The sequence below is a fragment of the Apteryx mantelli genome, chromosome 11 (assembly GCF_036417845.1).
Source record: "Apteryx mantelli isolate bAptMan1 chromosome 11, bAptMan1.hap1, whole genome shotgun sequence".
NCBI lineage: Eukaryota > Metazoa > Chordata > Aves > Apterygiformes > Apterygidae > Apteryx > Apteryx mantelli.
Window position 1 is genome coordinate 8,927,246 of NC_089988.1, and position 70,269 is coordinate 8,997,514.

Sequence of the window (70,269 nt, forward strand, 5' to 3'; positions counted from 1 at the left end):
TGAGACAGCAGCTGTGGACTGGGGAGCTCTTCAGACGGGCGGAAGGTTGTCACCTCTTATAAAATGAACTTTGAAAATATGACTCATAACCAGGCTGCTTTGACAGTGCCTGCCCTCAGCTTTCCTGCCTGCGTGGTGCTGCTGGTGCTCCAGACTGACTTGGACACCAGCATCCGGGAAGCCCAAAGGACAGCACCAACTATCATTTATATTCCACATGTCCGTGTATGGTGGAAGAATATTGGAGTCTCATTGAAAGCTACATTTACTACACTATTACAGAACGGTCCAGCATGGGCACCAGTTTTGTTGCTTGCAACACCAGCTGGATGCCATGCAAACCTCCCCAAAGAGCTCTTCCTATCAGTAGTTCTCCTTTTTCAGTTTCCTATTCAGTTATGTATCCTTGAAGCACCTCAGTGCTGTGCTTTCCCAATCCAGTGGATACCGTCATCACAAGAGCACCCTACCTGAACCTTCTAGAATTTGCTGCGGCAGAAAACATCATGGAAAATGTTTGTCCAAAAGGTTTTCTGAGTCAAGAGATTCACTCAGACCCAGCCATCCCCACATTCCCACGCACAGGCTTTTCAGATAGATGAATAATTTTGCCTGAGAGAATAATTCTGGCAATTCTGAGATAGTTATTTGTATCCTGAGTCAAGTGTATGCAACGTTTGCCATGTACGAGGCAATCAAGATCTGTTTGCCACTAGCATCCCTTCTGACAGTCTGCCATTGCAAAAGATAGGGGTTACAGCATTCGTAATAGAAATGGATTTAGCATTTCAATGCCTTAACTACAATATCAGGTCTTTCTTCATAAGGGACAAATCTTGACAAACTAGGAGGCTAAATTCCATCATGCTTCAGCAACTTTGGCAAGACAACTACACCAATTTCCATCAGCAGACTTCAGTAGGAGTACGTCCTCCACTTTCTAGACTTTTTTGTTTTTTTGTTTGTTCCCCCCCCCTCTGGACTCCTGACTATAGGCACAATGGCCTGGGAGGTCTTGTTGGTGAAGATGAAAGCCGAGAAGGCCCTGAGCTCCTCCGACCTATCTGCATCTGCTGTTACTAGATTCCCTGCCCAATCTAGCAGTGAGACCACATTTTCCTTTTTGTTCTTTTACTGCAACTGAAGCAGTAGCAGCTCTTCTTCATGCTCTTGACATCCCCTGCAAGTGTCTACCCTTGGGCAGCTTTGGCTTCCCAAACATCATCCCTGCTTTGCTGGACAATGGTTCTGAAGTTCTCCATTGCAGCCTCTCCCTCCTCCTGCTTCCTCCATGCTACCTTATTGCTCAGTCTGCGCTCCCATGAAGCCAAGCCGATCTCCTGAGACATCTGCAAGTTTTACTGAGTATTGGGATGGACCATCCTTCTGCTTGGCAGGTGCTGTCCTTAAAGACTTGCTGGCTTTCTGGAGCTCCTGGGCCCTTCAGAGCTGCCTCCTATGGGATCCCCCAACAGTCCCCTCAACAGGCCCAAGTCTGCTCCTCTGAACTCCAGGGTCTGTGCTCCGCTACTATCCTTCCTCACTCCGCTCAGGATCTGGGACTCCACTTCTCATGATCACTATAGGAAAGTATGACACTGACTCTCCCACCACTGATCAGTTCCTCCTTGTTTGAAACTTCCAGATACAAGAAAGCATCATGAGTACTGGCCCATCAGGCAGCTGTGCTAAGAAGTTGTCCCTGATGCCCTCCAGAAGCCTCCTGGCCTGCTTGCACTCTGCTGTTTGACCTTCCAGTTCATGTCAGAGGGATTAAAGTCCCCCCAACAAGAACCAGGGCCTGTGATCCACAGACTTGTTCAGGTTGCTTAAAGGAGACTGCATCCACCTCCGTACCCTCGTTAGGTGGTCTGTAGCTCCCACCATGATGTCACCCCTACTGTGATGCTCACCCACAAGCACTCACCCAAACCCTTGCTTCTCCCATGGAAGAGCTCCACACATCCGAGGTGCCCCTTCACACAAAATACATCCTCCCTCCTCATCTTCTCTGACAGTCTCTCCTGAAGACATTGTACCCCACAAGCATTGCCCTCCAATCATGTGAGCGATCCCAACACATCTCAGTCATTCCAATGATGTTTCAGCCCTGTGAAAGCTTGTACATCTCCATCTGCTCCTGTCTCTACCCCAGGCTGCATGCATTTGCATATATTAGGGTTGCAGAGCATCAGCTGTGGCACAGAGAGCAGAATGCTCATGGTGAAACCTGTTACCAAGAGCCAAAGACACTGTGTGTGCAATGGCCCCATCTCAGAGCAGAGCCATGCTGGCCTAGATAGCAGGTGGCAATGTAATGGTGGAATGAGGTTCCCACTGAGAAGGCAAACCCTGCAGTACCCAAGGCCGGGGAGAAACAGAGCTGAGCTGTGCCAAAATGGCAGGAGAGGGCTGGCTGCCTGAGCTGACTCTGCAGCAGGTTTGTGCCCTGTGACAGAGGTGAAGCGATCTCCAGGCAGGACAAGGTGCCCCTGAAGAAGTCCCTGGGCCTGGACAGCCTGCAATTTAAGCCACCCTGAGGTCATCATTAGCCCATTCCCTGTTCATATCATCTGGGGTTGAGAAGAGTTTCTGGGGGAGGAGAGCAAGATGGGTTTTAGTGTGCAGAGACTAGAGCAGAGACCTTGGTGTGCTGTGTGGCCTGTTTATGAAGCACGATTCAATGCAGACAGTACAAACTTTGCCTGAAGGCAGTGGCGGGATCCACTTGTTTGGGCACAGGTGGGAAACCTGGGTTGCCCTGGGGCACTTGACCAGCACCCACTACAAAGGGGCATGGTTCTCCTAGAGGTCCCATGTTCTGTCTGCTAGAAACATGTGGATGTCCTGGACACACCAGGCATCTGACATGGCCCTGCAGGCCTATTTCTATGTCACTGAATCAAGTGCCAGCACTGAATGACATCAGCTGTTTGCAATGTTGAGATCTGCATGTGCCTCAGCTTCCTAGTGAGTGGAGCTCTGGTAGCAGTTGGCATCTAGTATCATTGCAGGTGGCCAAAGAAATTCCCCACCTGGCCCCCAACTCATGCTCTGGAAGGATGTGGGTCTCACAGTTGCTCCATCAGAGCAAGCAGACCCTGGCACATGCCTGGGACCACCTCTGTGTCTCGCAATGTCACCAGGTGTGTGAGCAACTGACTCCCACCCTCAATCTCCAGTGATTATACCGGGAGCATAGACCAAGATCTTGTATGCAGGCATCCCTGTTGTGCTCACTTCTGCCTGGGCAAGGGGTATGCCACCTCCTGTGTGTTTTTTGTGGAGCTCACGGGAAGGATCTGAATCCTATGTCAGCCCAGGGCTTTCTAAAGCACCCTTAGAAGCCCAGCTGACACATCCGAATCAACATGGGACAATGAGCTCTGTTCTTGTCCCCATCTAGGTGTCCTGCCCAGCTAAGAGATGGGAACAGGGGCTTCCTGAGTGGGACATTTCCACCTCTTGTAGATAACCATCCTCTGATGAGACAAATTGCAATGCTGGAATCAGTCTTCCTTCAGTGCTTAGAGAGGGACCATCAGTGATTATTTTAGTTTATTCCAGCAAATATTTCCCAGGAGGAGGGAGCACAAGGGACAGAGAAAGTAATGCCTTCAGCTACGCCTCTGCTCCTGAGTGGGGCCAGGCTCTTCGGACAGAGGGAACTCATGGCAAACTGGCAGCACTGCCCAGAGACTGCTGTGTGGAGGAGCAGCTCCCCTGCAAAGAGCAGCAGGGCTCCGGGCACTGCCTGCTGCTGCTGACATGAGAGGAGACAAGACAGTGAGAAGTGCAAGGCAGTGTGGAGTGGGAGGAGAGAGGAGAGCTCCTTGTGGGAGAAATCTTCATAGCCCCTGACACAGTAAGTCTCTGGATGTAGGGCAATGCTACTGAGGTTCCTGGAGGTGTCTTCTGAACCCATCCCATCCCATCACCAATAGGATTTTTAGCTTATCTCTCCTGGCTTCTCCAGTGCAGAGGAGGAGGAGGTGCTTCAGAGCAGGGATTATCTACCATAGTATATCAGGGAAAGGGCATCCTACTCTCTTCTCCCAAGGAAGCTGCAGGTGTGTGAAGCCGGGGTGTGCACACTGGTGAGCGCAGGGCTGTAACTCGGAGCAGTGTCCCTGTGCCCCAGGGTGCTGCTTTCCTAAATAAGTGACTCTGCTGCCTGTGAGGGTCAGCACTCAGCCTGCCCGGGGAGCTCCCCACGGCGCTGCCAGGAGAAGCTCTGGGTGGGAGGAGAGAGCCTGTCAGGGCAGGTTGAGTGTGCTGTGGAGAGGGTGGTGCGTGGGTCAGGGCTGCTCATAGCTCTAGCTCATGCACAGGACATTTCCGAGGGGACTTTTCAAAAGGAAAGTGAAGGCAGGGATTTCCTGAAAGAGAAGCCAAATTCCTGACATGGTGCTTTACACTTCCTACCACCTGGCAAGGGGAAAATGGAAATGGAGCTGTCAGGCTTGGACAACAGACCGAGACTCATGAACAGTTTCCAGGAGCAGACAACGTGTCTGCTAGGAACTTCTGAAAGTTCCTCCAGCCATCCCTTAGTCTATAGACAGCACCAGCTTCCCCGTTGCTGGCCTCCTCAGGGTTTGTCTGACCTGCTCCTTAGCACCTGCAAACACGGGGATGGCCCTGGGCAGTGCCCTGCTACTGGGAGGTTTCTGCAGGGGAGACCTGAGCTCCCTGAGGGAGGTGTCGGCACTGCAGGGCCTGACCATGACTTGCTCAACTCCATCCACCCATAATGTTTCTGTTTGCACTTCCCTCTCACTGCCTGCCCATCTCCACTGCCTGGAGCTGTCCCTGCTGGCAGCTCTTTCTGTCCCAGTGTCTTTTCCTGGTCAGTGCTCACAGACCCCCTCCCACCCTCTGTGTGCTCATTCCTGCCCTCCACAAACCTCCCACAGGCAGGGTCCTGTCCAGGGGCATCTCTGTGCTTGCAGGTTCTAAGGAGGAGGTCAGGCAAACCCTCACGAGGCCAAGAAGGTGATGGTGGTGCTGTCTGTAGGCTGAGGTGTGGATGAAGAGACTTGCTGAGGTTTCTCTCAGACCTTTTGGGGGTGTTCAGCTGCAGTTAAGACACCAGCCCTGTGTGTCCTGCATGGTGTTCCCTTCCTGGCAGTGAGAAGCCCCAATCCCCTTCCAACCTGTGAGGCTCCTGGCAATGCATGTCAACAGGTCGGGGAATGAGCTGACTCTCCTTTTGGGAGAGTCCATCTTTAGGACCCTGGACTGCTTCTTGGGGCTGTGCTGTCAAGCTGCAAGCTGCCCTCCAGAAAAGCACAGCTTCCCTGGAGCATTTCTGTAAGATCTGAGAGTCCTTGGTCTGGTCATGTGAGTCAGAAACCTTGTCACACTCTTCATCACTCTCTCCATCTCAGGGCTGACAGTGAAGAATATGGAAATCTTCACTGTGACACTGAACTCCTCCACTCCCAGCTCAGTCCAGTTTCTTTCTTAGAGGAACTTGTGCGTGTGGTTGTCCTTCCTCTGAGTGAGGTGCAAGTGCAGGGCAGTGAGGGGCAAGATTTATGGACAGACCAGGTCCTGTGACCCTGTTCAAAGTGAAAGAGAGTCCTTTTTTGCTCTTGGGATGCACAAGGGCTCATGCTGAGAGCAATTGAAATGCCAAAGATTTCTGCCCCCCCCAAAGAATGCTCCCCCGGTGAGAAGGAGGCATCTAAAATACAGATATATATGGGGGGGGGGTGTTAAACCATCATATATATATCCTCAGACTCCTCCACTGATCATTTTGCTGAGAAAAATGGGTTTCCAAATGTTGAACAGCCCTTCCACATACGCGGTGGACATAATCTGCTGCAGCATGTGTGCATCAGAGCTAGTCACTTCCCATTCTCTCTGCAGTGCCTGCAGGAAGGGCGCAGGTGGCAAACTGGCATGAGGATATTCATTGAGACAGAGACATCTAGAAAGGGTCAGGTCACCCCCTGCCTTCACTGAACTGCTTCTCTGCCTTGCTGGAGTGGGAGTTGGTGTGACTGATTTAGATACAGACACCTCTGTTCTGTGTAAACAGAGCTGCAGAAAGGGAGCTGAGCGAAGGTGAAGGGCAGAGGAAAGGTGGGGGTTTCTATGAGAACCAGAGTGGGTTTGGCTCACAGAAGCCTGCTCTAACTTGCCACTGTCTTTTCCTCCTTGGACAGTCCCCCATGCCCAGTGGGAGCCAATGTCCAACAGCAGCTCCCTCAACGAGTTCCTCCTCCTGGCATTTGCAGACACACGGGAGCTGCAGCTCTTGCACTTCTCGCTCTTCCTGGGCATCTACCTGGCTGCCCTCCTGGGCAACGGCCTCATCATCACAGCCATAGCCTGCGACCACCGCCTCCACACCCCCATGTACTTCTTCCTCCTCAACCTCTCTGTTCTGGACCTTGGCTCCATCTCCGTCACTGTCCCCAAATCCATGGCCAATTCCCTGTGGGACACCAAAGCCATTTCCTACTCAGGATGTGCTGTGCAGGTGTTTTTCTTCCTTTTTTTATTTGCAGCAGAGTTTTATCTCCTCACTGTCATGGCCTATGACCGCTACGTTGCCATCTGCAGACCCCTGCACTACGGGACCCTCATGGACAGCAGAGCTTGTGTCAAAATGGCAGCAGCTGCCTGGGCCAGTGGTTTTTTTAACGCTGTTGTGCACACTGCTGACACATTTTCAATACCACTCTGCCAAGGCAACAGAGTGGACCAGTTCTTCTGTGAAGTTCCCCCGCTCCTTAAGCTCTCCTGCTCAGACTCCTACCTCAGGGAAGTTGGGCTTATTGTGGTTAGTCTTTGTTTAATCTTTGGGTTTTTCATTTTCATTGTGCTGTCCTACGTGCAGATCTTCACTGCTGTGCTGAGGATCCCCTCTGAGCAGGGACGACACAAAGCCTTTTCCATGTGCCTCCCTCACCTGGCCGTGGTCTCCCTGTTCATCAGCACTGTCATCTTTGCCTACTTGAAGCCCCCCTCTATCTCCTCCCCAGCTCTGGATCTGGTGCTGTCTGTTCTGTATGCGGTGGTGCCTCCAACAATGAACCCTCTCATCTACAGCATGAGGAACAAGGAGCTCAAAGATGCCCTGAAGAAACTGGTTCAATTGGTGCTGTTTCAGCAGCAATAAGATGCCCATCTCTCCTCACAAGTGATTTCCAAGCCATTTCAGGCAACGTTTGTGGCTGGGGCATTCTGTCTGTGATAAGTGTGTTTGTACACAAATGTCTGAATTCATCTCTCTTCTTCAGAGGCACAAAGCCCTTCTGTTTCACCCAGAGGCTTTGTGTAAATCTGCTGACCACTGTGTCAGAGCTGGCCTCCCTTGCAGCACCTCTGTAATAAAAGGGGATCTCCTCAGCACAGTGCCTGAAGTTTGGGCTCTTCTTCCCAAGCTGGAGTCAAGAATGTGCTCAGGGGATTGCACTCGAAAAGGCCCCGTGGCCGTGCCTGGGTTTTCCATGGTGTAAGGAGGATGCGCTCATAGGGTGATGTGTTAGGGTGCCCAGTGGGTGTCCAGTGCCCTGGAGAGTGTGAGTGGTCAAGTGGTATCTGCCAGGGACTGTCCCACATATCACTAGGTTGCTCACAGATGCCCATCCTTCTGGAAGGGAGTATGGAGCCACACAGAGAGAAGAGGGGATCTCCAGGGCAGTGTGTGCCTGGCATGGGCAGTGAGTGGAGACTCCCAAAACCAAGTGGAGTCACCCAAAGGTAAAGGGCCAAACTGAGGAACGTACCAAATCTCAGGAGAGGGAGTGGGCTGGGTCTAATGACACCTCTGAACACATCATGAACAATGTGAAATGCCCTGCGATCGCTCCAGGCATCTTCCACATGCAGAGACCCTGGGGAGGGGGGTGTCAGGTGCAATGATGCTGTGCCAACTGGGCCTGCCCTGACCAGCAGGGCCATTGTGGAGTCACTCCGTGGCCCCACAGCCCACTTGCCCTGCAGAGCAGCACTGCCAGTCCGAATCCCTGCAGGGAGTACAGGGGAGGGCTGCAGGAATGGCCAGGCAGGCCAGCACGGACACACGGACCTGGGGAAAGGCTCTCTGGGGAGCAGGGACATCCCTTGAGAAAAAGCAAAGGCTCAATTGATTGCTTCTGTGGGGGGGAATAAATAAAACCTGTTTTTATGTGTGTCAGCTCAGGGCAGGCTGCTCTGTCACTGGAGCTGTCTGAGGAGCCCCAGGGCCAGGACTCTTGTGCTGTGCTGGGGAGAGGGGCTGCCCAGAGGGGCTGCAGGCAGCCAGGGTTAAGGATCTCCTGGTCATGAGAGCAGTGGAGACATGGAGTGAGTGGCCTCCCTTTCCTTGTGCCATTGCTGGCCCCCAGCCCGAGAGCTGATGGGGAGGCTGACACCCCTTTCTGCCCCCCAGGACATGCTGTGCCCTTCAGAGGGTCTGGGGCTGTGGGGTGAGTGCCCAGACCTCTGCAGCCCCCTGTAACAGGCACTGCTGGGGGCCACCGCCAGCCTGGGTTGCTCTGCTGGGTGGGCTGGGGAGAGGGCAGGGGAGGTGGGGAGAGCTGAGGAGGGTCTGGGGTGGTCTGGAAAGGGCCCGGGAAAGGAAAAATGCCAGCAGGCAGCTACTGTGTGTGAATGGCAGTGGGGGAGCACACAGCCATGTGCTTGCAGGGCAAATGCAGGTCTCCTGGGAAAGGCACCAGGACATGGCAGGTGCAGGAGAGAAGAGCCCAGGTGGTTCCCTGTGTTGCATGGACACACTGGGGAAGCTGCCCCAGGGCCATTGTCCCAGACCAGCCCCTCACATCACCCTTTTCCTGCGCTGGCTGCTCACCCCAGCTGTGGGGTTGTCCATGGCCAGCTCCATTCTCCTGCAGGTCTCTCTATCCTGAGGGAGGGGAAAAGGCCAGCCTTGCATGACCTCTCTTATCTACCAGAGCCTGGCAGATCCCGGAGCACGGCTGTTTGCTGACCCCTATGAAGGGCACAGCCCTGGCTGGGTAAGGATACTTTTGCATTTGCTAAAGTCCTTAGGCACATTAGAGTGCCATCACCCTCGAACCATTTTGTTTGTATCATGCTCATTTGGTATCATGTTGTATTGTACAGGAGTTGTAGGTTGTGAGCAGGGCCCATTCTGGACAAGCAGTCACTCATAATGAAACCTTGAACTGAAAACCTTTCAGGCCCCAGATGCAACCTCACACCACTAGGAGGGGCTGGCTCTGGGGAGGCCATGTTAGGTGCTAACCCATGTGCAGAAAAGGATTTTCTCCCTGCAAGAATTGCAGTGCCGATCACCAGAGATGACAAAATCACAGAACCATTCAGGCTGGAAGGGACGTTGGGAGGACTCTAGCCAAACTGCCTGCTCACATCAGGATCAACACTGAATTCACAGCAAGTTCCTCAGGGCTTTGTCCAGCTGCGTCCTGCAAGTCTCCAAGAACAGAGAGAGTCCATAACCCCTCTGGACCCCACTTCAAATGCTGCGGGATCCTCACTGATATTTCTTCCTCATATACAGTTTTGACTGCACTTGTTTCAGATTATAACCTTTGCCTCTCATTCTCCTGCCATGAATTCCTGTAAAAACCTGGTTCATTATCAGTGGCAACCTTGAGTTGGGAAGCTGCTATGAGTCCTCCCCAAAACCTTCCCTCTTCTGCACTGAAAAAGCCCTGTTCCCTCAGCCTGTCCTCACAGGGCAAGTGCTCCAGCCCCCAACCACCTTGGGGGCCTGCCACTGAGCTCACTCCAAGTGACAAACAGCGTTCTTCTACAGGGAGCCCCAAATGGATGCAGTATCTAGAGGGGTTCTAACAATGCTGAGTAGAGGGGGATAATCGCCTCCTTTGATTTACTGGCTATGCATCCCAGGACACTGCGGCCTCCTTTGCTGCCAGGGAATGCTGCTGGCTGATATTCAGGTCCCTGCCCACAAACACTCCCAAGTCCTTTTTCTGCAGAGTTGCTGCCAGCTGGGCACTCCCCAGCCCCTATTGCTGCAGGATGTTGCTCTATCCCAGGCGCAGGACCTGGCATTTGTCCTTGTTGACCTTCACAAAGTTCCTCACAGCCCATTCTTACTGCCTGCTGAGGTCCCTCTGAATGGCAGCCCTTGAGCTTATGACTGTTCCACCCAATCAGGTGTCATCTACAACCGTGAGGGGATTTCCATTCTGCAGGTCACCGATGAGCCTTTCAAACAAGACAGGATGTGGAGTATAGATCCCTGCATACCCCACCTTTACCTGGCTTCCCGGTAAAGCGTGACCCGTTCATGAAAACCCTCTGATCTCGATCATCCAAGCAGTTTTTTGCCCTTCTGGATGCCTCCTCAACATCCACTACTCTCCTCTCCTCCACCAGTACTGGTCTTTTATCACAGAAGGCAATCAATCGGGTTGGTCAGGAATGATTTGCCTTCAGTAACTCCATGCTGACTGTTCCCAGACACCTTCTTCTCCCTCATGTGCCCAGAACTGTGATCTGAGAGGATTGGCTCCATGACACACTCCTCACCAACGTGAGGCTGAATGGTCTGCAGCTCCCCAGGCTGTCCTTGTGGCCGTTTTTGAAGATGGACACAAAATATTCCTTCCGCTGTTCATTGGGACCTCCCCTGATCTCCACAACCTTTCAAAGATGACAGCAAGCAGCCCTACTGTCACAGCAGCCAGCTCTGATGCCAGCCATCCAATCCCATAGACTTGTAGGGGTTGAGTTCTAGAGACTTGGGCACTGCAGGTTGCTTTTCTCCTCAGCAGTCCTGACTCTAGGCACAACAGCTCAGGAGACCTTGTTGGTGAAGACTGAAGCCAGGGAGGACTTGACTTCCCCAGTCCTATCTATATCCGCTTTTGCAAGAATCCCTTCCCCACTCAGCAGTGCCGCCGCATTTCCTGTTGTATTCTGTTACTGTTACTGAAGCAGTAGCAGCTCTTCTTCCTGTCCTTCACATCCCCTGCAAGTGTCTCTATCCCAGGGGACCTATGGCTTCCTTAACACCATCCCTACTTTGCTAGACAATATTTCTAAATTCCTCCTTGCAGCCTCTGCCTTCTTTGCCTTTCTGTAGGCTGCCTTATTGCCCGGGACCTCACATGGGAGCTCCCTGTTTAGCCAAGCTGGGCTCCAGAGATGGCTACTAATTTTACAAACTGTATGTTATGGAGCATTCTTGTGCTTGAAAGGTGCTTAATGACCTGTTGGCTTTCCTGAGCTCCTCTGCCCTTCAGAGCTGCCTCCCTTTGTCCATCCCATGGAAGAGCTCCATACATCCAAGCTACACCTTCACACACAGGGCATCCCCCTCCTCATCTTCCCTGGTAGTCTCTCCTGAAGAACTTGCACCCTGCCTTTGAAGGACTCCAGTCATGCGAGTGATCCCACCACATCTCAGTTATTCCAACCATGTGGCAGTCCTCTCACAGCTTGTGCATCTCCATCTGCTCCTGGCTGCACCCCAGGCTGCATATGTTTGCATACATTTGGGCGGCAGAGCATCAGGTGTGGTGCTGACTGAAGATCTGTCACAGGGAAACATTTTAGCAGGGACCTCATGTATGCAAAGGCTTTGACTGCAAGTGGTGACATGCTGGCATAGATAGCAGGTGGCAATGTAATGGTGAAAGGAGGTTCCCACTAAGAGAGCAAAGCCTGCAGTGCCCAAAGCCGTGGAGAAACAGAGCTGGGCTGTGCAGGAATGGCAGGAGAGGGGGTTGCTGCCTGAGCTGACTTTGCAGCACCTTTGGGCCTGTGACAGACTTGAACCAATGTCCAGGAAGGACAAGGTGCCACTGAAAAAGACCCTGGTTCTGTGATCCAGCCACCTTGAGGACATCATTAGCTCCATCCCTGTTCATATCATCCTGGGGGGGTGAGAAGGGGTTCAGGAGGAAGAGAACTAGAAGGATTTGAAAGTGCGGAGACTAGAGTGGAGCCCTTGGTGTGATGTGCCTCCCATTTGTGCAGCATGCTTGGATGTAGACAGTGCAGACTGTGCCTAAAGGCAGTGGTGGGATTCATTCGTTTGGGCACAGGTAGGGAACCCAAGGTGCCATGGGGCACTTGCCCAGCAAGCACTCCAAAAAGTCATGGCTTCCTGTAGGTCCCATGTTGGAACTACTAGAGACATGTGGATGTGCTGGACACCACAGGTATCCGACATGGCCCTGCAGGCCTATTTCTATGTCATTAAATCAAGTGTCTGCACTGAATTGCATTAGCTGTTTGTAACATTGGGATCTTCCTATGTCTCAGCTTTATGGTGAGTGGAGCTCTAGTAGTAGGAGGCATCTAGTGTCATTTGAGATGGCCAAGGGAATTCTCCAGCTGGCCCCCAACTCATGCTCTAGAAGGACGGGGGCATCATAGCTGCTCCATCAGAGCAAGAAGACTCTGGCACATGCCTTGGTCCACCTCTGTCTCTTCCAATGTCACCAGGTGTTTGTGTGTTGAGCAAATGACTCCCACCCTCCATCTCCAGTGATTATAATGGGAACGTAGAGAAGGATCTCCCATGCAGACACCTCTGTTGTGCACACTTCATTTTTTTCCAAGGGGAATCCAAACTCCTGTGTGGTTTTTTGTGGAGTTCACAGGAGGGAATCTGAATTCTACTCCAGCCCAGGGGCTTCTAAACGGGCGTGTGATGCCCAGACTGACTCATCTGAGTCAGCACCTGAATCATGGGTGAATGACCTCCCTTCTTGTCCGCTTCTAGGTGTCCTGCCTAGTTAAGACATGGGAATATGCATTTCCAGGGTGCAATGTTTCCACCTCTCGTAGATAACCATCCTCCGATGCAACCATCCTCTGATGAAACAAGGGACACTGTTGTGACTGGTCTCTCTGTATTGTTTAGAGAGGGACCATCAGTGATTATTTTAGTTTGCTGCAGTGAACATTTCCCAGGAGGAGGGAGCACAAGGGACAGGGAAATTCATGATCTTAGCTGGGCCTCTGTACCTGAGTGAGGCCAGGCTCTGCGGATGGAGGAAGCTCATGGCAACTGGGCAGCACTGCCCAGAGACAGCTGTGTGCAGGAGCAGCTCCTCTGCAAAGAGCAGCAGGGCTGCGGGCACTGCCTGCTGCTGCTGACATGAGAGGAGAGAAGGCAGAGAGAAGTGCAAGGCAGTGTGGAGTGGGAGGCCAGAGGAGAGCTCCTTGTTGGAGAAATCTTCACAGCCCTTGACACAGTAAGTCTCTGGCTGCAGGGCAATGCTACTGAGTTTCCTGGAAGGATCTTCTAAACCCATACCATCCCATGACTGTTTTTTTTAAGGATTGCTCTCCTTTGCAGAGGAGGGGGAGATGCTTCAGAGCAGGCATTCCCCGCCACATCATCACAGGGACAGGGCGTGCTGCTACTTTCTCCCAAGGACGGCTGCAGGGCTGTGAAGCTGGGATATGCACACAGGTCTGCACAGGGCTGTGATTCAGAGCAGTGTCCCTGCACCACAGAGGAAGGTGCAAAAAAGGCTACTTGAAAGGGAAGGAGCTTTCCCTCCAGGGCTTTCAGTTTCCTAATGTTGGCAGGGAGAAAAAAGGAAAGAGTTTTGTGGTTTGGCAAGGAACTGGGACTCACTCACCTTCCCTCTCAGAGATCAGTAGGTCTGTGAGAAAGCTCAGCAAACCCTTCCAACCCCACCTAAAGCAGCACCAGCAGCACCTTTATGGACTTATCAGGGATAATGTGACCTGCTCCTTAGGACCTGTGAGAACAGAGATGCCCCTAGACAGTGCCCTGATCTGGGAGGTTTCTGTAGGGCAGAACTGTGCACACACAGGGTGGGACAGGGTCTGTGAGTACAGACAGGGAAAAGATGTTGGGAGAGAGAAAGCTCCAGGCAGCAAGGACAGCCCCAGGCAGCACAGATGGGCAGGGAGTGAGAGGGAAGTGCCAACAGAATCATCATGGGAGGATGGATTTGGGCAAGTCATGGTCAGTCCCTCTGATGCAGACACCTTCCTCTGAGCAAGCTCCCTGTGTCTCCTCTCCCACGCAGCAGAGCCTCTGCCCTGACAGCCATGGGGTCCAGGGCATGAGCTGCCTTCTCTGCAGCCAGCCCTCCGGCAGAGGAGAGGTGCCCGACAAAGGGACTGAGAGTGACTGCCCTGCGATGTCCCTGCCTGCGAGGCGGCATGCCTAGCTGGTAAGGTGAAGGCTTTCCTGAGTTCCTGTCTCTCTCTCTCTCCTTGCCTCCCCTGGCACCCGGATCATGGTGCTGCTCCTTGTTTCCCCTCCTGTCCATGCTGCTCCTGGTCTTGCTCTTGGGCTCTCTGGGGTGGGAAGTTTCAGCTGCAGTTCAGACATGGATGCTACAAGTTGTGCAGCAGAGGGGTCTGCATGGGAATGAGGTTGCCCCAGCCCCCTTCTGACTTGTGGACCTCCAGGAAATGCAGTCTGTGGGGCTGGGAAATGAGCTGACTCTGCCTTAGGGAAAGCCCATCTTCAGTCCTAAGAGTCCTTTGACCGTTTCCTTACAGTCTACTGGCAGCCTGTGTGCTGCCCTCCAGAAAGGCACTGCTGTCTCATAGCACCTCTGTGATATCTGAGAGACCCATGAGGAAGGTGCAGAGATGCTGAGAGTATGGAGCTGGTGGTGGGAGGTTGCATATGGGCATCTGAAAAGAGCTCTGTGTGTCCTTGGCTTGAAGGGGAGTGTGGAGAGCTCCCTCAGGTGCCTGGAGAAAGGGTGAGAAGTTTGGAGCTGTGCACTTTGAAACTGGACTCGTGTGCTCTCATTAGGGGCTGGTTTCTTTTTAGAGCAACATATGAGTGTGATCATCCTCCAGCTCCAAGAGGTTGCGAGCACAAGACAGGTGGGAATGAGACTAACAGACAGACTAGCTGTCCTCCCTCTGCAAGAAGGGACAGTGGGTGCTTTCCTCTCAGGACTCATAGTAGAAATCCCAAGGATTTCTACCTTTGAGGAACACTCCCCAGGGGTGACAACAACAACTAAATTAAAATAAAATTCCTATATAATCCCTGAAATTCTGTTCCTCAAACCTCATTCTTTAGAATTCAGAGGGAAGACACTGAAAAGCCCTTCTACATGATGAGTGGATTTCACCTGACAGAAATTGTGACTGTCAGAACTGGTCACCCCTGTTCCCCTGTGCCCACTGCTTGACAGCAGGAGTGACTCCTGTGGAGCCCATGGACAGACGTCCCTGCTCCTCACAGCACACTCAGGCAGGACAAAGGAGAGCTCCAGCACGGGAGCTGCACAAAGATCCTCTCATTAAAGAGAGAGGCAATGTGGGGGGTTGTATGAGACCTGCAACATCTGGGGATTTCTTGGCTTGAAAAGTCTCTCCTAATTTCTCAATGTCTTTTCTCCTTTGCACAGCCCACTAAGCCCTGAGGAAGCAAATGTCCAACATCAGCTCCCTCAACGAGTTCCTCCTCCTGGCATTTGCGGACACGCGGGAGCTGCAGCTCTTGCACTTCTCACTCTTCCTGGGCATCTACCTGGCTGCCCTCCTGGGCAACGGCCTCATCATCACAGCTGTAGCCTGCGACCACCGCCTCCACACCCCCATGTACTTCTTCCTCCTCAACCTCTCCCTCCTCGACCTTGGCACTGTCTCCATCACTGTCCCCAAATCCATGGCCAATTCCCTGTGGGACACCAGGGCCATTTCCTACTCAGGATGTGCTGCTCAAGTCTTTCTGGTTGCCCTCTTGTTAGGAGGAGAATATTGTCTTCTCACAGTCATGGCCTATGACCGCTATGTTGCCATCTGCAGACCCCTGCACTACGGGACCATCATGGGCAGCAGAGCTTGTGTCAAAATGGCAGCAGCTGTCTGGGCCAGTGGTTTTCTGTATTCTGTGCTTCACACTGCTAACACATTTTCCATACCACTCTGCCAAGGCAACACAGTGGACCAGTTCTTCTGTGAAATCCCCCAGATCCTCAGGCTCTCCTGCTCAGACTCCTACCTCGGGGAAGTTGGGCTTCTTGTGGTTAGTGCCTGTTTAGCTTTTGGGTGTTTCATTTTCATTGTGCTGTCCTACGTGCAGATCTTCACAGTTGTGCTGAGGATGCCCTCTGAGCAGGGACGACACAAAGCCTTTTCCACATGCCTCCCTCACCTGGCTGTGTTCTCCCTGTTTGTCAGCACTGACATGTTTGCCTACCTGAAGCCCCCCTCCCTCTCCTCCCCAGCTCTGGATCTGGTGGTAGCTGTTCTATATGCGGTGGTGCCTCCAACTCTGAACCCTCTCATCTACAGCATGAGGAACAAGGAGCTCAAAGATGCCCTGAGGAGAGTGATTTCATGGACAATTTTCAGCAGTAGTAACATTGCCATTGCTCTCCACAAATGACTCCCCCTGCGTCCCGTACCAGGACTGAGCTTTGTCTGTTCACTTTATTTTTATCATTACTATTATTACTGTTGTTATTATTATTTGTCACCATGTTGCTACAGAAATGCTTGGATTCATTCCACTTTCAGTGAGACTGCTCTGTCTCACCTGGTGCCCATATAAAGTTGTGTCCAACACTGGGTCAGGGCTGACTCCCTCACAGTATCTCTGTAATAAAGTAGGTTCTACCCAGTGCAGTCCTTGAAGGATGTCTCTTCCACCAAACCTGCTGTCCCTCGCACCCTGTCCCCAGCATGTTTCCTTCGGACAACCTCGCCCACCCTGCACACTGGTCCTTACCCCAGAAGTCCCCCCCAGACAAGGCTTCATGCCCAGCTGGAGGACTGGAAGTCCCACTGTGAGCCCTGGGAGGACAAGCCCTCTGCTTGGTCCTCTGCAGGGCTGGCAGGGAGCATGCAGAGGTCCTGGGGTCATCTACTGGGCCTGTAGATCCTCCTCCCCCATGGGGGCCCTCAAGCAGGGTGCCTCAGTGCAAAGATGCAGCCCAGCTTGTTGCTGCATGAACAGAAAGGAGAAACTGCCCCAGGAAACTCCTCGCACACCCAGCCTCTCACACCAGCTATTTCCAGCACTGCCCATTCCCCATGGTCCCAGTGAGGGGTGATCTCTTAATGTGACCAGCTCCATCTGCCTCCTGGGCTCAGCACGTGTGTGGAGGCAATGTCCAGCCCTGCCTGGCCTCTGCAAGCTCAGACCTCAGCAGACCCCAGAGCATGGACTTCTGCTACCCCAGGGGACAAGATCAGGGCTGGGCAGGGTCTGGGGACTGGTGAGAGGCTGCCAGGCAGGAGGGCTACGGGCAAAGTGGCAGCAAGGGCTATCATGGGGACCATGCTGGGGGTATGTTTCCCCACCCCAGAATGCACCCTGTCCTGTGCGATTCCTGCACAGTGGGGTTGTGGGGACACGTGCAGGACAGCGGGGCTGGACCAGTGGAGGCCTGAGTGCTGATGGGAGCCACGACACTCCAGAAGCTCCCGACAGTCATGGAGGGGACTCACTGCTGCTAGCAGGGTTGGGGGTTTCTCGAGGGCTACTACCACCAGCACCACCTGCCAGGACTCCCAGACCGAGCACAGATGGTTGGTGCTCAGCACTGCACTGTGCCCCCCGTCCTGTTTCACCGTCCTCTCTCAGGAGCACTGCTGGGTGCACCCACTGCCTGCCCAGGTGTGGGGAGGAGCTGCTGGAGGTCTGCTTTTCTCACGCCTACTGATCCCAGCTCTGCCCTGGTGGCGACCCACAGGTTCTGCCCTGGGTCATGTTATGTCTCCATATGTTCTCCTCTGAGACCATGTAGGGACCCACAGCATGTGGCTACGCTTAGAGCTGGCCACTTTGGCCTGCCTATGTGGTCCCAGGAGATCGCAGTAAGGCTGTGCTTGGAGATGAGGCTGTGATTGTCCTCAGTCAAAGTTGGTGGGATGGTCTGGGTGGGGGCCAAGGGGAGGAAAGGACAAGAGACAACAAGCAGAAGATGCAGTAAGGGAAATTTCAAATGAGTTGAAGGATAAATAAAGAAATAACCATGGTAGTTGAGTAGCACTGGGGCAGGGGACAGGAAATCTTTGAAAACTCTCCTGGAGAAAGCACCTACCAACCTGATCTAACTGTCAAGTTAGCCCAGCTCAGAGATCTTGGTCCTGGAGATCTCTAGTGGTCCTTCCCAACCCAAATCCTCTAGGAGGAAGGGGCTGGACAACCTTTTTCCCTTGGTAGACTGGAAAGGGAAGTCTGGAGAACTGGATTAGCCAAAGATGTCTGCACTGACGGGGAGTGGCCTGGGGTGAGATCAGACTCCTCCTTGTTGTCCCCCAAAATGAAGTCACTTCGTTGACCGTGGAGGGAATGAAAAGGATGTGTAGTGAGATGTTTTAGGGACTCCTTTAAAAGACCATGGTAACACAACTATGTTGAGATTTGTGCAAATTCGGCCATCCAAAAGTAGAGGCCTTGGTGGCAGATGCACCAGCCATAGGGAAAGGGAAAAAGACCTCCGTTCTTTTAGAGGCTTTCAGCCTGGCCAGTGCCCTCAGTCGTCTACAACACAGGCTGTCCTAAGCTGTCCCAAACCTGCACCTCTTTCCCTGCAGCGTGTACACACCCAAGCTGCTTCCGCACCTTGCTCTCACTGCACGATCTCCCCACCTTTACTGAAATCCTTCCGTCCTTGTTGGTGGCTCCTTGAAACACAAAGCCTGGGACTGATCAGAGTTCCTCTGGGTGTCCAGTTGCACCACAGCACTACCCTACAAGTGACGTTCCTTTTACCTGAAGTGCAGTCTGAACCTCTCAAGATGCAGTCTGTGGTTCTTTCCCCTTCTCATGCTTTTTCCCACTACCAAGAAAAGTTCCCTCATCTCTGAAACCACCCTGTCACAAGCAGTCACAGGTGACTATTGTATGGGCTTTAGCCTCCACTTCAGCAGGCTAAAGAAGCCCAGGTCCCTCAACCTCTCCATACTGGCCATGTGCTTCAGGCCCCCAAACCCATCTGGGCAGACCTCCTCTGCACCCTCTCCAGTTGTTCCCCATTCCTACAACACTGGGCGTACCACACTGGGACACACTATTGCAGACATTGCCACGCCAGCGCTGAGTCAAGGGGGATAAGAACTGCCCTGGCCTGGGTGGCCAGGCTCTTGTTAACGCAGCCCTGTATGCAGCTGGCCTCATTTGTGGTGAGCACGCACCATGCACTCATATGGCATTCCCGTGAGGTCCAGGGCCTTCTCCTTCTCCTTGGGGTCCCTCCTCTGCCTGTCAGGTTTCTGCCTGTCCTGATGCACAGGCTGTTCTGCCCCACTGATGAGCCTTTCAAACAGGACAGAATGTGGAGTATAGTCCCCTGCATACCCCACCTTTACCTGGCTTCCTGGTAAAACATGATCCATTCATGAAAACACTCTGAGCTCCATCATCCAACCAGCTTTTTGCCCACCTGGATGTCTACTGGACATCCACTACTCTCCTCTCCTCCACAAGTACAGCTCCATGACACACTCCTCATCAACGTGAGGCTGAATGACCTGCAGCTCCCCAGGTTGTCGTTGTGGCTGCTTTTGAAGATGAGCACAACATATTCCTTCTGCTGTTCGTTGGGACCTCCCCTGATCTCCACAACCTTTCAAAGATGATAGAGAGCAGCCTTGCTGTCACAGCAGCCAGCCCTCTCAATGTCCATGAATGCCAGCCATGCAATCCCATAGACTTGTAGGGGTTGAGTTCTTGCAAGTCATTCCTCAATTGAGACTTAGGCACTGCAGGTTGCTTTTCTCCTCAGCAGTCCTGACTCTAGGCACAACAGCTCAGGAGACCTTGCTGGTGAAGACTGAAGCCAGGAAGGACTTGAGTTCCCCAGACCCATCTACATCTGCTTTTACTAGACCCTCTGCCCCATTCAGCAGTGAGCCCACATTTCCTTGTTCATTCTTTTACTGTCACTGAAGCAGCAGCAGCTCTTCTTCCTGTCCTTCACATCCCCTGCAAGTGTCTCTGTCCCAGTGGATCTATCGCAGAGGAGCTTTGGCTTCCTTAACACCATCCCTACTTTGCTGGACAATATCTCTAAATTCCTCCTTTGCAGCCTTTCCCTTCTTCCCCTTTCCGTATGCTGCCTTATTGCCCTGGAGCTCACGTGGGAGCTCCCTGTTTAGCCAAGTTGCGATCCAGAGATGGCTACTAATTTTACAAACTGTACGTTACGGAGCATTCTTGTGCTTGAAAGGTGCTTAATGACCTGCTGGCTTTCCTGAGCTCCTCTGCCCTTCAGAGCTGCCTCCCTTTGTCCATCCCATGGAAGAGCTCTGTACATCCAAGCTACCCCTTCACACACAGGTTATTTCCCTCCTCATCTTCCCTGGTGGTCTCTCCTGAAGAACTTGCACCCTGCCTTTGAAGGACTCCAGTCATGCAAGTGATCCCACCACACCTCAGTTATTCCAACCATGTGGCAGTCCTCTCACAGCTTGTGCATCTCCATCTGCTCCCGGCTGTACCCCAGGCTGCTTATGTTTGTAACGAGGAAGGCTAAGGCCCGTTTGGAATTAAATCTGGCTAGAGATGTCAAGGACAGCAAGAAGGGCTTCTTCAAATACATCAGCAGTAAGAGGAAGACTAGGGAAAATGTTGGCCCTTTGCTGAATGGGGTGGGTGCCCTGGTGACGAAGGATGCAGAGAAGGCAGAGTTACTGAATGCCTTCTTTGCTTCAGTCTTTCCTGCTCAGGCCAGCCCTCAGGAACCCCAGATCCTGGAGGCAAGAGAGAAAGTCTGGAGGAAGGAAGACTTTCCCTTGGTGGAGGAGGAGTGGGTTAGAGATCATTTAAGCAAACTGGACACCCACAAATCCATGGGCCCTGATGGGATGCACCCACGAGTGCTGAGGGAGCTGGCGGATGTCATTGCTAAGCCACTCTCCATCATCTTTGAAAGGTTCTGGAGAAGAGGAGAGGTGCCCGAGGACTGGAAGAAAGCCAATGTCACCCCAGTCTTCAAAAAGGGCAAGAAGGAGGACCCAGGGAACTACAGGCCAGTCAGCCTCACCTCCATCCCTGGAAAGGTGATGGAGCAGCTCATCCTGGAAGCCATCTCCACGCATGTGGAGGAAAAGAAGGTGATCAGGAGTAGTCAGCATGGCTTCACCAAGGGGAAATCATGCCTAACCAATCTGATAGCCTTCTATACTGGGATGACTGGCTGGGTAGATGAGGGGAGAGCAGTGGATGTTGTCTACCTAGACTTCAGCAAGGCTTTTGACACTGTCTCCCATAGCATCCTCATAGGGAAGCTCAGGAAGTGTGGGTTAGATGAGTGGACAGTGAGGTGGATTGAGAACTGGCTGAATGGCAGAGCTCAGAGAGTTGTGATCAGCGGCACAGAGTCTAGTTGGAGGCCTGTAGCTAGCGGTGTCACCCAGGGGTCAGGACTGGGTCCAGTCTTGTTCAACTTCTTCATCAATGACCTGGATGAAGGCACAGAGTGCACCCTCAGCAAGTTTGCTGACGATACAAAACTGGGAGGAGTGGCTGATACACCAGAGGGCTGTGCTGCCATTCAAAGAGACTTGGACAGGCTGGAGAGGTGGGCAGAGAGGAACCTCATGAAATTCAACAAAGGGAAGTGCAGGGTCCTGCACCTGGGGAGGAATAACCCCATGCAGCAGTACAGGTTGGGGGTTGACCTGCTGGAAAGCAGCTCTGCTGAGAAGGACCTGGGAGTGCTGGTGGACACCAAGTTAAGCATGAGGCAGCAATGTGCCCTTGTGGCCAAGAAGGCCAATGGTATCCTGGGCTGCATCAGAAAGAGTGTTGCCAGCAGGTCGAGGGAAGTGATTCTCCCCCTCTACTCAGCCCTGGTGAGGCCACATCTAGAGTACTGCGTCCAGTTCTGGGCTCCCCAGTACAAGAGGGATGTGGCACTACTGGAGCAAGTCCAGCGAAGGGCCACAAAGATGATTAGGGGACTGGAGCATCTCTCTTATGAGGAAAGGCTGCGAGAGCTGGGCCTGTTTAGCCTGGAGAAGAGAAGGCTGAGAGGGGATCTTATCAATGTGTACAAGTATCTGAAGGGAGGGTGTCGAGAGGATGGGGCCAGACTCTTTTCAGTGGTGCTGAGCGACAGGACGCGAGGCAACGGGCACAAACTGAAACACAGACACTTCCATCTGAACATGAGGAAAAACTTTTTCACTGTGAGGGTGACAGAGCACTGGAACAGGTTGCCCCGAGAGGTGGTGGAGTCTCCTTCTCTGGAGATATTCAAAACACGCCTGGATGCAATCCTGTGCAATGTGCTCTAGGTGACCCTGCTTGAGCAGGGGGGTTGGACTAGATGATCTCCAGAGGTCCCTTCCAACCTCAGTGATTCTGTGATTCTGTGATTCTGTGATGGATTTGGGCAAGTCATGGTCAGTGGTCAGTCCCTCTGATGCAGACACCTTCCTCTGAGCAAGCTCCCTGTGTCTCCTCTCCCACGCAGCAGAGCCTCTGCCCTGACAGCCATGGGGTCCAGGGCATGAGCTGCCTTCTCTGCAGCCAGCCCTCGGGCAGAGGAGAGGTGCCTGACGAAGGGACTGAGAGTGACTGCCCTGCGATGCCACTGCCTGCGAGGCGGCATGCCTAGCTGGTAAGGTGAAGGCTTTCCTGAGTTCCCATCTGTCTCTATCTTCTTGCCTCCCTTGGCAGCAGGATCATGGTGTTGCTCCTTGTTTCCCCTCCTGTTCATGCTGCTCCTCTTCTTGTTCTCGTGCTCTCTGGTTTTGGTGGGAGGGGGGGCGGGAGGGGGCGTTCAGCTGCAGTTCAGACATTGATGCCACAAGTTGTACAGCAGAGGGGTCTGCATGGGAATGAGGTTGCCCCAGCTCCGTTCCGACTTTTGGAGCTCCAGGAAATGCAGTCCATGGGGCTGGGAAATGAGCTGACTCTCCCTTAAGGAGAGCCCATCTCCAGTCCTAATGGTCCTTTGACTGTTTCTTTATAGCATCCTGGCAGACTGTGTGATGCCCTCTAGAAAGGCACAGCTGTCTCATGGCATCACTGTAATATCAGAGAGACCCATGAGGAAGGTGCAGAGATGCTGAGAGTATGGAGATGGTGGTGGGAAGCTGTATGTGGGCATCTGAAAAGAGCCCTGTGTGTCCTTGGCTAGAAGGGTCATGTGGAGAGCTCCGTCAGGTGTCCGGAGAAAGGGTGAGAAATTTGGAGCTGTGCACTTTGAAACTGGACTCGTGTGCTCTCAGCAGGGGCTGGTTTCTTTCTAGGACAAAATATGAGTGTGATCATCCTCCAGCTCAAACAGAGAACTGCAACATCTGGGGGTTTCTTGGCTTGAAAAGTCTCTGCTAACTTCTCAATGTCTTTTCTCCTTTGCACAGTCCCCCATGCCCGGAGATAGCAAAATGTCCAACAGCAGCTCCCTGAACGAGTTCCTCCTCCTGGCATTTGCGGACACACGGGAGCTGCAGCTCTTGCACTTCTCACTCTTCCTGGGCATCTACCTGGCTGCCCTCCTGGGCAATGGCCTCCTCATCACAGCCGTAGCCTGTGACCACCGCCTCCACACCCCCATGTACTTCTTCCTCCTCAACCTCTCCCTCCTTGACCTTGGCATTGTCTCCACAACTGTCCCCAAATCCATGGCCAATTCCCTGTGGGACACCAGGGCCATTTCCTACTCAGGATGTGCTGCACAAGTATTTTTATTTGTCTTCTTGTTAGGAGGAGAATATTCTGTTCTCACAGTCATGGCCTATGATCGCTACGTTGCCATCTGCAGACCCCTGCACTATGGGACCATCATGGGCAGCACAGCTTGTGCCAAAATGGCAGCAGCTGCCTGGGCCAGTAGTTTTGTCAATGCTGTCCTGCACACTGCTAACACATTTTCAATACAGCTCTGCCAAGGCAACACAGTGGACCAGTTCTTCTGTGAAATCCCCCAGATCCTCAAGCTCTCCTGCTCAGACTCCTACCTCAGGGAAATTGGCCTCATTCTGTTTAGTCTTTGTTTAGTTTTTTTGTGCTTTCTTCTCATTGTGCTGTCCTATGTGCAGATCTTCACTGTTGTGCTGAGGATTCCCTCTGAGCAGGGCCGGCGCAAAGCCTTTTCCACGTGCATCCCACACCTGGCTGTGGTCTCCCTGTGTGTCAGCACTGTCATGTTTGCCTACCTGAAGCCCCCCTCCCTCTCCTCCCCAGCTCTGGATCTGGTGGTGACTGTTCTGTACTCAGTGGTGCCTCCAACAATGAACCCGCTCATCTACAGCATGCGGAACAAGGAGCTGAAAGATGCCCTGAGGAAAGTGATTTCATGGACATTTTTCAGCAGTGGTAACATTGCCATTGCTCTCCACAAATGACTCCCCCTGTGTCCCGTACCAGGACTGAGCTTTGTTTGTTCACTTAGTTTGTATCATTACTACTATTACTGTTGTTATTATTATTTATCACCATGTTGCTACACAAATGGTTGGATTCCTTCCACCTTCACTGAGACTGCGCTGTCTCACCTGGTGCCCATATAAAGTTGTGTCTAACACTGGGTCAGAGCTGACTCCTTCACAGTATCTTTGTAATGAAGTAGGTTCTTGCAGGTGCAGTGCCTGAAGGCTGTCCTCTTTCTCCAAAGCTGCTCTCCCTTTTGCCATGTCCTCAGCACATTTCCTTGAGACAATCTTGCCCAACCTGCATGCTGATCCTTACCCCAATAGTCATCCTGCCAGACAAGGCTCCCTCGCCAGCTGGAGGACTGGATGTCCAGCTGTGATCCCTGGGAGGATGAGCCCTCTGCTGGGTCCTCTGCAGGGCTGGCAGGGAGCATGCAGAAGTCCTGGGGCGATCTCCTGGGCCTGTAGACCATCCTCCTACCATGGCGGGACTCAAACAGGGTCTGTCAGAACAAAGATGCAGCCCAGCTTGTTGCTGCATGAACAGGGAGGAGAAACTGCCCCAGGAAATTCCTCATACACCCAGCATCTCGTACCAGCTATTTCCAGCACCGGCCATTCCCCATGGTCCTGGTGAGGTGTGATCTTTTAATGTGACCAGCTCCGTCTGCCTGTCCAGCCTCAGTATGTGTGTGGAGGCAATGTCCAGCCCTGCCTGGCCTCTCTGTGGGCTCAGACCTCATTAGACCATAGAGCACGGCATTCTGCTAACGCTGGGGCGAACAGGTACAGAGCTGGGCAGGGGTTGGGGACTGCTGGGAGGCTGCCAGGCAGGAGGGCCGAGGGGGACAGGGCTTCAAGGGCTGTCCTGGGGCCCATGCTGGGGGATATTTCCCCACCCCAGAACGCACACTGTCCTGTGCCGTGCCTTCACAGTGGGACCGTGGGGCCACGTGCAGGGCATCAGGGCTGGGCCAGTGGAGGGATGAGGTGCAAATGGGTGCCACGACACTCCAGAAGCTCTCGACGGTTATGGAAGGGACTCGCTGCTGCTAGCAGGATCAGGGGTTTCTCAAGGGCTACAGGCACCAGCACCACCTGCCAGGACTCCCAGACCCAGCACAGATGGTCAGTGCCCAGCACTGCAGCTCGCAGTATCCCCCATTCTGTGTCACTGTCCTCTCTCAGGAGCACTGCCAGGTGCATCATTCCCTGCCCAGGTTTGAGAGGAGCTGCTGGAGGTCTTCTCTTCTCATGCCTGCTGATCCCAGCTCTGCCCTGGCACTGGCCCACAGCCTCTGCCCTGGGTCATATTATGTCTCCACACGTTCTCGTCTGAGACCATGTAGAGATCTGCAGCACATAGCTCTGCTTGCAGCTGGCCACCATGGCAGACCTGCATAGTCCCAGGAGATCCCAACAAGGCTGTGCTTGGAGGTGAGGCTGTGATTGTCCTCAGTCAAAGTTGGTAGGGTGGTCTGACTGGGGGCCAAGGGGAGGAAAGGACAAGAGACAACAAGGAGAAGATGCAGTAAGGGAAATTTCAAATGAGTTGAAGGATAAATAAAGAAATAACCATGGTACTTGAGTAGCACTGGGACAGGGGACAAGAAATCTTTGAAAACTCTCCTGGAGAAAGCACCTACCAACCTGATCTAACTTTCAAGTTAGCCCAGCTCAGAGGAGATCATGGTCCTGGAGATCTCCAGTGGTCCCTCCCAACCCAAATCCTCTAGGAGAAAAGGGCTGGACAACCTTTTTCCCTTGGTAGACTGGAAAGGGAAGTCTGGAGAACTGGATTAGCCAAAGATGTCTGCACTGACGGGGAGTGGCCTGGGGTGAGATCAGACTCCTCCTTGTTGTCCCCCAAAATGAAGTCACTTCGTTGACCGTGGAGGGAATGAAAAGGATGTGTAGTGAGATGTTTTAGGGACTCCTTTAAAAGACCATGGTAACACAACTATGTTGAGATTTGTGCAAATTCGGCCATCCAAAAGTAGAGGCCTTGGTGGCAGATGCACCAGCCATAGGGAAAGGGAAAAAGACCTCCGTTCTTTTAGAGGCTTTCAGCCTGGCCAGTGCCCTCAGTCGTCTACAACACAGGCTGTCCTAAGCTGTCCCAAACCTGCACCTCTTTCCCTGCAGCGTGTACACACCCAAGCTGCTTCCGCACCTTCCTCTCACTGCACTGTCTCCCCACCTTTACTGAAATCCTTCCGTCCTTGTTGGTGGCTCCTTGAAACACAAAGCCCGGGACTGATCACGGAGCTCCTCTGGGTGTCCAGTTGCACCACAGCACTACCTACGAGTGATGTTCCTTTTACCTGAAGTGCAGTCTGAACCTCTCAAGATGCAGTCTGTGGTTCTTTCCCCTTCTCATGCTTTTTCCCACTACCAAGAAAAGTTCCCTCATCTCTGAAACCACCCTGTCACAAGCAGTCACAGGTGACTATTGTATGGGCTTTAGCCTCCACTTCAGCAGGCTAAAGAAGCCCAGGTCCCTCAACCTCTCCATACTGGCCATGTGCTTCAGGCCCCCAAACCCATCTGGGCAGACCTCCTCTGCACCCTCTCCAGTTGTTCCCCATTCCTACAACACTGGGCGTACCACACTGGGACACACTATTGCAGACATTGCCACGCCAGCGCTGAGTCAAGGGGGATAAGAACTGCCCTGGCCTGGGTGGCCAGGCTCTTGTTAACGCAGCCCTGTATGCAGCTGGCCTCATTTGTGGTGAGCACGCACCATGCACTCATATGGCATTCCCGTGAGGTCCAGGGCCTTCTCCTTCTCCTTGGGGTCCCTCCTCTGCCTGTCAGGTTTCTGCCTGTCCTGATGCATGGGCTGTTCTGCCCCACTGATGAGCCTTTCAAACAGGACAGAATGTGGAGTATAGTCCCCTGCATACCCCACCTTTACCTGGCTTCCTGGTAAAGTATGACCCATTCATGAAAACCCTCTAAGCTCGATCATCCAAGCAGGTTTTTTGCCCATCTGGATGCCTACAGGACAGCCACTACTCTCCTCTCCTCCACAAGTACTGGTCTTTTATCACAGAAGGCAATCAGGTGGGTCAGGAATGATTTACCTTGTGTAACGCCATGCCGACTGTTCCCAGACACCTTCTGTCACATGTGCTCAGAACTGTGATCTGAGAGGACTGGCTCAATGACACACTCCTCACCAATGTGAGGCTGAATGGCCTGCAGCTCCCTGGTCTGTCCTGGGTGCCTTTTTTTGAAGATGGGCACAACATATTCCTTCTTGTGGTCATTGGGACCACACACACCCCCATCCCCGATCTCCATAACCTTTCAAAGATGATAGAGAGCAGCCTTGCTGTCACAGCAGCCAGCTCTCTCAACATCCCTGGATGCCAGCCATCCAATCCCTTAGACTTCTCTGGGTTGAGTTCTTGCAAGTCATCCCTCACTCAAGACTTAGGCACTGCGAGTTTTTTTCTTCAGCAGTCCTGACTCTAGGCACAACAGCTCAGGAGACCTTGCTGGTGAAGACTGAAGCCAGGAAGGACTTCACTTCCCCAGACCTATCTACATCTGCTTTTACTAGACCCTCTGCCCCATTCAGCAGTGAGCCCACATTTCCTTGTTCATTCTTTTACTGTCACTGAAGCAGCAGCAGCTCTTCTTCCTGTCCTTGACATCCCCTGCAAGTGTCTCTGTCCCAGTGGATCTATCGCAGAGGAGCTTTGGCTTCCTTAACACCATCCCTGCTTTGCTGGACAATATCTCTAAATGCCTCCTTTGCAGCCTCTCCCTTCTTCCCCTTTCCGTATGCTGCCTTATTGCCCTGGAGCTCACGTGGGAGCTCCCTGTTTAGCCAAGTTGTGATCCAGAGATGGCTACTAATTTTACAAACTGTACGTTACGGAGCATTCTTGTGCTTGAAAGGTGCTTAATGACCTGCTGGCTTTCCTGAGCTCCTCTGCCCTTCAGAGCTGCCTCCCTTTGTCCATCCCATGGAAGAGCTCCATACATCCAAGCTACCCCTTCACACACAGGGCATCCCCCTCCTCATCTTCCCTGGTGGTGTCTCCTGAAGAACTTGCACCCTGCCTTTGAAGGACTCCAGTCATGCGAATGATCCCACCACATCTCAGTTATTCCAACCATGTGGCACTCCTCTGGCAGCTTGTGCATCTCCATCTGCTCCTGGCTGCATCCCAGGCTGCATATGTTTGCATACATTTGGGCAGCACAGCATCAGCTGTGGTGCCGGCTGAAGATTTGTCACAGGGAAACATGTTATCAAGGACCATATGCATGTAAAGGCTTTGATTGCAAGTGGTGACATGCTGGCCTGGATAGCAGGTGGCAATGTAATGGTGAAAGGAGGTTCCCACTGAGAGAGCAAAGCCTGCAGTGCCCAAGGCCAGCGAGAAACAGAGCTGGGCTGTGCAGGAATGGCAGGAGAGGGGTTGGCTGCCTGAGCTGACTCTGCAGCACCTTGGGGTCTGTGACAGAGGTGAACCAATCTCCAGGCAGGACAAGGTGCCACTGAAGAGGTCCCTGGTTCCGTGATCCAGCCACCCTGAGGTAATCATTAGCCCAGTCCCTATTCATATCATCCTGGGGGGTGAGAAGGGGTTCAGGAGGAGGAGAGCTAGAAGGATTTGAAAGTGCAGAGACTAGAGTGGAGCCCTTGGTGTGATGTGCCTCCCATTTGTGCAGCATGCTTGAATGTAGACAGTGCAGACTGTGCCTAAAGGCAGTGGTGGGATTCATTCGTTTGGGCACAGGTAGGGAACCCAAGGTGCCATGGGGCACTTGCCCAGCAAGCACTCCAAAAAGTCATGGCTTCCTGTAGGTCCCATGTTGGAACTACTAGAGACATGTGGATGTGCTGGACACCCCAGGCATCCGACATGGCCCTGCCAGCCTATTTCTATGTCATTAAATCAAGTGTCTGCACTGAATTGCATTAGCTGTTTGTAACATTGGGATCTTCCTGTTTCTCAGCTTTATGGTGAGTGGAGCTCTGGTAGTAGGAGGCATCTAGGGTCATTTGAGATGGCCAAGGGAATTCTCCAGCTGGCCCCCAACTCATGCTCTAGAAGGATGGGGGTGTCATAGCTGCTCCATCAGAGCAAGCAGACTCTGGCACATGCCTTGGTCCACCTCTGTCTCTTCCAATGTCACCAGGTGTTTGTGTGTGAGCAACTGACTCCCACCCTCCATCTCCAGGGATTATAACCAGAGCTTAGACCAGGATCTCCCATGCAGACACCTCTGTTGTGCTCACTCCAGTTTTGGCAAGGGGAATCCCACCGCCTGTATATCTGTGGAGTTCATAGGAGGGATCTGCATCCCACTGCATCCCAGGGGCTTCTAAATGGGCATGAGATGCCCAGATTAACTCATCTGAATCAATACTTGAAGGATGGGAAAATGAGCTTCCTTCTTGGCCCTTTCTAGGTGTCCTGCCAGTTAAGACATGGGAAGATGGATTTCCAAAGCGGGACATTTCTACCTGTCGTAGATAACAATCCTCTGATGAAACAAGTTACAATGCTGTAACTGGTCTCTCTGTATTGCTTAGAGAGGGACCATCAGTGATTATTTCAGTTTATTCCAGTGAACATTTCCCAGGAGGAGGGAGCACAAGGGACAGGGAAATTCATGCCTTCAGCTGGGCCTCTGCTCCCGAGTCGGGCCAGGCTCATGGGATGGAAGGAGGTCATAGCAACCGGGCAGCACTGCCCAGAGACAGCTGTGTGCAGGAGCAGCTCCTCTGCAAAGAGCAGCAGGGCTCTGGGCACTGCCTGCTGCTGCCGCCAGATGAGACATGACAGAGAGAAGTGCAAGGCAGTGTGGAGTGGGAGGAGAGAGGAGAGCTCCTTGTGGGGGAAATCTTCACAGCCCCTGACACGGTAAGTCTCTGGCTGCAGGGCAATGCTACTGAGGTTCCTGGAAAGGTCTTGAAATCATTCCAGTCTCACCATTACATTTTTAAGGAAGTCTCTCACAGCTTCTCCTTTGCAGAGGAGGGGGAGATGCTTCAGAGCAGGGATTCCCTGCCACAGCGTCACAGGGACAGGGCATCTTGCTACCTTCTCCCACAGATCCTGCAGGGGGGTGAAGCTGGGGTGTGCACACAGATCTGCGCAGGGCTGTGATTCAGAGCAGTGTCCCTGCGCCCCAGGGTGCTGTGTGCCCAGGGCAGTGACTCTGCCACCTGCAAGGGTCAGAACTCAGCCTGCCCGGGGAGCTCTCCATGGCACTGCCGGCAGAAGCTCTGGGTGGGAGGAGAGATCGCCGGCAGGGCAGCTTGAGCCTCCTGTCAAGAGGATGCTATGTGGGTCAGGGCTGCTCACAGCTCCAGCTCACTCCCAGGACATTTCTGGAGGAGTCTTTCCAAAAGGAAGGTCAAGGCAGCAGATACATGAAAGGGAAGGAGCTGTCATGAGTCTGTGCTTTCAGTCTGATTCTCTTTGGGTGGGGTGTAATGGGATTGGATCTGTCAGGTTTAGACAGGGGACTGAGACAGTGACACTGAGAGAGGAGCAGTTCTGGGAGGGACTCAGCAAATGCCTTCATCCACCCCTCAGCCTAAGGACAGAACCAGCATCACCTTTGCAGCCTCAGCAAGGTTTCTCTCCCCTGCTCCATAGCACCTGCAAACACGGAGGTGCCCTGGGCAGTGTCCTGCCCCCGGGAGGTTTCTGCAGGGCAGAGCTGAGCACCCAGTGGGTGGGATGGGGTGTGTGAGCACTGAGGGGGGAGAGATGTGGGGACAGAGAAACAGCTCCCTGCAGGGACGGCTCCAGGCAGCAGAGTCATGCTCAGAGTGTGAGAGGAAACTGTCAACTCCAAGGCCTCCTCTCCTCTCCCAGCAAGCACAGCCCTCTGCTCTCAAGGTTATGGGGTCCAGATAAAGGAAACAAGAGAAGCCTTAAAACTACTAATGACCCCACATTTTTTAGAAGTGGGAGTGAAGATGCTGAAAATGCCTTCAACAGTATGTGTGGATGAAGTCTGACTCGAACTGGGGATATAGATTTTAGTCGCCCCTCTTCCCATTTACACAGTGCTGTAGGTCAGGGTTGACTCCTCTGGAGCTCATGGGCAAAAGCCCCTACTCCTTGTGTCAAACTTGGCCAGCACAAACCAGAGCTCAAGCCATGGAGCTCAGTGACACTGCTGCTGAGATGGGGAGAGGTAATGTGTGTGTGTTTGGGGGAGGTTATGAGAAATTTTTGCTCAGAGAAGTCTGTCCTAACTTGTCAATGTGTCTCCTTCCTCAGACAGTCCCCCTGTGCCCCAAAGGAGCAAATGTCCAACAGCAGCTCCCTCAACGAGTTCCTCCTCCTGGCATTTGCAGACACGCGGGAGCTGCAGCTCTTGCACTTCTCGCTCTTCCTGGGCATCTACCTGGCTGCCCTCCTGGGCAACGGCCTCATCACCACAGCTGTAGCCTGCAACCACCGCCTCCACACCCCCATGTACTTCTTCCTCCTCAACCTCTCCCTTCTCGACCTTGGCTCCATCTCCACCACTGTCCCTAAATCCATGGCCAATTCCCTGTGGGACACCAGGGTCATTTCCTATTTGGCATGTGCTGCTCAAGTCTTTTTCTTCCTTTTCTTAATTTCAGCAGAGTATTTTCTCCTCACTGTCATGGCCTATGACCGCTATGTTGCCATCTGCAAACCCCTCCACTATGGGAGCATCATGGGCATGAGAGCTTGTGTCAAAATGGCAGCAGCTGCCTGGGCCAGTGCTTTTCTCAGTGCTCTCCTGCACACTGCTAACACATTTTCAATACCACTCTGCCAAGGCAACACAGTGGACCAGTTCTTCTGTGAAGTTCCGCAGATCCTCAAGCTCTCCTGCTCAGACACCTACCTCAGGGAAGCTGGGCTTCTTGTGGTTAGCGCCTGTTTAGGCTTTGGGTGTTTCATTTTCATTGTGCTGTCCTATGTGCAGATCTTCACTGCTGTGCTGAGGATCCCCTCTGAGCAGGGCCGGCACAAAGCCTTTTCCATGTGCCTCCCTCACCTGACTGTGGTCTCCCTGTTTGCCAGCACTATCATCTTTGCCCATCTGAAGCCCCCCTCCCTCTCCTCCCCAGCTCTGAATCTGGTGGTGGCTGTTCTGTACGCGGTGGTGCCTCCAGCAGTGAACCCTCTCATCTACAGCATGAGGAACAAGGAACTCAAGGACGCACTGAAGAAACTGGTTCAACTTCTTCTAGTTCAGCAGCAATAAGCTGCCCATCTCTCCTCACAACCAACTCCCAGTTTATCTCAGACAACTCTTGTGCTTTGGGAGTTCTGTCTGCGATAGTCACATTTGTGAACAAATGTTTGAATTCATCCCACCTCTCCAGAGGCACAAACCCCATCTGTCTGACTCGGAGGCTTTCTGTAAATCTGCCGACCACTGTGTCAGAGCTGGCCTCCCTTGCAGCATCTCTGTAATAAAAGGGGATTTCATCAGTACACTGCCTGTAGACTGGGCTCTTCTTCCCAAGCTGGAGCCAAGAATGAGCTCAGGGAATTGCACCCAAAAAGGCCCTTTTGCCGTGCCTGGGTTTTTCCATGGGCTTAGCAGGTTGTGCTCATAGGGTGATGTGTGAGGGAATGAGGGCTGGATTCAGCTGTCACTTGTGGGTGCCCAGTGGCCCTGGAGAGGGTGAGTGCTCAAGAGGTGTCTGCTGGGGGCTGTCTCAAATATTAGAGGGCTGGTGACAGATGCCCATCCTTCTGGAAGGCAATATGGAGCCACCTGGAGAGGAGAGGGGATTTCCAGGGACAGCATGTTCCTGGGACAGGCAGTGAGTGGAGACTCCCAAAACCAAGTGGGGTCACCCAAAGTCAAGGGCCAAACCGAGGAATGCACAAAATCAGGACTCTGCAATCTCAGGAGAGGCAGTGGAGACTCCTCAGGCACAGGGAAGGCAGCCTCAAGAGCGATTCATGTCACCTACAATGAAAAACCATGGCTGGATCTAATGGCACATCTGACCCCATCCTGAGCCATTGGAAATGCCTTGTGATTGCTCTGAGCATCTTCCACAGCCACAGACACCTGGGGAGGGAGTTGTTAGGTGCAGTGATGCTGGGCCAGCTAGGTCTACCCTGACCAGCCCGGCCAGTGTGGAGTCACCCTGGGGTCCCACAGCCTGCTCACCCTGCAGAGCAGCACTGCCAGCCCAGGGAACACAGTGGAGGGATGCAGGAGTGGCTGGGCAGGCCAGCACGGACACACTGACCTGGGGAAAGGCTCCCTGGAGAACAGGGACATCCCTGGAGAAGAACAAAGGTGCCATTGTGTGCTTGTGGGGAAGTATAAATGAAAATCTGTTTCTGTGCGTGCCAGCTTGGGGCAGGCTGCCCTGTCACTGGAGCTGCCTGAGGAGCCCCGGGGCCAGGACTCTTGTGCCGTCCTGGGGAGAGGGGCTGCCCAGAGGGGCTGCTGGCAGTCCAAGTTAAGGATCTCCTGGTCACGAGAGCAGTGGAGACATGGAGTGAGCAGCCTCCCTTTCCTTGGGACGTTGCTGGCCCCCAGCCCTGATGCTGATGGGGAGGCTGACACCCCTCTCTGCCCCCCAGGACCTGCTGTGCCCTTCAGAGGGGCTGTGGCTGTGGTGTGAGTGCCCAGAGCTCTGAAGCCCCCTGCAGTGGGCACTGCTGGGGGCCACCGCCAGCCTGGGCTTCTCTGGTGGGTGACCTGGGGAGAGGGCAGGGGAGGTGGGGAGAGCTGGGGAGGGTCTGGGCTGCACTGGGAAGGGCCCAGGAGGGAAAAAATTCCAGCAGGCAGGTACTGTGTGTGAACAGCAGTGTGGGAGCACAGAGCTGTGTACTTGCAGGGCAAATGCAGGTGTCCTGGGAAAGGCACCAGGACATGGCAGATGCAGGAGAGAAGAGCCCAGGTTGTTCCCTGTGTTGCACGGACACACTGGGGAAGCTGCGCCAGGGCCATCATCCCACACCAGCCCCTCACATCACCCCTTTCCAGCACTGGCTGCTCACCCCAGCTGTGGGGTTGTCCATGGCCAGCTGCGTCCTCCTGCAGGTTTCTCTATCCCGACAGAGGGGAAAAGGGCAGCCTTGCATGGCCTCTCTTCTGTGCCAGAGCCCAGCAGAACCCGGAGCACGGCTGTTTGCTGCCCCCCACGTGGGGCACAAGTCAGGCTGGATAGGGGCCCTCCAGACTCCAGGGGAATTTTTAAAAGTTATTTAATAATCCACCAGCCCTTTCCGTATCCAAGGTCTCTGGCTGCACCTCCAGCTGTGCTCTGGCTTTCCTCACTCCATCCCTGCATGCATATAAAATGTCTCCATGATCCCTCTGGGCAGCCTGTCCCCTTTCCAACCTCTGTGCATGTCCACCCCAACACCCTGAGTGCTGGTGCTGCTGCCAGGGCAGAGGTGGAGGATCCCCGCAGCCCTTCCTCAGGGATCTCCCCAGGGAAACACTGTGCCCAGTCGCAGACTCAGCCCCAGCCCCAGCATGGCAGAGGGGAGCTGCCCTCTCCTGACCCCTCTGGATGTGCCAACCCCACCTCAGCCCAATCCTGAAAGGTTCCAACGCAGTCCTGGAGGGAGCTGGAGGTACCTCTCCTAACTGCATCGTAAAATCAGACCCAAGTGGCTGCCCTCATTTTTTTGTCCAGCTACGACTCCACGTGCACTGTTAGCTGAGTAGGGCTCCAAATGTGAAGTTCTCCTTACAGCTTTACATTGGCTGTCAGGCAAGTGTTGCTGTGGATATATGGTCATCTTTTGCATCTAAAACCTTCTCTGGGTGCTGCTCAGGTCCCAGCATCCCTTTCTAAGGCTTTCTTGACTGTAGTGCAGAGACCGGTTTGAGGTAGAGATGGGGAGTCAGGTCAGCAGGATGGGCACAGGGACGGGTCCAGACATGAGAGGCACAGGGCCAGGCACAGGCATGTCCACAGCATAACTCAGGCATGGCTCCAGCCTGTGATTCTTCATTGAGGGTGCAGGAATCACTCTCCAGTGCCCCTTCTCCAGGCCTCTGGGGTCCCCACTGCCTCTCCGGGGACTGCAGAGCCCTCGTTTCCCCCTGCACACCTGGATTTAGTGCTCTACCTTCTGGTCACTCCACCACCATGGACTGTCCCTCATTTAGAGAGGTTCCACTCACTGCCCACACCAGGCACATGTTGTCCCTGGAGATCCCCTGAGGTCTCCTGGCAGCTCCAGATTCCCCTCCAGAAGGATGGGCATCTCTCATCAGCACTATCACCTGTGGGACCACCTCGGGCAGAAAATTCAGAGACCATTCCCCATCTCCACTAGCACTGGTCACTGAGAGATGAAACCAGGATCCAGCCCTCAGTCCCCAACAGATCACATGGAGACTCTGAGCTTGTCCCCCGCATCTCATGGAGTTCACAAGCAGAGCAGCAGACCCTTTCATGGTGCAATATCTTTGGACGTAGTTTTGACTCTGGCTTCTGAAGAAAGGCCAGACTTCAGGCATGTGATGGAGGGGATCCCCTTTTATTATAGCAGTGTTCTTGTGCAAGCCAGGTCTGGCCTAAATGCACCCAATGCCTGGTCCTGCCTGAGCTCACAGGAATGCACAGGGAAGCACAAACCTACTACCACCATGTTACAAGAGCACTGAGACCATACACACACATTGGAGCAAGGCAGGACAGTGTGGAACTGAGGAGAAAAGCCCTGAAAAGAGAAAGTCCTGCTGCTATTGGTGGATGTGTCTCCTTGGTAAATGCATGCTAACTGTTCCCAGGCACCTGCTTCTCCTTCATGTGCCCAGAAATGTGATCTGAGAGGGTTCGCTGCATGACTCACTCCTCACCAAAGTGAGGCTGAACTGCCTGCAGCTCCCCAGGTTGCCCTTGTGGCCTTCTTGGAAGATGGATGTAACAATTGCCTTTCTGCAGTCATTGGGACTTCACCCCATCTCCACAACCTTTCAAAGATGATAGCGAGTGGCCCTGCAGGGACAGCAGTCAGCTCTCACAGTATCCCTGGCTGCAGCCCATCCAACCCCCTTGACTTGTATCATCTGAGTTCTCACAAGTAATCCCTCACAAACCTCGTCCACTGGTGGCTGCTCTTCTCCTCTGGAGTCCTGACTCAAGGCACAACAGCCCAGAAGACCTTGCTCATGGAAACGGAAGCTAGTAAGGGGTTGAGTTGCTCAGACCTATCTGCAGCTGCTGCTACAAGATTCCCTGTCCCATTTAGCAGTGAGGCCACATTTTCCTTTCTATTCGTTCATTCTTATGGAAGCAGTAGCAACTCATCTTCATGCCCTTGACATGCCCTGCAAGTGTCAGTGCCAGGGGAGCTTTTCCTTCCCTAACACCAAGCCTATGACCCTGGACAATATTTCTAAATGCCTCCTTTGCCTCTCTCTTCTTCCCCCTTCTCTACGCTGCCCTATCGCGCTGGAGCTAAGGTGCGAGGTCCCTGTTTAGCCAAGTGGGTCCCCTGAGATATCTGCTAGTTTTACTGAGTATCAGGTTGGTCCATCCTTGGGCTTTACATGTGCTGTCCTTAAAGACCTGCTGGCTTTCCTGAGCTCCTGGGCCCTTGACAGCTGCCTCCCACGGGTTCTCCCACCAGTCCCCTGAAGAGGCCAAAGTCTGCTCCTCTGAAGTCCAGGCTCTGTATTCTGCTACTGCCCTTCCTCACTCTCCTCAGGATCTGGAAATCCACATTTTCATGGTCACAGTAGAGAAGGGTGACGCTTACTATCCCATCCCTGATCAGTTCCTCCTTGTTTGAAATTTTCAGATACAAGAAAGCATCACGCTTCTTATCCCATCTGGCAGTGTAAAGAAATTGTCCCAAGAGCAAGAAGAGGAGCAGCATGGACAGGAGGGGAAACAAGGAGCAACACCATGATCCTGGTTCCGAAGGAGACAAGGAGGAAGAGACAGAGGGGGACTTAGGAAAGCCTTCAGCTTACCCAGTTGGGCATGCTGCCTCACAGACAACGACATTGCAGGGCAATCACTCTCAGCCCCCTTGTCAGGCAGCATGAAATGGGCCTGTGGCAGGAGAGATGCCCCTCTCCTCTGGCAGAGGTCTGGATGCAGAGGAGGTGGCTCATGCCCTGGACTCCATGTACTGACAGCCCATTCCTCCTGCCTGTCCAGGGCCCTCTGAATAGCAGCCCTCAAGCATATGGCTGGGGTCCCCTGCAGTTTTTTTGTCCTCAGCAAGCATAGTGAGTATTGCCTCTTCCATGTCACTAATCAAGTCATCTGGTTGTCCACCCATCTAGGTGGTAAATTTCTGAATTGTATTCCACAAGGATATTGTGGGAGACAGTGTCAAACACCTTGCTCAAATCACATTGAAAGACATTTTCTGCTCTCCAGCCACAAATAGAGCTATGCGATCCTAGAAGCCAGTCAGGCTGGTGAGGCACAATTTACCCTGGGTAAATCCGTGCTGACTCTACCCTATCACCTTCTTCTCCCTCATGTGCCCAGAAATGAGTGGACTCACTCCATGACACACTCCTCAACCAGTTGAGGCTGAATGGCCTGTCATTCCCTGGGTTGCCCTCTGGGCCTTTCTTGAAGATGGATGTAACATTTGCCTTTCTGCAGTTAGTGGGACCTCACCCCATCTCCACGACCTTTCAAGGATGACAGAGCGTGGCCTTGCTATGACAGCAGCCAGCTCTCTCAATGTCCTTTGGTGCAGCCGTTCCAATCCCACTGACTTGTAGGGGGTGGAGTTCTTGCAAGTCATCCCTCACTCAGCCCTCATGCACTGTTGGTTGCTTTTCTCACCTGGAGCCCTGACTCTAGGCACAACAGCCTGGGAGACCTCGCTGGAGAAGACTGAAGCCAAAAAGGCACTGAGCTCCCAGCATTCAGCAAAGGGCCAACATTTTCCTTTCTATTCTTTACCATAGCTGAAGCAGTACCAGCCCTTCTTCATGCCTTTGATGTCCCCTGCCAGTGTGCACCCTCTGAGAGCTTTGGCTTTCATAACACCATCCCTACTTTACTGCACAATATATTTGAATTCCTCCTTTGCTGCATATCCCTCCTTCCGCTTTGTCTTTGGTGTCATATTGCCCTGGAGTTGAGCTGTGAGTTCCTGTTTTAGCCTGGTTTCCCCTTCTCATGCTGTTTCCCACTACCAAGAAGAGATCCAAGATCTTTTCAAGCACTCAGAGGCTACTACTGTACTGCCCTTTGCCTCCATTTCACCAGGCTGAAGAAGCCCAGGTCCCTCAGCCTCTCCTTCAGGCCCCCAACCCCATCTTGGAAGACTCCTCTGGACCCTCTCCAGTTGCTCCCCATTCCTCCAGCACTGGGCAGCCCACACTGGGACACACTATTTCAGATGCGGTCACACCAGGGCTGAGTTGAGGAAGATGATAATTCCACTTCTCTGGGTGGCCACACGCTTCCTGAAGCAGCCTCGTATGAAGCTGGCCTCATTTGCAGTGAGCGTGCACCACTGGCTCATACGGCATCCCTCGTAATGTCCAGGCCCTTCTCCTCAGGGTCACTCCTCTGACGGTCAGGTGCCAGCCTCTCCTGATGCATGGGCTGTCCTGTCCCCCGATGCAGGACCTGCCACTGCTCCTTGTACAACACCATGAGGCTTCTGTTGGCCAAATCCCCAAGTTTCTCAGGGCCCCTCTCGACTAAAGTTCCCTTGTGTCAGCTGTAAATGAGTGTGTGCAGATGGCTCATCCTGCCTTGCGGTGCCTCTGACAGGCTAACAGCAGGAGGAACTGCAGGACACTACGCATAATAAAAGGAGGTAGTCGTTTAAAGGGACTGCTGGCAAAGGTAGGCATCACCATGGCAAGCATCTCAGAAAAGCCAAGTGAATGTACAAAGAAAGCAAATCCAGGGTCAAAGAGGAAAGGGTAAAGAGGGGTTGGCTGACTTCATGGGAGAGTATCAGGTTGGTAAAAGAAAACAACTTGGAAGGTGGAAAAGAGGGAAAAATGCAATAAAAAGTGAAGAAGAATAAAAAAAAAGAGGCTATTTGGGGGTACCTGCCAAGCAACCCTGAATTTGAACTACTCTGGAGCAGGAAAAGAAACATGCAGTTGATCTGGTCATACTTTTGTGAGATCTGCTTCCACAATCACAGGCAAGCTGAATGTTTTCCCAAGATCAAGAGAAGACTCGAGGTGGAAGGAAATGCAGAATCATTCCATCTGGAAGGGATCTCAGGATGTCTCTGGCCCAACCTCCTTGCCACAGCAGGGTCAGCTATCAGGTCCGATCAGTTTGCTCAGGGCTTTACTCATTTCGGACTTGAAAACCTCTGAGGATGGAGATGGCACAGTCTCGCTGGGCAACCTGGCCCCCGTGCTTGACTCTCTGGATGGGTCAGAAGTTTCTCCTTACACCCAGCCTGACATCTCGTTTCAGCTCATGCACATCAGCCTTCACCCTCGCATCATGCACAACAGTGAAGAGCCTGCCTCCATCTCCTTGATGACATCCTGGTGGGTACGGGGAGGCTGTTATTAGGTGTTCCCAAAGCCTTCTCTTCTCCAGGCTGAACAAACGCAGCTCCCTCACCTCCCAGAGGGACAAAGTCAACATTACCTGTGTGTGCCTAGGAGCTTTAAGGCTCTTTCAGTCCTTCTGTGTTTTGTTGGATCAGCAAAGGACCGCATGGATGTTAGAGTGCAATCACCCTCATGCCATGACTTTCTGCATTTGTCACACTCATTTGGCATCATGTTGTAATGTACAGGTGTTGTAGGCTGTAGAGGGGGTTCACTCTGGACAAGCAGTCACTCATAATGAACCCTTGAACTGAAAACCTTTCAGGCCCAAGAGGCAACCTCACACCACTAGGAGGGGCTGGCTCTGGGGAGGCCATGTTAGGTGCTAACCCACGTGCAGAAAAGGATTTGCTGCCTGCAAGAATTGCAGTGGCTATCGCCAGAGAGGACAAAAATCACCAAATCATTCAGGCTGGAAGGGACCTTGGGAGGAAGCGAGTCCAACATCCTGCTCACTTAGGAATTAACACTGAGTTCACACCAAGTTCCTCAGGGCTTTGTCCAGCTGTGTCCTGCAAGCCTCCAAGAAGAGAGAGTCCACAACCCCTCTGGACGCCACTTCAAATGCTTCAGGATCCTCATCGATTTTTCTCCCTTATATACAATTTTAACTGCACTTGTGTCAGCTTTTAACTCTTTCCTCTCATTCTCTCACCATGAATGCCTGTAAAAACCTGGTTCATTCTCAGTGGCATCCTTGAGTTGGGAAGCTGCTATGAGTTCCCCCAGAAACCTTCCCTTCTCTGTGCTGAATAAACCCATTCCCTCAGCCTCTCCTCACAGGGCAAGTGCTTCAGCCCCCAACCACCTTGGGGGCCTGCCACTGAGCTCACTCCATGTGATCAACAGTGTTCTTCTACAGGGAACCCCAACTGGACACAGTCTCTGGATGGGCTCTAATGAGTGGTGAGTAGAGGGAGATAATCACTTCCCTCCATCTCCTGGCTGTGCTGCTGTTCATGCAGCCCAAGATGCTGTTGCCTGCTTTGCTTCCAGGGCATGCTGCTGGCTGATGTTCAGCTCCCTGCCCACAAAGACTCCCCAGCCCATATTATTGCAGGGTGTTGGTCTACCCCAGGTGCAGGACCTGCATTTGTCCTTGTTGAATTTCACAAAGTTGGTGACAGATTGTTCCTCCCGTCTGCTGAGGTCCCTCTGAATGGCAGCCCTCAAACATGTGAGTCTTCCTCCTGATGAGGTGTCATCTACAAACGTGATGAGAGTTGCATCCTCCAGGTCACTGGTGAACCTGTCAGACAAGATAGGTCTGAGTATAGACCCCTGCATGCTCCACCTTTACCTGGCTTCCTGGTAAAGCATGACCCATTCAAAAAACCCTCTGAACTCCATCATCCAAACAGCTTTTTATCCACCCGCGTGTCTACCCATCTTAACATGATGCCTTATTGTATTCAAGAATATTCATGGAGACAGTGTTCAACACCTTCCTAAAAGCATCATAAAAAAACATCCAGTACTTTCTGCTGCTCCACAACCACAGGTCTTTTATCACAGAAGGCACTCAGGTTGTGCAGGAATGATTTACCTTCAGTGAATCCATGCTGACTGTTCCCAGGCACACTCTTCATGTGCCCAGAAATATGATCTGAGAGCATTTGCTGCATGACACACTCCTCACCAAAGTGAGGCTGAAGGGCCTGCAGCTCCCCAGGTTGTCCTTGTGGCCTTTTTTGAAGATGGGCAGAACCTATTCCTTTTGTCTGGTCATTGGGACCTCCCCTGATCTACACAACCTTTCAAAAGGTGATAGAGACTGGCCTTGTTACAACGTTGGCCAGCCCTCTCAGTGTCTTCACGTGCAGCCCATCGCATCCCAGAGACTTGCATCGGCTGAGTACTTACAAGCAATCCCTCACTCAACCCTCATCCCCTGCTGGCTGTTTTTCTCTTCTGGAGCCCTGACTCGAGGCACAACAGCTCAGGAGACCTTGCTGGTGAAGACTGAAACCAAGAAGGCACTGAGTTCCTCAGACCTATCTGCATCTGCTATTACTAGAGCCCCTGCCCCATTCAGCAGTGAGACCAGGTGTTCTTTGCTTATTCATTCTGTGTTAGCAGAGTAGTAGCAGCTCTTCTTCATGCCCTTGACATCTTCCGCAAGTGTCTACCCTCAGGGAGCTTGGGTTTCACCATCCCTACTTTGGTGGACAACAGCATCCTGTTGAACCAAGCCAATCTCCCAAGATGTCTCCTAGTTCTAATGGGTATCGCTATGGACCATCCTTGTGCTTCGTGGCTGCTGTCCTTAAAGACCTGCTGGTTTTCCTAAGCTCCATTGCCCCTCATAGCTGCCTCCAATGGGATCCCCCACCAGTCCCCTGGAGAGGACAAAGTTTCCTCCTCTGAAGGCCGGAGTCTGTACACTACTATTGTCCTTCCTCACTGCCCTCACGATCTGGGACTCCACTATTCCATAGTCACTGCAGACAAGGTTTCCACAGATTATCACAGCCCTGATCCGTGCTTCCTTGTGTGAGTACCAGATCCAGGTGAGCATCACCCTTACTGGCCCATCAAGGAGCTGTGCTTAGAAGCTGTCTCTGACACCCTCCAGGAATCTCCTGGACTTCTTGAACCCTGCCATATGCCCTTCCAATGAATATCAGGGAGATTGAAGTCCCCCCAGAAGAACCAGGGCCTGTAACCACTGACTTGCTCAGGTTGCTTAAAGGAGACTGCATCCACCTCCGCACCCTCATCGGGTGGTCTGTAACCCCCATCACAATGTCACCTTTACTCTGATGCTCATGCACAAGCTCTCACCCAAACCCTTGTCCATCCCATGCAAGAGCTCCATACATCTGAGCTGTCCCTTCACACCAAGGGCATCCCCCCTGCTCATCTTCCCTAACGGTCTTGCCTGCAGAGCTTGTACTCTGCCATCACAGCCCTCCAGTCATGCTAGTGGTCCCACTGCATCTCAGTTATTCCAACCATGTTTCAGTCCTGTGACAGCTTGTGCGTCTCCATCTGCTCCTCTCTGTGCCTCTTAGGCTGCATGCACTTGTGTATATTTGGGCTGCAGAGCCTCAGCTGTGGCACAGAGTGCAGACCGGTCATGGTGAAACATGTTACCAAGGGCCAAGGACACTGTGTGTGCAATGGCCCCACTTTAGAGCAGAGACACACTGGCCTAGATAGCAGGTGGCAATGTAACGGTGAAAGGAGGTTCCCACTGAGAGAGCAAAGCCTGCGGTGCCCAAGGCCAGGGAGAAACAGAGCTGGGCTGTGGAGAAGTGGCAGGAGAGGTGTTTGCTGCCTGAGCTGATTTGCAGCACCTTGGAGCCTGTGACAGAGGTGAAGTGATCTCCAGGCAGAACAAGGTGCCACTGAAGAAGTCCCTGGCACTGGGCAGCATGTGATCCAGGCACCCTGAGGTCATCATTAGCCCAGTCCCTGTTCATATCACCTCGTGGTGAGAAGAGGTTCAGGAGGAGGAAAGGTAGAAGGTTTTAAGGGTGCAGAGACCAGAGCAGAGACCTTGGTGGGAGGTGCCTCTCCCATTTGTGAAGCAGTCTTGGCTGTAGATCAACAGGACTTGGCCTAAAGGCAGTGGTGGGATCCAGTTCTCTGGACACTGGTAGGAAAACTGAGTTGCCCTGGGGTACTTGTCCAGCACCCACTCCAAAGGGGCATGGTTTTCCTAGAGGTCCCGTAGTGTATCTGCTAGAGACATGTGGATGGGCTGGACACCCCCAGGCATCAGACATGGCCCTGCAGGCCTGTTTCTGTGTCGCTGAGTCAAGTGTCTGCACTGGATGACATCGACTGTTTGCAATGTTGTGATCTGCATGTGTCTCAGCTTCCTGGTGAGTGGAGCTCTGGTAGCAGTGGGCATCTAGTATCATTGCAGGTGGCCAAGGCAATTCCCTACCTGACCCCACCTCATGCTCTAGAAGGATGTGTGTCTCTCAGATTCTCCATCAGAGCAAGCAGACCTTGGCACATGTTCTCCAGCACCTCTGTCTCTTCTAATGTCACCAGGTGTTTGTGTGTGAGCAACTGACTCCCACCCTTGAACTCCATTGATTATAACAGGAGCATGGACCAAGATCTCGCATGCAGACATCCGTGCTGTGATCACTTCTGCCTGGGCAAGGGGAATCCCACCCCCTTTGTGTTTTTTTATGGAGCTCGCGAGAACAATCTAAATCCCATACCAGCCCAGGGCCTTCTAAACCAGACTGAGAAGCCCAAACTGACTCCTCTGAATCAACACCTGAACCATGTGTCAATGAGCTCCCTTCTTGTCCCCACCTAGGTGTCCTGCCTAGTTAAGAGGTGGGAATAGGAACTTTCAGAGTGGGACAGTTCCAGCTATCATAGATAGCCATCCCCTGATGAAATAAATTGCAGTGCTGGAATCAGTCTCCCTCCACTCTTTAGCAAAGGACAATAGCTGATTATTTTAGTCTACCTCAGTGAACATTTCCCAGGAAGATGGAGCAGAAGACCTGCATGGTCATGCACAGACCAAGATCTCGCATGCAGACATCCATGCTGTTCTCACTTCTGCCTGGGACAGGGGAATCCCACCTCCTCTGTGTTTTTTGTGGAGCTCATAGGAAGGATCTGAATGCTATGCCAGCCCAGGGCCTTCTAAAGCAGCCTGAGAAGCCTAAATTGACTCATCTGAATCAAGACCTGAACAATGGGAAAAGGAGCTCTAGTCTTCTGCGCATCTAGGGGTCCTAGATAAGAGACGGGAGCAGGGGTTTCCAGAGTGGGACATTTCCACTTTTCATAGACAACCATCCTCTGATGAGACAAATTGCAAGGCTGGAATCAGTCTTCTTTCAGTGCTTAGACAGGGACCATCAGTGATTATTTTAGTCTACTTCAGTGAACATTTCCCAGGAGGAGGGAGCAGAAGGGACAGAAAAAATCATGCCTTCAGCTGGGCCTTTGGTCCTGAGTGGGGCCAGGCTGCAGGAATGGAGGGAGCTCATGGCAACCAGGCAGCACTGCTGAGACACAGCGCTGTCAGGAGCAGCTCCTCTGCAAAGAGCAGCAGGGCTCCAGGCACTGCCTGCAGTTTCTGCCAGAAGAAGAGACAAGACAGGGAGAAGTAAAAGGCAGCACGCAGCGTAAGGAGAGAGGAGAGCTCCTTGTGGGAGAAATCTTCACAGCCCCTGACACAATAAGTCTCTGGCTGCAGGACAATGCTACTGCAGTTCCTGGCAATGTCTTGAAACCCATTCAGTCACACGATGGATTTTTAAGGATCGCTCTATCGGTTTCACCTTTACAGAGTAGGAGGAGATGCTTCAGAGCAGGGATTCCCAGTCACAGTGCCACAGGGACAGGGCATGCTGCTACCTTCTCCCAGGGACGCTGCAGGGGGTGAAGCCTGGGTGTGCTCACAGATCTGTCCAGGACTGCAATTCAGAGCAGTGTCCCTGTGCCCCAGGGTGCTGTGTGCCCAGAGCAGTGACTGCTGCCCACAACGGTCAGCCCTCAGCCTGCCTGGGGACCTTCCCACAGGGAGAAGCTCTGGGTGGGAGGAGAGACCTGCGGCAGGGCAGCTTGAGCCTCCTGTCAAGAGGATGCTATGTGGGTCAGGGCTGCCCACAGCTCCAGCTCACTCCCAGGATATTTCTAGAGGGGACTTTCCAAAAGGAATGTCAAGGCAGGGGATACATGAAAGGGAGGGAGCTGTCATGAGTCTGTGCTTTCAGTTATTTTCTGTTGGGGTGGGGTAAAATGGGAACAGATCTGTCAGGTTTAGACAGGAGATGGAGGCTCCAAAACAGTGACAGTGAGAGAGGAGCAGCTCTGGGAAGGACTCAGCAAATGCCTCCATCCACCCCTCAGCCTAGGGACAGAACCAGCATCACCTTTCCAGCCTCACCAAGGTTTCTCTCACCTGCTCCGTAGCACCTGCAAACACGGAGGTGCCCTGGGCAGTGTCCTGCCCCCGGGAGGTTTCTGCAGGGCAGTGCTGAGCTCACAGCGGGTGGGATGGGGTGTGTGAGCACTGAGAGAGGAGAGATGTGGGGACAGAGAAACAGTTCCCCGCAGGGACGGCTCCAGGCAGCAGAGTCATGCTCAAAGTGTGAGAGGAAACTCCAACACCAACGCCTTCTCTCCCAGCCAGCACAGCCCTCTGCTCTCAAGGTTGGGGGGTCCACGGCAGGAGTCGTTTCCTCGTCTGAAAATCCCTTCAACATTATGAGTGGGTTAAATCTCACTGGAACTGCCAGTAATTTAAAATTTTAGTCCCCCCTGTTCCCATCTACATAGTGCTGTAGGTCAGGGCTGACTCCTCTGCAGCCCATGGGCGGATGCCCCTGCTCCGCATGGCAAAATCAGCCAGCACAAATCGGAGCTCAAGCCACGGAGATCAATGGTGGTGCCACTGAGATGGGGATAGGTAATGTGCGTGTGCTTGGTGTGTGTGTGTGGGGGGGAGGGTGTTATGAGAAAGCTTTGCTCAGAGAAGCCTGTTGTCAACTTGTCAATGTCTTTTCTTCCTCGAACAGTCTCCCTGTGTCGCAAAGGAGCAAATGTCCAACAGCAGCTCCCTCAGTGAGTTCCTCCTCCTGGCATTTGCAGACACGCGGGAGCTGCAGCTCTTGCACTTCTCACTCTTCCTGGGCATCTACCTGGCTGCCCTCCTGGGCAACAGCCTCATCATCACAGCCATAGCCTGCAACCACCGCCTCCACACCCCCATGTACTTCTTCCTCCTCAACCTCTCTGTTCTGGACCTTGGCTCCATCTCCACCACTGTCCCCAAATCCATGGCCAATTCCCTGTGGGACACCAGGGCCATTTCCTACTCAGGATGTGCTGCCCAGGTCTTTTTCTTCTTTTTTTTATTTGCATCAGAGTATTATCTCCTCACAGTCATGGCCTATGACCGCTACATTGCCATTTGTAAACCCCTGCACTACGGGACCCTCATGGGCAGTAGAGCTTGTGTCAGAATGGCAGCAGCTGCCTGGACCAGTGGTTTTCTCTACGCTGTGCTGCACACTGCTAACACATTTTCCATACCACTCTGCCAAGGCAACACATTGGACCAGTTCTTCTGTGAAGTTCCGCAGATCCTCAAGCTCTCCTGCTCAGACGCCTACCTCAGGGAAGTTGGGCTTCTGGTGGTTAGTCTTTGTTTAGCCTTTGGGTGTTTCGTTTTCATTGTGCTGTCCTACGTGCAGATCTTCACTGCTGTGCTGAGGATCCCCTCTGAGCAGGGACGACACAAAGCCTTTTCCATGTGCCTCCCGCACCTGGCAGTGGTCTCCCTGTTTGTGAGCACTGTCATGTTTGCCTACCTGAAGCCCCCTTCCATCTCCTCCCCAGCTCTGGATCTGGTGCTGGCTGTTCTGTACTCAGTGGTGCCTCCAACTCTGAACCCCCTCATCTACAGCATGAGGAACAAGGAGCTCAAGGATGCCCTGAGGAAAGTGATCCAATGGGTACAATGTCAGCACCAATAACTGTCCATTGTGCATCCATTCCTCAGGGTATCTGGAATCAAGGCTGTGTGCTGTGCGTTTCTTTCTTTCTTACTTTTCTTTTTTGCATCCATGTCAAAAAAACAATTAACAACAAAAAATCCAGTTTGTGTCACGTCTCATCAGGAATCTCTCATTTGAATCTGACCCAAAGTCCATGTTGAAGCAGGAAGCCAGGCTTCCCCTTTCATCAGCAGAGATGGGGAACCTCAGAGCCCCACTAGTCTGAGCTCCCATGGATGTCCTGAGTGCAATGCAAAGAGTTTCCCTTTGCAGGGTCTCTTTCGGCACTGTCTCTTTCAACACCAAGGGAGCTCAGGGGCGCAGAGTCAGGCTCAGATGAGCACAGGCAGGGTGAGACCATGGGTCCTGTGTCCATTAGGAGAGCTCAGCACCCCTGGCCACAGTCAGGGTGTGATCCTACACCCCTCTTCTGTGAGGGTGGCAGCCGGCTGTCAGCATGGGCTGGTCACTTGCTTCTGCAGAGCTCTACCACCCAAAGCGAAGTGGGAGTGGAGGGGAGGAGATACTGGACAAAGCCTGTGGGAACAGACCTTCTGCTTCTCAGGACCATTCCCCCACTGCCACAGCAGGCATTTCCTGTGCAGCCTTTGTGTGGGGGCTGCAGCTTTCTTGGAGACGTGTCCACCAACAGCAGCAGGACTTTCTCTTTTCAGGGCCTTTCCAAATCTGCCCTTTCTTCAGAAGATGGAGTCAAAAATACACCCAAATAAATTGCACCACAAAAGGGCCTGCTGCTCTGCTTGTGAACTCCATGGGATGCGGGGAACAAGCTCAGACTCTACATGTGGTCTGATAGGGACTGAGGGCTGGATCCAGGATTCATCTCTTGGTGACCAGTGCCAGTGGAGATGGGGAACGGTCTCTGAATTTTCTGCCTGGGGCTGTCCCACAGGTGACAGTGCTGATGAGAGATGCCCATCCTTCTGGAGGGGAATCTGAGCCCCAGGAAAGTTCAGGGGATCTCCAGGGACAGCGTGTGGTGGGGGTGGGCAGTGAGTGGAGCCTCACAAAGTGAGGGACGGTCCATGGTGAAGTAACCAGAAGGTAAAGCACTAAATCCAGTTACGCATGGGGAAAGGAGGACTCTGAAGTCCCCAGAGAGGCATTGGGGACCCAGGAGGCGCAGGGAAGGGGCACGGGAGAGTGATTCCTGCACCCTCAGTGAAACACCACAGGCTGGAGCTGGTGCACGCCCAAACACATCTCCTGCCATTGCAAATGCCCTGCGGTCACTCTGAGCACTGTCCATGAGCACAGAGATGTACCAGCAGTATCAGTGGTGTTGATCCCTGTCCAGATGGGTCTGCTTCCTGCCATGACCAGCATGGCCAGGGCTGAGGCAGTAGTCACCCCACGGCCTCATGACCCCACAACCTAATCGCTCTGTAGAGCAGCACCACCAGCCCAGGGCCCTGCAGGGAGCACAGGGCAGGGGTGCAGGAATAGCCAGGCCAGCACGGACACAGTGACCTGGGGAAAGGCTATCTGGGGAGCAGGGATGTCCCAGGAGAGAAGCAGGGCAGCGCTCAGAGATAGGAAATGAGAACGAGAAGCAGGTTTCCCTGTGCAGCAGCTGGGGGCAGGCAGCTCTGTCCTCAAGGCAGCAGGAGCTGCCGGAGGGGCTGCAGGGCCACGGCTCTCATGCTGTGCTGGGCAGCAGGGTGGGCATGGAGGGGCTGCAGGCAGACAGGGAGGGGGATGTGCTGGGCACAAGAGCAGAGGGGACAGAGAGTGACCGGCCTCATTGCAGGGCCTCTTGCCCCTGCTGGGGGCCTTGGGCCGTGCCTGAGTTACACTGTTGACATGGCTGTGCCTGGCCCGGCACCTCTCGGGTCCTGACCTGTCCCTGTCCCCATCCTGCTGAGCTGACTCCCCATCTCTACCTTGGAATAAAGTCAAGAAAGCCTTGGCAAGGGAAGCGGGCATCCAAGCAGATCCCAAAGAAGGCTGTAAATGCAAAAGGTGACCCTGTATCCATAGCAGCAACTCTTGCCTGACAGGCAATTTAAAGGTGTCAGGAGAGCTTCGGATTTGGACCCTCTACCCAGGGAACACTGCATGCAGAGTCTTAGCTGCATGAAGAAGCGAAAGCAGTCACTTGGGGTCTGATTTGATGATACCCAGTTATGACAATGGGTCTTTCTATGTCACAGCTTGACTGTTTATGAACCATTTGTGACTGGGTTCCTGCTACAAAGAGGATGTTGTTGGGAGCAGCAAGAGCGGAGCTGCTCCACGTGGGAAGTGGAGCCAGGAGCTGAGGGTGCCGGCAAGGCAGGCAGGGCAGGGACCCACCAATGAGACGTGCCGTCCCACAGTGCCCAGACGAGAAGAGCAGAGCAGATTTGGGGATGGTAACTGGGGTCAGGCACAGTTCAGCGATGGCCAGACGACTGGAGGTCTCCAACCAGCCCTGCTTTGTGTGGGAGCTTGGACTGGAGACCTCCAGAGGTCACTTCCACCAAAACTCCTCTGTGATTCCATGAATTCTTGATCCTCAACCTCTGCTCCAGCATGGCTGGCATGGGGATGAGAGCACCTAAGGCAGAGCAGAATGAGCCCAGCTGGGAGAGCATCAGGGGGAAGATCCAAAGGTTCTTGGCTCAGCCCTGGCCTTTGGAAAACTCCCTCATGCACCCTGAGAGGCTCCATCTGCCTCTTCCACCCTGCCCTGCGCTCCCTTCCTGTCGGCCAAAGCAGAGTCCAGTATCGCCTGGGGACTCTCTTCCCCAAGGGGAGCAGAGAGAGGGCCTTCACCAGCCCCACACTGCCTTTTCCACCCCTGGCCTTTGCAATTGTGTGTGCCTGGGTCTGCCCACTTGCCTTCACCACAGTCACAGCTGCACAGGAAGCCCATGAAGATCCTGGAGCTCCTACCTGGCATGCACCCCGCACCTCGAGCCTGGCCAGCCACAAAGGCCTCACCTGTCCAGTGCCCCAGCCATGCAGCCAAGGGCAGGGGTCTTTGCCCCAATTTCCCTGGCCTTCCTGTGCTCTGGGCACCATTCGTGCACAGTTACTGCTTGCTGGCATTTTTCCTCTCCTGGGCCCTTTCCAGCCCAGCCCAGACCCTCCCTGGCTCTCCCCACCTCTCCTGCCCTCTTCCCAACCCACCCAGCAGAGCAGCCCTGGCTGGGGGTGGCCCCTCAGCAGTGTCTTCCATAGGGGGCTGCAGAACTCTGGGCACTCAGACCACAGCCCCAGACCCTCCGCAGGACAGCACTGGAGTCCTGGCCCCAGGGTCCTCAGGCAGATCCTGCTGCCCCAGTGACAGAGACACCTGCCCCGAGCTGGTGCTGGTTTCTCTTTGTATTCCTCCCCTATACACACATGCACACCTACTCTTCTCTTGCATGTCCTTGCTCCCTGGAGAACCTTTCCTCAGGTCAGTGTGTCCATGTGGGCCTGGCCAGCCATTCCTGCGCCCCTCCCCTGTGCTCCCCGCAGGGCTCTGGGCTGGTAGTGCTGCTCTGCAGCGTGAGAAGGCTGTGGGACCATGGAGTGACTCCGCACTGGCTGTGCTGGTTGGCACTGGAAGCAGAGTCAGCCAGAGGGGGATTTCTGTTGCTGAGCCCCTTTCCATTCTCCCCGACCTGTTGGGTGTATGGCCAAGGAAGGTGCTTGGATGGACAATGGAGCATCACGAATGGCATGACAGGCATTTGGGTGCTGCACTAGATCCAGCCTGTGGTGTTTAAAGACAATGTCATGAATCACTCTCCAGTTTGACCTCCCCTTGCCTGCTGGGTCCTAACAGCCTCTCCTGGCACTGCCGAGCCCTCATTAGCCTGTGGATTCCTCAGGTTAGCCCTTTTCCTTTTGGGGACTCCACCTTGAGTGGTCTCTCATCTTGTGAGGTCCCACTCAGGTTCACAAGCTATCCTGGGACATCCCCTGAGCTCTCATGGCAGTCCAGTTTCCTCTCAGTCCTGTTGCATCTGGGAGGCAGTCCCAATCAGACAAGTCAGAGACCTTGGCTTTCTGCTTGGGCACTTGCCACCAAGAAGCACGCTCTCCGTCTAGGTCCTGGTCCCTAACAGATCCCACTGGGACTCTGAGCTCATACCCCCAAATCTGTGGGGAACCCCAGAAAAGCAAGAGGCCCTTGTAGGGTGCAATTCCTTGGACATATTCTTGACACCAGCTTTGGAAGAGGAGTCCAGCCTCCCGGCATTGCACTGAGGAGAGCACCTTTCAGTACAGTGGTGCTCACAGGGAGGTCAGCTCTGATGCAGCTGGTTCGCATTGCCTGGTCCTGCCCATAGTCACAGCAATATGACTGTAGACACAGCAGTGCTGTCACCAAGGTACAAGAGACCTAAGGGCCGACACAAGTACAAAGGCGCAACAGGACAGTGCAGGAGTGAAAAGAGAACAGCTCTGAATAGACCAAGCCCTGCTGCGGTCAACAGATGTGGCTCAAGGAAACCAGCAGCCCCGACTTGAAGGTTGCAGAGGGGAACTGCCTGCCGAGGTGGTGAGGGACAGCCCTGAGGGCCACAGGGGCTGCTCCTCTGTGCCCTGCCTGGACTCTTCACCCCTCAACCACTTCTGCATGCCTGGTGCTGCTCTCTGCGTTCAAGAGAAGTTAACAGGGGTGTGAGCTGATTTTCTGCTTGTTCCTTTCTTTTGTCGGATTATGCAGTGAACCACATTTCCCATGAACATGAGATACTTGCATCAGAAAAAAACAGGCACATGCTTAAGAAGAAGTAGGATAAATAATTAATAAACATTTGGGAACAAATATATCACAGGTATAACAAATAATAAAAAAGGAAGAAACATATGAACAAAAGATAAACTTGGCTTTTCCTGAGATAGCTTGAAAGTCATAGAGGGAGATGCTGAAATATTGTGTATTCAAATAGTTTCCTCAGTGCATCTTTGAGCTCCTTGTTCCTCATGCTGTAGATGAGGGGGTTCACTGCTGGAGGCACCACTGAGTACAGAACAGCCACCACCAGATTCAGAGCTGGGGAGGAGATGGAGGGGGGCTTCAGGTGGGCAAAAAATGAGGTACTGATGTACAGGGAGACCACGGCCAGGTGAGGCAGGCACATGGAAAAGGCTTTGTGCCTGCCCTGCTCAGAGGGGATCCTCAGCACAGCAGTGAAGATCTGCACGTAGGACAGCACAATGAAAACGAAACACCCAAAGGCTAAACAGACACTAACCACAATAAGCCCGACTTCCGTGAGGTAGGAGTCTGAGCAGGAGAGCTTGAGGATCTGGGGAATCTCACAAAAGAACTGGTCCACTGTGTTGCCTTGGCAGAGTGGTATTGAAAACATGTTAGCAGTGTGTATGAGAGCATGGAGAAAACCACTCACCCAGGCAGCTGCTGCCATTCTGACACAAGCTCTGTTGCCCATGATGGTCCCATAGTGCAGGGGTTTGCAGATGGCAACAAAGCGGTCATAGGCCATGACTGTGAGAAGAGAATACTCTCCTCCTAACAAGAAGACAACCACGAAGACTTGAGCAGCGCATCCTGAGTAGGAAATGGCCCTGGTGTCCCACAGGGAATTGGCCATGGATTTGGGGACAGTGGTGGAGACAGTGCCAAGGTCAAGGAGGGAGAGGTTGAGGAGGAAGAAGTACATGGGGGTGTGGAGGCGGTGGTCGCAGGCTACGGCTGTGATGATGAGGCCATTGCCCATGAGGGCAGCCAGGTAGATGCCCAGGAAGAGTGAGAAGTGCAAGAGCTGCAGCTCCCGCATGTCTGCGAATGCCAGGAGGAGGAACTCCTTGAGGGAGCTGCTGTTGGACATCTTGCTATCTCCAGGCATGGGGGACTGTGCAAAGAAGAAGAGACATTGAGAAGTTAGAAGTTTCAAGCAAAGAAACCCCCAAATTTTGAAGTTCTCATAGAACCCCCCACACTGCCTCTCTCTTTACTGAGAGGATATTTGTGCCGCTCCCGTGCTTGGGCTCTGCTTTGCCCTGGCTGAGTGTGCTGTGAGGAACAGGGACCTCTGCTCATGCGCTCCACAGGAGTCAGTCCTGCTGTCAAGCAGTGGGCACAGGGGAATGGGGGTGACTAGCTCTGACATTCACAATTTCTGTCAGGTGAAATCCACTCATCATGTAGAAGGGCTTTTCAGCATCTTCCCTCTGAATTCTAACGAATGAGGTTTGAGGAACAGAGTTTCAGGGATTATATAGGAATTTTATTTTAATTTAGATGTCCGTGACACCCCTGGGGAGTGTTCCTCAAAGGTAGAAATCCTTGGCATTTCTATGGTGAGTCCTGAGAGGAAAGCATCCACTGTCCCTTGTTGCAGAGTGAGGACAGCTAGTCTGTCTATTACACTCACTCCCAGCTGTCCTGTGCTTGTAAATCTTTGGGCTGGAGGATGATCACACTCATACGTTGCCCTAGAAAGAAAGCAGCCCCTGCTGAGAGCAGACAAGTCCAGTTTCAAAGTGCACAGCTCCAAACTTCTCACCCTTTCTCCGGGCACCTGAGGGAGCTCTGCACACTCCCCTTCTAGCCAAGCACACACAGGGCTCTTTGCAGATGCCCACATACAGCCTCCCACCACCATCTCCATACTCTCAGCATCTCTGCACCTTCCTCATGGGGCTCTCAGATATCACAGTGATGCTATGAGACACCTGTGCCTTTCAAGAGGACAGCACGCAGTCTGCCAGGAGACTGGAAGGAAACGGTCAAAGGACTCTTAGGATTGGAGATGGGCTCTCCTTAAGGGAGAATCAGCTCATTTCCCAGCTCCACAGACTGCATTTTCTGGAGCTCCACAAGTCAGAAGGGGACTGGGGCAACCTCATTCCCATGCAGACTCCTCTGCTGCACAACTTGTAGCATCCATGTCTGAAATGCAGCTGAAACTTTACACCCCAGAGAGCCCAAGAGCAGGAATAGGAGCAGCATGGAGAGGAGGGGAAACAAGGAGCAACACCACGATCCTTCTGCCAAGGGAGGCAAGAAGAGAGAGACAGACGGGAACTCAGGAAAGCCTTCACCTTACCAGTAGGCATGCTGCCTCGCAGGCAGTGGCATCTCAGGGCAGTCACTCTCAGTCCCTTTTTTGGGCACCCCTCCTCTGCCGGAGGGCTGGCTGCAGAGAAGACAACTCATGCCCTGGACCCCATGGCTGTCAGGGCAGAGGCTCTGCTGGCAGGGAGAGGAGAGACAGGGAGCTTGCTCAGAGGAAGGTGTCTGCATCGGAGGGACTGACCACTGACCATGACTTGCCCAAATCCATCCTCCCATGACGATTCTGTTGGCACTTCCCTCTCATTCCCTGCCCATCTCTGCTGCCTGGGCCTGTTCCTGCTGCCTGCAGCTTTCTCTGTCCCAACATCTTTTCCCTGTCAGTGCTCACAGACCCTGTCCCACCCTCTCTGTGCACAGTTCTGCCCTACAGAAACCTCCCAGATCAGGGCACTCTTCAGGGGCATCTCTGTGCTCGCAGGTCCAAAGGAGCAGGTCACATCAGCCCTGATAAGTCCATAAAGGTGCTGCTGGTGCTGCTGTAGGTGGAGGTGGGGTTGAAAGGGTTTGCTGAGCTTTATCACAGACCTACTGATCTCTGAGAGGGAAGGTGAGTGAGTCCCAGTTCCTTGCCAAACCACAAAACTCTTTCCTTTTTTCTCCCTGCCAACATCAGGAAACTGAAAGCCCTGGAAGGAAAGCTCCTTGCCTTTCAAGTGGCCTTTTTTGCACCTTCCTCTGCGGTGCAGGGACACTGCTCTGAATCACAGCCCTGGGCAGATCTGGATGCATATCCCAGCTTCACAGCCCTGCAGCCGTCCTTGGGAGAAAGTAGCAGCATGCCCTGTCCCTGTGATGGTGTGGCAGGGAATGCCTGCTCTCAAGCATCTCCCCCTCTTCTGCAAAGGAGAGCAGTCCTTCAAAAACCTATCAGTCATGGGATGAAATAGCTTTGGAAAACCCTTCCAGGAACCTCAGTAGCATTGCCCTGCAGCCAGAGACTTACCGTGTCAGGGGCTGTGAAGATTTCTCCCACAAGCAGCTCTCCTCTGGCCTCCCACTCCACACTGCCTTGCACTCCTCTCTGCCTTCTCTCCTCTCATGTCAGCAGCAGCAGGCAGTGCCCAGAGCCCTGCTGCTCTTTGCAGAGGAGCTGCTGCTGCACACAGCTGTCTCTGGGCAGTGCTGCCCACTTGCCATGAGCTCCCTCCATCCCCAGAGACTGGCCCCACTCAGGAGCAGAGGCCCAGCTGAAGATGTGACTTTCTCTGTCCCTTGTGCTCCCTCCTCCTGGGAAATGTTCACTGCAACAAGCTAAAATATTCACTGATGGTCCCTCTCTAAACAATGCAGAGAGACCAGTCACAGCATTGTCACTTGTTTCATCAGAGGATGGTTGCATCAGAGGATGGTTATCTACAAGAGGTGGAAACATCACACCCAGGAAATCCATATTGCCATGTCTTAAGTAGGCAGGACACCTAGAAGCGGACAAGAAGGGAGGTCATTCACACATGGTTCAGGTTTTCATTCAGATGAGTCAGTCTGGGCATCGCATGCCCATTTAGAAGTCCCTGGGATGCCCTGGGATGCAGATCCCTCCTGTGAACTCCACAAAAAACCACACAGGTGGTGGGATTCCCCTTGCCAAAACTGAAGTGTGCACAACACAGATGTCTGCATGGGAGCTCCTTGACTAAGCTCCCATTGTAATCCCTGGAGATGGAGGGTGGGAGTCAGTTGCTCAACACACAAACACCTGGTGACATTGGAAGAGACAGAGACGGACCAAGGTATGTGCCAGAGTCTTCTTGCTCGGATGGAGCAGCTATGACACCCCCATCCCTCTAGAGCATGAGTTGGGGGCCAGGTGAGGAATCCCGTTGGACATCTGAAATGATGCTAGATGCCTCCTACTACTAGAGCTCCACTCACTATAAAGCTGAGACATAGGAAGATCCCAGTGTTACAAAAAGCTAATGCAATTCAGTGCAGACACTTGATTTAATGATACAGAAATAGGCCTGCAGGGCCATGTCGGATGCCTGTGGTGTCCAGCACATCCACATGTCTCTAGTAGTTCCAGCATGGGACCTACAGGAAGCCATGCCTTTTTGGAGTGGTTGCTCTGCAGGTGCCCCAGGGCACCTTGGGTTTCCTACCTGTGCCCAAACAAATGAATCCCACCACTGCCTTTAGGCACAGTCTGCACTGTCTACATCCAAGCATGCTGCACAAATGGGAGGCACATCACACCAAGGGCTCCACTCTAGTCTCTGCACTCTCAAATCCTTCTAGCTCTCCTCCTCCTGAACCCCTTCTCACCCCCTGGTATGATATGAATAGGGACTGGGCTAATGATGACCTCAGGGTGTCTGGATCACAGAACCAGGGTCTTCTTCAGTGGCACCTTGTCCTTCCTGGAGATGGTCACCTAAGTCACAGGCCCCGAGGTGCTGCAGAGTCAGCTCAGGCAGCAAACCCCTCTCCTGCCACTCCTTTGTGGCCCAGCTCTGTTTCTCGCTGGCCTTGGGCACTGCAGGCTTTGCTCTCTCAGTGGGAACCTCCTTTCACCATTACATTGCCACCTGCTATCTATGCCAGCATGTCACCACTTGCAATCAAAGCCTTTGCACACATATGGTTCTTGATAACATGTTTCCCTGTGACAAATCTTGAGTCAGCACCACAGCTGATGCTCTGCCGCCCAAATGTATGGAAACATACGCAGCCTGGGGTGCAGCCAGGAGCAGATGGAGATGCACAAGCTGTCAGAGGAGTGCCACATGGTTGGAATAACTGAGATGTGGTGGGATCACTCGCATGACTGGAGTCCTTCAAAGGCAGGGTGCAAGTTCTTCAGGAGAGACTACCAGGGAAGATGAGGAGGGGGATGCCCTGTGTGTGAAGGTGTAGCTTGGATGTATGGAGCTCTTCCATGGGATGGACAAAGGGAGGCAGCTCTGAAGGGCAGAGGAGCTCAAGAAAGCCAACAGGTCATTAAGCACCTTTCAAGCACAAGAATGCTCCATAACATACAGTTTGTAAAATTAGCAGACACCTCTGGACCCCAGCTTGGCTAAACAGGGAGCTCCCACATGAGGTCCCGGGCAATAAGGCAGCCTACAGAAAGGCGAAGAAGGCAGAGGCTGCAAGGAGGAATTTAGAAATATTGTCTAGCAAAGTAGGGATGGTTTAAGGAAGCCATAGGTCCCCTGGGATAGAGACATTTGCAGGGGATGTGAAGGACAGGAAGAAGAGCTGCTTCTGCTTCAGTGACAGTAAGGGAATAAACAAGGAAATGTGGGCTCACAGCTGACTGGGGCAGGGATTCTAGCAAAAGCGGATGTAGATAGATCTGGGGAAGTCAAGTCCTCCCTGGCTTCAGCCTTCACCAACACATTGTCCTGAGCTGTTGTGCCTAGAGTCAGGACTGCTGAGGAGAAAACCAGCCTGCAGTGCCCAAGCCTCTAGAACTCAACCCCTACAAGTCTATGGGATTGGATGGCTGGCATCAGAGCTGGCTGCTGTGACAGTAGGGCTGCTTGCTGTCATCTTTGAAAGGTTGTGGAGATCAGGGGAGGTCCCAATGAACAGCGGAAGGAATATTTTGTGTCCATCTTCAAAAACGGCCACAAGGACAGCCTGGGGAGCTGCAGACCATTCAGCTTCACGTTGGTGAGGAGTGTGTCATGGAGCCAATCCTCTCAGATCACAGTTCTGGGCACATGAGGGAGAAGAAGGTGTCTGGGAACAGTCAGCATGGAGTTACTGAAGGCAAATCATTCCTGACCAACCTGATTGATTGCCTTCTGTGATAAAAGACCAGTACTGGTGGAGGAGAGGAGAGTAGTGGATGTTGAGGAGGCATCCAGAAGGGCAAAAAACTGCTTGGATGATGAACGCAGAGGGTTTTCATGAATGAGTCACGCTTTACCGGGAAGCCAGGTAAAGGTGGGGTATGCAGGGATCTATACTCCACATCCTGTCTTGTTTGAAAGGCTCATCGGTGACCTGCAGAATGGAAATCCCCTCACGGTTGTAGATGACACCTGATTGGGTGGAACAGTCATAAGCTCAAGGGCTGCCATTCAGAGGGACCTCAGCAGGCAGTAAGAATGGGCTGTGAGGAACTTTGTGAAGGTCAACAAGGACAAATGCCAGGTCCTGTGCCTGGGATAGAGCAACATCCTGCAGCAATAGGGGCTGGGGAGTGCCCAGCTGGCAGCAACTCTGTGCAGAAAAAGGACTTGGGAGTGTTTGTGGTCAGGGAGCTGAACATCAGCCAGCAGCATTCCCTGGCAGCAAAGGAGGCCACAGTGTCCTGGGCTGCATAGCCAGTAAATCAAAGGAGGCGATTATCCCACTCTACTCAGCATTGTTAGAACCCCTCTAGATACTGCATCCATTTGGGGCTCCCTGTAGAAAAACGCTGTTTGTCAGTTGGAGTGAGCTCAGTGGCAGGCCCCCAAGATGGCTGGGGACTGGAGCACTTGCCCTGTGAGGACAGGCTGAGGGAACAGGGCTTTTTCAGCGCAGAAGAGGGAAGGTTTTGGGCAGGACTCATAGCAGCTTCCCAACTCAAGGTTGCCACTGATAATGAACCAGGTTTTTAAAGGAATTCATGGCAGGAGAATGAGAGGCAAAGGTTATAATCTGAAACAAGTGCAGTCAAAACTGTATATGAGGAAGAAATATCAGTGAGGATCCTGCAGCATTTGAAGTGGGGTCCAGAGGGGTTATGGACTCTCTCTCTTCTTGGAGACTTGCAGGACACAGCTGGACAAAGCCCTGAGGAACTTGGTGTGAATTCAGTGTTGATCCTGATGTGAGCAGGCAGTTTGGCTAGAGTCCTCCCAAAGTCCCTTCCAGCCTGAATGGTTCTGTGATTTTGTCATCTCTGGTGATCGGCACTGCAATTCTTGCAGGGAGAAAATCCTTTTCTGCACATGGGTTAGCACCTAACATGGCCTCCCCAGAGCCAGCCCCTCCTAGTGGTGTGAGGTTGCATCTGGGGCCTGAAAGGTTTTCAGTTCAAGGTTTCATTATGAGTGACTGCTTGTCCAGAATGGGCCCTGCTCACAACCTACAACTCCTGTACAATACAACATGATGCCAAATGACCATGACACAAACAAAATGGTTCGAGGGTGATGGCACTCTAATGTGCCTAAGGACTTTAGCAAATGCAAAAGTATCCTTACCCAGCCAGGGCTGTGCCCCACATACGGGTCAGCAAACAGCCGTGCTCCCGGATCTGCCAGGATCTGGTGCAGAAGAGAGGCCATGCAAGGCTGGCCTTTTCCCCTCCCTCAGGATAGAGAGACCTGCAGGAGAATGGAGCTGGCCATGGACAACCCCACAGCTGGGGTGAGCAGCCAGCGCAGGAAAAGGGTGATGTGAGGGGCTGGTCTGGGACAATGGCCCTGGGGCAGCTTCCCCAGTGTGTCCATGCAACACAGGGAACCACCTGGGCTCTTCTCTCCTGCACCTGCCATGTCCTGGTGCCTTTCCCAGGAGACCTGCATTTGCCCTGAAAGCACACAGCTCTGTGCTCCCACACTGCCATTCACACAGAGTAGCTGCCTGCTGGCATTTTTTCCTTCCTGGGCCCTTTCCAGTCCAGCCCAGACCCTCCCTGGCTCTCCCCACCTCCCCTGCCCTCTCCCCAGCCCACCCAGCAGAGCAGCCCAAAGTGGGGGCACCCAGCAGCAGTGCCCACCACAGGGGGCTGCAGAGCTCTAGGCACTCACTCTACAGCCCCAGACCCTCTGAAGGGCACAGCATGTCCTGGGGGGCAGAAAGGGGTGTCAGCCTCCCCATCAGCTCCCGGGCAGGGGGCCAGCAATGGCACAAGGAAATGGAGCCCACTCACTCCATGTCTCCACTGCTCTCATCACCAGGAGATCCTTAACCCTGGCTACCTGCAGCCCCTCTGGGCAGCCCCTCTCCCCAGCACAGCACAAGAGTCCTGGCCCTGGGGCTCCTCAGACAGCTCCAGTGACAGAGCAGCCTGCCCTGAGCTGACACACATAAAAACAGGTTTTATTTATTCCCCCCCACAGAAGCAATCAATTGCGCCTTTGCTTTTTCTCAAGGGATGTCCCTGCTCCCCAGAGAGCCTTTCCCCAGGTCCGTGTGTCCGTGCTGGCCTGCCTGGCCATTCCTGCAGCCCTCCCCTGTACTCCCTGCAGGGATTCGGACTGGCAGTGCTGCTCTGCAGGGCAAGTGGGCTGTGGGGCCACGGAGTGACTCCACAATGGCCCTGCTGGTCAGGGCAGGCCCAGTTGGCACAGCATCATTGCACCTGACACCCCCCTCCCCAGGGTCTCTGCATGTGGAAGATGCCTGGAGCGATCGCAGGGCATTTCACATTGTTCATGATGTGTTCAGAGGTGTCATTAGACCCAGCCCACTCCCTCTCCTGAGATTTGGTACGTTCCTCAGTTTGGCCCTTTACCTTTGGGTGACTCCACTTGGTTTTGGGAGTCTCCACTCACTGCCCATGCCAGGCACACACTGCCCTGGAGATCCCCTCTTCTCTCTGTGTGGCTCCATACTCCCTTCCAGAAGGATGGGCATCTGTGAGCAACCTAGTGATATGTGGGACAGTCCCTGGCAGATACCACTTGACCACTCACACTCTCCAGGGCACTGGACACCCACTGGGCACCCTAACACATCACCCTATGAGCGCATCCTCCTTACACCATGGAAAACCCAGGCACGGCCACGGGGCCTTTTCGAGTGCAATCCCCTGAGCACATTCTTGACTCCAGCTTGGGAAGAAGAGCCCAAACTTCAGGCACTGTGCTGAGGAGATCCCCTTTTATTACAGAGGTGCTGCAAGGGAGGCCAGCTCTGACACAGTGGTCAGCAGATTTACACAAAGCCTCTGGGTGAAACAGAAGGGCTTTGTGCCTCTGAAGAAGAGAGATGAATTCAGACATTTGTGTACAAACACACTTATCACAGACAGAATGCCCCAGCCACAAACGTTGCCTGAAATGGCTTGGAAATCACTTGTGAGGAGAGATGGGCATCTTATTGCTGCTGAAACAGCACCAATTGAACCAGTTTCTTCAGGGCATCTTTGAGCTCCTTGTTCCTCATGCTGTAGATGAGAGGGTTCATTGTTGGAGGCACCACCGCATACAGAACAGACAGCACCAGATCCAGAGCTGGGGAGGAGATAGAGGGGGGCTTCAAGTAGGCAAAGATGACAGTGCTGATGAACAGGGAGACCACGGCCAGGTGAGGGAGGCACATGGAAAAGGCTTTGTGTCGTCCCTGCTCAGAGGGGATCCTCAGCACAGCAGTGAAGATCTGCACGTAGGACAGCACAATGAAAATGAAAAACCCAAAGATTAAACAAAGACTAACCACAATAAGCCCAACTTCCCTGAGGTAGGAGTCTGAGCAGGAGAGCTTAAGGAGCGGGGGAACTTCACAGAAGAACTGGTCCACTCTGTTGCCTTGGCAGAGTGGTATTGAAAATGTGTCAGCAGTGTGCACAACAGCGTTAAAAAAACCACTGGCCAAGGCAACTGCTGCCATTTTGACACAAGCTCTGCTGTCCATGAGGGTCCCATAGTGCAGGGGTTTGCAGATGGCAACGTAGCGGTCATAGGCCATGACAGTGAGGAGATAAAACTCTGCTGCAAATAAAAAAAGGAAGAAAAACACCTGCACAGCACATCCTGAGGAGGAAATGGCTTTGGTGTCCCACAGGGAATTGGCCATGGATTTGGGGACAGTGACGGAGATGGAGCCAAGGTCCAGAACAGAGAGGTTGAGGAGGAAGAAGTACATGGGGGTGTGGAGGCGGTGGTCGCAGGCTATGGCTGTGATGATGAGGCCATTGCCCATGAGGGCAGCCAGGTAGATGCCCAGGAAGAGTGAGAAGTGCAAGAGCTGCAGCTCCCGTGTGTCTGCAAATGCCAGGAGGAGGAACTCGTTGAGGGAGCTGCTGTTGGACATTGGCTCCCACTGGGCATGGGGGACTGTCCAAGGAGGAAAAGACAGTGGCAAGTTAGAGCAGGCTTCTGTGAGCCAAACCCACTCTGGTTCTCATAGAAACCCCCACCTTTCCTCCGCCCTTCACCTTCGCTCAGCTCCCTTTCTGCAGCTCTGCTTACACAGAACAGAGGTGTCTGTATCTAAATCAGTCACACCAACTCCCACTCCAGCAAGGCAGAGAAGCAGTTCAGTGAAGGCAGGGGGTGACCTGACCCTTTCTAGATGTCTCTGTCTCAATGAACATCCTCATGCCAGTTTGCCACCTGCGCCCTTCCTGCAGGCACTGCAGAGAGAATAGGAAGTGACTAGCTCTGATGTATACATCCTGCAGCAGATTATGTCCACCGTGTATGTGGAAGGGCTGTTCAACATTTGGAAACCCATTTTTCTCAGCAAAATGATCAGTGGAGGAGTCTGAGGATATATATGATGGTTTAACCCTCCCCCCCCCATATATATCTGTATTTTAGATGCCTCCTTCTCACCGGGGGAGCATTCTTTGGGGGGGCAGAAATCTTTGGCATTTCAATTGCTCTCAGCATGAGCCCTTGTGCATCCCAAGAGCAAAAAAGGACTCTCTTTCACTTTGAACAGGGTCACAGGACCTGGTCTGTCCATAAATCTTGCCCCTCACTGCCCTGCACTTGCACCTCACTCAGAGGAAGGACAACCACACACACAAGTTCCTCTAAGAAAGAAATGAGACTGAGCTGGGAGTGGAGGAGTTCAGTGTCAGAGTGAATATTTCCATATTCTTCACTGTCAGCCCCGAGATGGAGAGAGTGATGAAGAGTGTGACAAGGTTTCTGACTCACATGACCAGACCAGGGACTCTCAGATCTTACAGAAATGCTCCAGGGAAGCTGTGCTTTTCTGGAGGGCAGCTTGCAGCTTGACAGCACAGCCCCGAGAAGCAGTCAAGAGTCCTAAAGTTGGACTTTCCTAGAAGGAGAGTCAGCTCATTCCCCAACCTGATGAAATGCATTGCCAGGAGCCTCACAGGTTGGAAGGGGATTGGGGCTTCTCACTGCCAGCAAGGGAACATCATGCAGGACACACAGGGCCGGTGTCTTAACTGCATCTGAACACCCCCAAAAGGTCTGAGAGAAACCTCAGCAAGTCTCCTCATCCACACCTCAGCCTACAGACAGCACCACCATCACCTTCTTGGCCTCGGGAGGGTTTGCCTGACCTCCTCCTTAGAACCTGCAAGCACAGAGATGCCCCTGGACAGGACCCTGCCTGTGGGAGGTTTGTGGAGGGCAGAAATGAGCACACAGAGGGTGGGAGGGGGTCTGTGAGCACCAACCAGGAAAAGACATTGGGGCAGAGAAAGAGCTGCCAGCAGGGACAGCTCCAGGCAGCAGAGATAGGCAGGCAGTGAGAGGGAAATGCAACCAGAAGCATTATGGGTGGATGGAGTTGATCAAGTCATGGTCAGGCCCTGCAGTGCTGACACCTCCCTCAGGGAGCTCAGGTCTGCCCTGCAGAAACCTCCCAGTAGCAGGGCACTGCCCAGGGCCATCCCCGTGTTTGCAGGTGCTAAGGAGCAGGTCAGACAAACCCTGATGAGGCCAGCAAAGGGGAAGCTGGTGCTGTTTATAGAATAAGGGGTGGCTGGAGGAACTTTCAGAAGTTCCTAGCAGACACGTTGGCTGCTCCTGGAAACTGTTCATGAGTCTCGGTCTGTTGTCCAAGCCTGACAGCTCCCCTTCCATTTCCATTTTCCCCTTGACAGGTGGTAGGAAATACAAAGCACCATCTCGGGAAATGGGCTTCTCTTTCAGGAAATCCCTGCCTTCACTTTCCTTTTGAAAAGTCCCCTCGGAAATGTCCTGTGCATGAGCTAGAGCTATGAGCAGCCCTGACCCACGCACCACCCTCTCCACGGCACACTCAACCTGCCCTGACGGGCTCTCTCCTCCCACCCAGAGCTTCTCCCTGCAGTGCCATGGGGAGTTCCCTGGGCAGGCTGAGTGCTGACCCTCGCAGGCGACAAAGTCACTTAGTTAGGAATGCAGCACCCTGGGGCGCAGAATCACTGCTCCGTATTAAAGTCCTGGGCAGACCTGTGTGCAAACCCCAGCTTCACACCCCTGCAGCTTCCTTGGCAGAAGGTAATAGGATGCCCTGTCTCTGAGATGATATGGTAGAGAATCCCTGCTCTGAAGCACCTCCCCCTCCTCTGCACTGGAGAAGCCAGGAGAGAGAAGCTAAAAGTCCTATCAGTGATGGGATGGGATGGGTTCAGAAAACCCCTGCAGGAACCTCAGTAGCATTGCCCTACATCCAGAGACTTACCGTGTCAGGGGCTGTGAAGATTTCTCCCACAAGGAGCTCTCCTCTGGCCTCCCACTCCACACTGCCTTCCACTTCTCACTGTCTTGTCTCCTCTCATGTCAGCAGCAGCAGGCAGTGCCCGCAGCCCTGCTGCTCTTTGCAGAGGAGCTGCTCCTGCACACAGCTGGCTCTGGGCAGTGCTGCCAGTTTGCCATGAGTTCCCTCTGTCCGAAGAGCCTGGCCCCACTCAGGAGCAGAGGCGTAGCTGAAGGCGTGACTTTTTCTATCCCTTGTGCTCCCTCCTCCTGGGAAATGTTCACTCCAATAAACTAAAATAATCACTGATGGTCCCTCTCTAAACACTGAATGAAGACTGATTCCAGCATTGCAATTTATCTCATCAGAGGATAGTTATCTACAAGAGGTGGAAATGTCCCACTCAGTAAGCCCCTGTTCCCATCTCTTAGCTGGGCAGGACACCTAGATGGGGACAAGAACAGAGCTCATTGTCCCATGTTGATTCGGATGTGTCAGCTGGGCTTCTAAGGGTGCTTTAGAAAGCCCTGGGCTGACATAGGATTCAGATCCTTCCCGTGAGCTACACAAAAAACACACAGGAGGTGGCATTCCCCTTGCCCAGGCAGAAGTGAGCACAACAGGGATGCCTGCATGCAAGATCTTGGTCTATGCTCCCGGTATAATCACTGGAGATTGAGGGTGGGAGTCAGTTGCTCACACACCTGGTGACATTGCGAGACACAGAGGTGGTCCCAGGCATGTGCCAGTGTCTGCTTGCTCTGATGGAGCAACTGGGAGACCCACATCCTTCCAGAGCATGAGTTGGGGGCCAGGTGGGGAATTTCTTTGGCCACCTGCAATGATATGAGATGCCCACTGCTACCAGAGCTCCACTCACTAGGAAGCTGAGGCACATGCAGATCTCAATATTGCAAACAGCTGAAGTCATTCAGTGCTGGCACTTGATTCAGTGACACAGAAATAGGCCTGCAGGGCCCTGTCAGATGCCTGGTGTGTCCAGGACATCCATATGTTTCTAGCAGACAGAACATGGGACCTCTAGGAGAACCATGCCCCTTTGTAGTGGGTGCTGGTCAAGTGCCCCAGGGCAACCCAGGTTTCCCACCTGTGCCCAAACAAGTGGATCCCGCCACTGCCTTCAGGCAAAGTTTGTACTGTCTGCATTGAATCGTGCTTCATAAACAGGCCACTCAGCACACCAAGGTCTCTGCTCTAGTCTCTGCACACTAAAACCCGTCTTGCTCTCCTCCCCCAGAAACTCTTCTCAACCCCAGATGATATGAACAGGGAATGGGCTAATGATGACCTCAGGGTGGCTTAAATTGCAGGCTGTCCAGGCCCAGGGACTTCTTCAGGGGCACCTTGTCCTTCCTGGAGATCAGTTCACCTCTGTCACAGGGCACAAACCTGCTGCAGAGTCAGCTCAGGCAGCCAACCCCTCTCCTGCCATTTTGGCACAGCTCAGCTCTGTTTCTCCCCGGCCTTGGGTACTGCAGGGTATGCCCTCTCAGTGGGAACCTCATTCTACCATTACATTGCCACCTGCTATCTAGGCCAGCATGTCTCTGCTCCGAGGTGGGGCCATTGCACACACAGTGTCTTTGGCCTTTGGTAACAGGTTTCACCATGAGCATTCTGCTCTCTGTGCCACAGCTGATGCTCTGCAACCCTAATATATGCAAATGCATGCAGCCTGGAGTAGAGACAGGAGCAGATGGAGACGTACAAGCTTTCACAGGTGTGAAACATCATTGGAATGACTGAGATGTGGTGGGATCACTCACATGACTGGAGGGCAATGCTTGTGGGGTACAATGTCTTCAGGAGAGACTGTCAGAGAAGATGAGGAGGGAAGATGTCTTTTGTGGGAAGGGGCAGCTCAGATGTGTGGAGCTCTTCCATGGGAGAGGCAAGGGTTTGGGTGAGTGCTTGTGGGTGAGCATCACAGTAGGGGTGACATCATGGTGGGAGCTACAGACCACCTAATGAGGGTGAGGAGGTGGATGCAGTCTCCTTTAAGCAACCTGAGCAAGTCTGTGGATCACAGGCCCTGGTTCCTGTCACAGGGACTTTAATCCCTCTGACATAAACTGGAAGGGCAAACAGCAGAGTGCAAGCAGGCCAGGAGGCTTCTGGAGGGCATCAGGGACAACTTCTTAGCACAGCTGCCTGATGGGCCAGTACTCATGATGCTTTCTTGTATCTGGAAGTTTCAAACAAGGAGGAACTGATCAGTGGTGGGATAGTCAGTGTCATACTTTCCTATAGTGATCATGAGAAGTGGAGTCCCAGATCCTGAGCGGAGTGAGGAAGGATAGTAGCAGAGCATAGACCCTGGACTTCAGAGGAGCAGACTTGGGCCTGTTGAGGGGACTGTTGGGGGATCCCATAGGAGGCAGCTCTGAAGGGCCCAGGAGCTCCAGAAAGCCAGCAAGTCTTTAAGGACAGACCTGCCAAGCAGAAGGATGGTCCATCCCAATACTCAGTAAAACTTGCAGATGTCTCAGGAGATCGGCTTGGCTTCATGGGAGCGCAGCCTGAGCAATAAGGCAGCATGGAGGAAGCAGGAGGAGGGAGAGGCTGCAATGGAGAACTTCAGAACCATTGTCCAGCGAAGCAGGGATGATGTTTGGGAAGCCAAAGCTCCCCAAGGGTAGACACTTGCAGGAGATGTCAAGAGCATGAAGAAGAGCTGCTACTGCTTCAGTTGCAGTAAAAGAACAAAAAGGAAAATGTGGTCTCACTGCTAGATTGGGCAGGGAATCTAGTAACAGCAGATGCAGATAGGTCGGAGGAGCTCAGGGCCTTCTCGGCTTTCATCTTCACCAACAAGACCTCCCAGGCCATTGTGCCTATAGTCAGGAGTCCAGAGAGGGGGGGAACAAACAAACAAACAAAAAAGTCTAGAAAGTGGAGGACGTACTCCTGCTGAAGTCTGCTGATGGAAATTGGTGTAGTTGTCTTGCCAAAGTTGCTGAAGCATGATGGAATTTAGCCTCCTAGTTTGTCAAGATTTGTCCTTTATGAAGAAAGACCTGATATTGTAGTTAAGGCATTGAAATGCTAAATCCATTTCTATTACGAATGCTGTAACCCCTATCTTTTGCAATGGCAGACTGTCAGAAGGGATGCTAGTGGCAAACAGATCTTGATTGCCTCTTACATGGCAAACGTTGCATACACTTGACTCAGGATACAAATAACTATCTCAGAATTGCCAGAATTATTCTCTCAGGCAAAATTATTCATCTGTGTGAAAAGCCTGTGCGTGGGAATGGGGGGATGGCTGGGTCTGAGTGAATCTCTTGACTCAGAAAACCTTTTGGACAAACATTTTCCATGTTGTTTTCTGCCGCAGCAAATTCTAGAAGGTTCAGGTAGGGTGCTCTTGTGATGACGGTATCCATTGGATTGGGAAAGCACAGCACTGAGGTGCTTCAAGGATACATAACTGAACAGGAAACTGAAAAAGGAGAACTACTGATAGGAAGAGCTCTTTGGGGAGGTTTGCATGGCATCCAGCTGGTGTTGCAAGCAACAAAACTGGTGCCCATGCTGGACCGTTCTGTAATAGTGTAGTAAATGTAGCTTTCAATGAGACTCCAATATTCTTCCACCATACACGGACATGTGGAATATAAATGATAGTTGGTGCTGTCCTTTGGGCTTCCCGGATGCTGGTGTCCAAGTCAGTCTGGAGCACAAGCAGCACCACGCAGGCAGGAAAGCTGAGGGCAGGCACTGTCAAAGCAGCCTGGTTATGAGTCATAATTTCAAAGTTCATTTTATAAGAGGTGACAATCTTCCGCCTGTCTGAAGAGCTCCCCAGCCCACAGCTGCTGTCTCATTTCCAGAGGCTCCTTCTGACCAGGTTCCTTGCTGGGGAAGATGAAAAGCCATTGCCTTCAGGTGGTACCTCAAGCACATAAGCAGACAAGCCTCTACCCCACGAACCAAGAGGCAAGCATCCTTTCCCAGGATGCATTTCTCTGGGTGTCTGATCAGATGATCAACACTCAAGCAGTTCTGGTCCCCAGGGGGAAAGTGCTGGCAGCAAATGTGGGCACTGACTAGACATTATTGGTAGATGACCACAGAGGCAACCATCACATAACTTTTTTTTTTTTTTTTTTACCTAAAAGGATGGACAACACATTGCCTTGGTTTTGAGTCACTTAAGGAATACTGTGTTTCAAATCAGCATGACTATGAGTCTGTGGACCTGTTTGGTGGAGGCTCTGTCCTTGAACTTGATCAGTAAGACCAACGTGCTTTATTGGAACTCTAGTACCGAGGTTCAGCTTCATGCTTGCTTCTTCCATGTATTGATATAAGCCTCCCTCCCCGACAAACTCTTCTTTGCTTTCTCCTCTCCCTCCCCTCACTCTTAAAACAGCCAAGGCTGTTTACAAGGACCCAGCAGTTTGAATCCAAAGGACACAGACATTCACCTGTGGCAGTTAAGGAATGGTTCCTCTCGTTTAGCAGGCATTTGATGTGACAGTTCAGCCTCAGCACCCTGAAAGTGATTCCTCATCACTACACATTGCATTCTCTGTTAACATGATTTATACTATCTGAAAGGCAAGAGATGTTTGTTAACTCCCCTGAAGAGCCCATATGCCTCACTTGCACTAGTGCAGCTTCCAAAGCAGAGCGGAAATGCATTCTCTTGCATTTGGTGATTTAATGGGAACACGCTATGTTCTTAAGTCTTCGTCCTACCGCGCAGCACAGGAGACTGTACAAGCCTCTGCAAAGCTCTCCTGAATATCCGGATGTGGCTAAGTGTATTTCTCCAGTATAGATGAAAACACCTCTTCTCCCAAGAAAAAAAAAAAAAAAAAGATGATGATCAGGAATGCCTTCTGTAGTTCCTAGAGACCTAAATGATATATAGAATGTATATACATATATCCACATATATGTGTGTATATGTGTATTTATTTTATATATATATATATATATATATTTCATGACAGAGCACTTGTGTAGAACACCAGACTCCCCACACAATGGCAGGAACTGTGGTTTCATAGCTCTGTGCTGTGCATGGTTCATTTGTACCAGCTGATAAGTGTTTCTTTCTAAATGCAACAGCAGTCTCCTCCTTTCAGTGTCCAAAAAGCCCCAGAGAAGCCAACCAAATCCCTGCTTGCATGAACTTGGTGATGAGTCCATTCAGTGGACTCCAGCACCCTGCTGGATCCACGGCAGCGGGAGCCTGGCACAAGCCTCCTGCCCAGCGCAGCCTGGGGGCAGCTCAGGCCTCCCTGGAGAGCCCCAGCCCAGCAGGGAACAGCCCGGCAAGGCCAGCGCCTTTCTGACCTGTCATCTCCAGAGACAGAAGTGGCCTCACCAGCCATTTCACAGCCCTGTTGCTGCTGCTCAGCTGCTCGGGCTGAAGTGACGTCACAGCTGCTTTGCTGATGCCCTTCCTGCTGCTGGCCTATCCGGGACTCAGGCAGAAGTGACCTCACAGTCTACATGGAGGCCATCAACCTGGTTCTGACCTATCAGCAGCAGAGACTGAGGTGACTTTACATGAACTGACAGCAACCAAGAGCCTGCTGATGACCTATAATCTACAGAGAAGGAAGTGACCTCCCAATCAGCATCAGAGCCATGTCCCCACTTTTGGCCTATCAGGTACTCAGGCAGCAGTGACCTCACAAT

General features: G+C 52.9%; 3 protein-coding genes across 3 annotated transcripts; 1 reads left to right on the forward strand and 2 right to left on the reverse strand.

The window, feature by feature from the left end:
- Nucleotides 1-15,361: 15,361 nt before the first annotated feature.
- LOC136992962 (olfactory receptor 14A16-like) lies at nt 15,362-37,136 on the forward strand. The gene is made up of 2 exons (XM_067302981.1): nt 15,362-16,264; nt 37,026-37,136. Exons 1-2 carry the CDS (start codon nt 15,362-15,364, stop codon nt 37,134-37,136), a joined length of 1,014 nt encoding a protein of 337 aa, XP_067159082.1.
- A 14,990-nt stretch (nt 37,137-52,126) lies between these two features.
- On the reverse strand, nt 52,127-53,068 carry LOC136992963 (olfactory receptor 14A16-like). Its single transcript, XM_067302982.1, has one exon. The coding sequence runs from the start codon at nt 53,066-53,068 to the stop codon at nt 52,127-52,129; it is 942 nt and encodes a 313-aa protein (XP_067159083.1).
- Nucleotides 53,069-61,299: 8,231 nt separating this feature from the next.
- Nucleotides 61,300-62,235, reverse strand: LOC136992964 (olfactory receptor 14C36-like). Its single transcript, XM_067302983.1, has one exon. It carries the CDS (start codon nt 62,233-62,235, stop codon nt 61,300-61,302), a length of 936 nt encoding a protein of 311 aa, XP_067159084.1.
- Nucleotides 62,236-70,269: the final 8,034 nt, after the last annotated feature.

Bases quoted from the DNA above. Each gene is read 5' to 3' on its own strand.
- LOC136992964 (XM_067302983.1), bottom strand. From the start codon at position 62,235: ATGTCCAACAGCAGCTCCCTCAACGAGTTCCTCCTCCTGGCATTTGCA.
- LOC136992963 (XM_067302982.1), bottom strand. From the start codon at position 53,068: ATGTCCAACAGCAGCTCCCTCAAGGAGTTCCTCCTCCTGGCATTCGCA.
- LOC136992962 (XM_067302981.1), top strand. From the start codon at position 15,362: ATGTCCAACATCAGCTCCCTCAACGAGTTCCTCCTCCTGGCATTTGCG. The intron at 16,265-37,025 runs GTGATTTCATGG...TGAAATTTTCAG, and splicing joins TCAAAGATGCCCTGAGGAGA to ATACAAGAAAGCATCACGCT.